General features: G+C 35.9%; 1 protein-coding gene across 2 annotated transcripts; it reads left to right on the top strand.

Moving 5' to 3' along the window:
• Nucleotides 1-31,644: 31,644 nt before the first annotated feature.
• Nucleotides 31,645-70,174, top strand: LOC129000015 (alpha-tocopherol transfer protein-like). Of its 2 annotated transcripts, none has more exons than XM_054426859.1 (9): nucleotides 31,645-31,776; nucleotides 59,472-59,612; nucleotides 60,366-60,522; nucleotides 62,854-63,012; nucleotides 64,033-64,126; nucleotides 65,666-65,776; nucleotides 66,527-66,635; nucleotides 68,047-68,150; nucleotides 69,895-70,174. In XM_054426859.1, exons 1-9 carry the CDS (start codon nucleotides 31,719-31,721, stop codon nucleotides 69,940-69,942), a joined length of 981 nt encoding a protein of 326 aa, XP_054282834.1. In that variant the 5' UTR covers nucleotides 31,645-31,718; the 3' UTR covers nucleotides 69,943-70,174. The 2 variants fall into 2 exon arrangements, with proteins under 2 accessions (XP_054282834.1, XP_054282835.1); XM_054426860.1 differs by lacking the exon at nucleotides 31,645-31,776 and adding an exon at nucleotides 50,807-50,886.
• Nucleotides 70,175-72,089: the final 1,915 nt, after the last annotated feature.

Here is a 72,089-nt window from a genome sequence, read left to right as displayed (position 1 = left end):
TGCATTTTTTTTTTGCAAAAAACATTCCTTTAAATATAGAGTTAACATTTTTAATAGGCATAGACAGATTCTACAAACTAACGCATAGACTTTTTAAAATTTTTATTAATTTCCATCTGCCCTATATTATATAGCCTACTAAAAACCCATCCGCCTGACTTGGATATACCCTAAGGTTTTCCTAGGGATTGTTTACCTATCCAAGTCTTGATAACTGTTGATCAAAATGACAAGATACAATAGAACCAGAGGAAAGATGATAGGCTAAATCTCCCTTATTAACTCTTTCAATGATACAATTTTTCTTTGTAATTTTCCAAAAAATTCGAGTTATTTACTTATTTTGTCCGAAAAGTGCTAGGTTTGCCACGAGAACAAAGTCTAATGTGCGAGAAAAAAATCGGTAAAAATAAAATTTTTATTTCAAAAGTGCTAAGGAACGATATATTGGGCTTAGATCGTATGAGGAATCGAAAGAAACCATCGCTGTTTCAAAACAACAACCGAGTCAACCCAAATGCCCATTTAAACTCACACAGTCGTGCCGGCACGATATATCGTCGCTTAGCACTATTCGGACGAAACGCGAACAACGATATATCGTTCCATAGTACTTTTTGGGAAAAAGACACACAACGATATATCGTCGCATAGTACTGAAAGTGTTAATACATAAAGTTTTAATGAGTATTTTATTTTCAACTATAATTAACGACTATAATTAATTGTCAGTTCCAGAGTGTTGTTACAAGTCCTACCTTCACTGACGGTGTCAAAATTATACTTGTCCTCGTCAATCCACGGAGCTTTTTCATCCACAGTTTCTTCAGACTTTTCTCTATATCTCACTCCAAGCCTTGCACCTGGGCTGAGGCTTATACAGATCGGGTACTTTTTGCTCCAACACCTAAAAGTCAATATACAAGTTAAAAACAACCAACCGACTTCCATAACATCAGTGATTAGTACATATTCTACAAAAAGCAAATTCGGTATCAGCAATCATTTCCTAAGAATAGGTCAGTGCTACTTGCCAACTTACTCAGCAATTACCAAGGTTGCTCTGTTTAGGCAAATTAACTTTTCTGCCCTTAACCGAAATTGCCTTTAACAAATTGACATATCACACTCATCATGGTCTCCTTAACAAATTCAACGACCCTAACTTGACAAAGTTGGATGAAAACAGCACTCACAACCGTGGGAATAACTGGAACCAAGGAAGTACTTTTAGCAGCACCATAACCTAACTGACTTAGCTTTAAAATACAATCAATTTGACCAATATCTCAGCTGAACTGACCTACGATGTATAAGCCCGTCAGGTTTCAGCTCCACCTTGCACTTGCTGATGTCGTAGAGTCGTTCTCTGTTGAACGACAGTTTGTACTGCGGCTCGTTCCACAGAGCTCGCTTGGGTACTTTGCTCCTCGGAGAACTCAGTCTCAGTTTAGACCCATCCAGTCGCACGTACACTGTATCTGTTAGTGAGATATGGTACGACTGAGGGTGGTATTCTCTGTTGTACTCATTCATCCACCCCTGCAAACAGATTGTAGTTGCAAATATTTATAAAAAAATATTTATATAGGATATATATATATATATATATATATATATTAAAATCAAAACATATATAACAAAGTACCCTTTTAGTAATTATTTTATTTTATTTTATAAAATAAAATAATTACTAAAAGGGTACTTTGTTATATATGTTTTGATTTTATTATATTAGTAGCCCTAAAAATGCAAGAAAATAATATATATATATATATATATATATATATATATATTAAATAATTATGAAGAGCGAGCTGGTCTAGTGGTTAGAGCGTGCGGGACTTCGGTCCCTGTTTAAATCCGCCAGTCACCAATGGATTTATCCAAGTGATAATGCCGCAACCCCTAGGTCTAGCCTGAAATTATGTGAAAAACTATCCCAGGCTTGTGCCTAGTGTCTTAAATTATCATCACTATATCACTATTCCTAGATGAAGATACAATCGAGGTGTATTTTAACCAAAAAAAGGAATGTTAGATGAGAGTTAGACAAGTTAAAAGACATGTAGCTTTGTTACTTACTAAGGCCAGCTGTTGTTTAGGTCAAGAGCATTTATTATCCAAGGACAGCTGTGTCCAATTTTGAACAATCAAAAAGCTGGGGTACTGAATTTTTAAGTGACACTGTAACTCAACTACTCTGCTATGTATTTGTATATGTGCATTATGTTTGAGATTAGGGAAAAATAATAAAGAGTGTTTAGGGCAAGGATTCAGTGTTGTTATATAACTCAATAAATAAATTAATACTGCATGGTTTTGATTGGAATCTATACTAGCTATTTCTTTCTTGGTTCTCGGCAGGGATAACCTACAAAAATATTTTTGCATGTAGGTCAATAAAATTGGTTTTGATTATCAAAGTAAGACATCAAAAATAATTTTTTCACTACACACTCTTTGATGATATGGGGAGCGAGCTGGTCTAGTGGTTAGAGTGCGGGACTTCAGTCCCTGAGGTCCCGGGTTCAAATCCCGCTAAATCACTAATGGATTTTATCTAAATGATAGTGCTGCAACATCTAAGTCTAGCCTGAAGTAATGTGAAAAACAATTTCGGGCTCGTACCTAGCGTCCTAGGACAAAAAAGAAACTATTTGAAAGTATAGGTATTGTGGGCATTTAGGGAATTATTTACCATATTTTTGTATCCTTTTTCTATGATTTTTCTTTCTACATTAAAAAACTATAGTAATTTAGACAATGTTATTTTTACGGCCACTATTATTTGTTTGAAATCATGACAAAAAAATTGATATTGTACAGTTCAGAAACATAGTCTTTGCACCAAAACGACAAACCTATTAAGCAAGAAACCTGTCCTAACTATTCTTGGTTACGTTAAAATATTTCTCAACAGTTGGTATTGGTTGGTATTGGTGTATTTTCTGTAATGAATTTTAGTGGAATCGTTTTTAATTAGATCCACCAGTGTTAGCTTAGGTGAACTCACCTGAAAAATAGTTTCTGCAACATCGCTGTCATATATGCTACGTCGGAAAATGGGAACTTCAGTCAGTGGTAGAAGATCTTTCAACTGTTTGATAGGAGCTTCAGTTGATCTGTGAGCAACAATTATACACATATGAACTAACTTCATCTCGTAAAACACAAAAGAAAACCAAATTAAATTGGTACAATTTGTTGTTATTTTTTTATTAGAGCAAATTTACGTACAGGGGGAAGTAGTTATTACCGTAGGGTACAAGGTAAGACCTAGACCCAGGGCCGATTTACTTCATCAATGTCTCCAGAGGTCTAAAACACTATTCGTTAAAATTTTTAGAGGTGAGAAAAATTTCTTTAGAATAATATCATGTGAAGCAACAGTTATCAATTACATACCCCAAAATACATCTGAAGAAGGCAGTTATCTTTTGTAGTAGCAAGAGTCCTACAGCACCAACTATGAGCCCCATCTGTAACATTAAACAAATAAAATGAATATGATTTTTAAAAATATAATTTTCAACTTCATATATTAAAACTCATCAAAAGCTAAAAATATACTAAAAGAAGGGCTGAGTTTAATATTTAAGCTATCAACATTTACAACACAGATTAAGCACTCAATCAACAAGAACCACAACCAAATCCAACACTGGAATGGGGGGGGGAGTGAAAGTATAAAATATGAACTTTCAAATATTAAAAATCTAATTTTAAAAATATCTTTGTAAACCAATAATTATTTTGAGCGATGTGCAATTTCTGACCGATAAACTAAATTAGTAAAAAGTTAGTGGATAGAAATTTAATGGGTTGACTTCAAACTCAATCCGGAAACTGTCCTCACCTTATGATTTTAAAGAGTCCCTTCTCTATAATCTCACAGCAGCACTCACCAGATAGTCAGGGAACACTATGAGCCAATGTAGTGCTACAGACAGCAATGGCAACAACAGGATGTGCCAGTCAGTGATGAATGACTGTAGTCTGTGCAGCAGGGTGGGGTGAGCCAGCTTGTCCAACTCTCTGGCCAGTGTAGTCTCCGAGCACTCAGCATGAACCTCCTGTGCTACCTCCACAGTCTGTCAACATACATACACTCACTAGACTGTCAGGAAACACTAAGAGCTAGTGTCAACAACATGATGTGCCATTCAGTGATGAATATCTGTAGTCTGTGTAGCAGGGTGGGGTGAGCCAGCTTGTCTAACTCTCTGGCCAGTGTAGTCTCCGAGCACTCAGCATGAACCTCCTGTGCTACCTCCACAGTCTGTCAACATACATACACTCACTAGACTGTCAGGGAACACTATGAGCCAGTGGCAACACCTGGATGTGCCATTCAGTGATGAATATCTGTAGTCTGTGTAGCAGGGTGGGGTGAGCCAGCTTGTCTAACTCTCTGGCCAGTGTAGTCTCCGAGCACTCAGCATGAACCTCCTGTGCTACCTCCACAGTCTGTCAACATACATACACTCACTAGACTGTCAGGGAACACCACGAGCCAGTGGCAACACCTGGATGTGCCATTCAGTGATGAATATCTGTAGTCTGTGTAGCAGGGTGGGGTGAGCCAGCTTGTCTAACTCTCTGGCCAGTGTAGTCTCCGAGCACTCAGCATGAACCTCCTGTGCTACCTCCACAGTCTGTCAACATACATACACTCACTAGACTGTCAGGAAACACTAAGAGCTAGTGTCAACAACATGATGTGCCAGTCAGTGATGAATATCTGTAGTCTGTGTAGCAGGGTGGGGTGAGCCAGCTTGTCCAACTCTCTGGCCAGTGTAGTCTCCGAGCACTCAGCATGAACCTCCTGTGCTACCTCCACAGTCTGTCAACATACATACACTCACTAGACTGTCAGGAAACACTAAGAGCTAGTGTCAACAACATGATGTGCCAGTCAGTGATGAATATCTGTAGTCTGTGTAGCAGGGTGGGGTGAGCCAGCTTGTCCAACTCTCTGGCCAGTGTAGTCTCCGAGCACTCAGCATGAACCTCCTGTGCTACCTCCACAGTCTGTCAACATACATACACTCACTAGACTGTCAGGAAACACTAAGAGCTAGAGTCAACAACATGATGTGCCAGTCAGTGATGAATATCTGTAGTCTGTGCAGCAGGGTGGGGTGAGCCAGCTTGTCTAACTCTCTGGCCTGTGTAGTCTCCGAGCTCTCAGCATGAACCTCCTGTGCTACCTCCACAGTCTGTCAACATACATACACTCACTAGACTGTCAGGGAACACTATGAGGTAGTGGCAACACCAGGATGTGCCATTCAGTGATGAATATCTGTAGTCTGTGTAGCAGGGTGGGGTGAGCCAGCTTGTCTAACTCTCTGGCCAGTGTAGTCTCCGAGCACTCAGCATGAACCTCCTGTGCTACCTCCACAGTCTGTCAACATACATACACTCACTAGACTGTCAGGGAACACTATGAGCTAGTGGCAACACCAGGATGTGCCATTCAGTGATGAATATCTGTAGTCTGTTTAGCAGGGTGGGTTGAGCCAGCTTGTCTAACTCTCTGGCTAGTGTAGTCTCCGAGCACTCAGCATGAACCTCCTGTGCTACCTCCACAGTCTGTCAACATACATACACTCACTAGACTGTCAGGACACACTATGAGCTAGTGGCAACACCTGGATGTGCCATTCAGTGATAAATATCTGTAGTCTGTGTAGCAGGGTGGGGTGAGCCAGCTTGTCTAACTCTCTGGCCAGTGTAGTCTCCGAGCACTCAGCATGAACCTCCTGTGCTACCTCCACAGTCTGTCAACATACATACACTCACTAGACTGTCAGGGAACACTATGAGCTAGTGGCAACACCAGGATGTGCCAGTCAGTGATGAATATCTGTAGTCTGTGTAGCAGGGTGGGGTGAGCCAGCTTGTCTAACTCTCTGGCCAGTGTAGTCTCCGAGCACTCAGCATGAACCTCCTGTGCTACCTCTACAGTCTGTCAACATACATACACTCACTAGACTGTCAGGAAACACTAAGAGCTAGTGTCAACAACATGATGTGCCAGTCAGTGATGAATATCTGTAGTCTGTGTAGCAGGGTGGGGTGAGCCAGCTTGTCCAACTCTCTGGCCAGTGTAGTCTCCGAGCACTCAGCATGAACCTCCTGTGCTACCTCCACAGTCTGTCAACATACATACACTCACTAGACTGTCAGGAAACACTAAGAGCTAGTGTCAACAACATGATGTGCCAGTCAGTGATGAATATCTGTAGTCTGTGTAGCAGGGTGGGGTGAGCCAGCTTGTCCAACTCTCTGGCCAGTGTAGTCTCCGAGCACTCAGCATGAACCTCCTGTGCTACCTCCACAGTCTGTCAACATACATACACTCACTAGACTGTCAGGAAACACTAAGAGCTAGAGTCAACAACATGATGTGCCAGTCAGTGATGAATATCTGTAGTCTGTGCAGCAGGGTGGGGTGAGCCAGCTTGTCTAACTCTCTGGCCTGTGTAGTCTCCGAGCTCTCAGCATGAACCTCCTGTGCTACCTCCACAGTCTGTCAACATACATACACTCACTAGACTGTCAGGGAACACTATGAGGTAGTGGCAACACCAGGATGTGCCATTCAGTGATGAATATCTGTAGTCTGTGTAGCAGGGTGGGGTGAGCCAGCTTGTCTAACTCTCTGGCCAGTGTAGTCTCCGAGCACTCAGCATGAACCTCCTGTGCTACCTCCACAGTCTGTCAACATACATACACTCACTAGACTGTCAGGGAACACTATGAGCTAGTGGCAACACCAGGATGTGCCATTCAGTGATGAATATCTGTAGTCTGTTTAGCAGGGTGGGTTGAGCCAGCTTGTCTAACTCTCTGGCTAGTGTAGTCTCCGAGCACTCAGCATGAACCTCCTGTGCTACCTCCACAGTCTGTCAACATACATACACTCACTAGACTGTCAGGACACACTATGAGCTAGTGGCAACACCTGGATGTGCCATTCAGTGATGAATATCTGTAGTCTGTGTAGCAGGGTGGGGTGAGCCAGCTTGTCTAACTCTCTGGCCAGTGTAGTCTCCGAGCACTCAGCATGAACCTCCTGTGCTACCTCCACAGTCTGTCAACATACATACACTCACTAGACTGTCAGGGAACACTATGAGCTAGTGGCAACACCAGGATGTGCCAGTCAGTGATGAATATCTGTAGTCTGTGTAGCAGGGTGGGGTGAGCCAGCTTGTCTAACTCTCTGGCCAGTGTAGTCTCCGAGCTCTCAGCATGAACCTCCTGTGCTACCTCCACAGTCTGTCAACATACATACACTCACTAGACTGTCAGGGAACACTATGAGCTAGTGGCAACACCTGGATGTGCCATTCAGTGATGAATATCTGTAGTCTGTGCAGCAGGGTGGGGTGAGCCAGCTTGTCTAACTCTCTGGCCAGTGTAGTCTCCAAGCACTCAGCATGAACCTCCTGTGCTACCTCCACAGTCTGTCAACATACATACACTCACTAGACTGTCAGGGAACACTATGAGCTAGTGGCAACACCTGGATGTGCCATTCAGTGATGAATATCTGTAGTCTGTGTAGCAGGGTGGGGTGAGCCAGCTTGTCTAACTCTCTGGCCAGTGTGGTCTCCGAGCACTCAGCATGAACCTCCTGTGCTACCTCCACAGTCTGTCAACATACATACACTCACTAGACTGTCAGGGAACACTATGAGCTAGTGGCAACACCAGGATGTGCCAGTCAGTGATGAATATCTGTAGTCTGTGTAGCAGGGTGGGGTGAGCCAGCTTGTCTAACTCTCTGGCCAGTGTAGTCTCCGAGCACTCAGCATGAACCTCCTGTGCTACCTCCACAGTCTGTCAACATACATACACTCACTAGACTGTCAGGGAACACTATGAGCTAGTGGCAACACCTGGATGTGCCATTCAGTGATGAATATCTGTAGTCTGTGTAGCAGGGTGGGGTGAGCCAGCTTGTCTAACTCTCTGGCCAGTGTAGTCTCCGAGCACTCAGCATGAACCTCCTGTGCTACCTCCACAGTCTGTCAACATACATACACTCACTAGACTGTCAGGAAACACTAAGAGCTAGTGTCAACAACATGATGTGCCAGTCAGTGATGAATATCTGTAGTCTGTGTAGCAGGGTGGGTTGAGCCAGCTTGTCTAACTCTCTGGCCAGTGTAGTCTCCGAGCACTCAGCATGAACCTCCTGTGCTACCTCCACAGTCTGTCAACATACATACACTCACTAGACTGTCAGGGAACACTATGAGCTAGTGGCAACACCAGGATGTGCCAGTCAGTGATGAATATCTGTAGTCTGTGTAGCAGGGTGGGGTGAGCCAGCTTGTCTAACTCTCTGGCCAGTGTAGTCTCCGAGCTCTCAGCATGAACCTCCTGTGCTACCTCCACAGTCTGTCAACATACATACACTCACTAGACTGTCAGGGAACACTATGAGCTAGTGGCAACACCTGGATGTGCCATTCAGTGATGAATATCTGTAGTCTGTGCAGCAGGGTGGGGTGAGCCAGCTTGTCTAACTCTCTGGCCAGTGTAGTCTCCAAGCACTCAGCATGAACCTCCTGTGCTACCTCCACAGTCTGTCAACATACATACACTCACTAGACTGTCAGGGAACACTATGAGCTAGTGGCAACACCTGGATGTGCCATTCAGTGATGAATATCTGTAGTCTGTGCAGCAGGGTGGGGTGAGCCAGCTTGTCTAACTCTCTGGCCAGTGTAGTCTCCGAGCACTCAGCATGAACCTCCTGTGCTACCTCCACAGTCTGTCAACATACATACACTCACTAGACTGTCAGGGAACACTATGAGCTAGTGGCAACAACAGGATGTGCCAGTCAGTGATGACTATCTGTAGTCTGTGTAGCAGGGTGGGGTGAGCCAGCTTGTCTAACTCTCTGGCCAGTGTAGTCTCCGAGCTCTCAGCATGAACCTCCTGTGCTACCTCCACAGTCTGTCAACATACATACACTCACTAGACTGTCAGGGAACACTATGAGCTAGTGGCAACACCAGGATGTGCCAGTCAGTGATGAATATCTGTAGTCTGTGTAGCAGGGTGGGGTGAGCCAGCTTGTCTAACTCTCTGGCCAGTGTAGTCTCCGAGCTCTCAGCATGAACCTCCTGTGCTACCTCCACAGTCTGTCAACATACATACACTCACTAGACTGTCAGGGAACACTATGAGCTAGTGGCAACACCAGGATGTGCCAGTCAGTGATGAATATTTGTAGTCTGTGTAGCAGGGTGGGGTGAGCCAGCTTGTCTAACTCTCTGGCCAGTGTAGTCTCCGAGCACTCAGCATGAACCTCCTGTGCTACCTCCACAGTCTGTCAACATACATACACTCACTAGACTGTCAGGGAACACTATGAGCTAGTGGCAACACCTGGATGTGCCATTCAGTGATGAATATCTGTAGTCTGTGTAGCAGGGTGGGGTGAGCCAGCTTGTCTAACTCTCTGGCCAGTGTAGTCTCCGAGCTCTCAGCATGAACCTCCTGTGCTACCTCCACAGTCTGTCAACATACATACACTCACTAGACTGTCAGGGAACACTATGAGCTAGTGGCAACACCTGGATGTGCCATTCAGTGATGAATATCTGTAGTCTGTGCAGCAGGGTGGGGTGAGCCAGCTTGTCTAACTCTCTGGCCAGTGTAGTCTCCGAGCTCTCAGCATGAACCTCCTGTGCTACCTCCACAGTCTGTCAACATACATACACTCACTAGACTGTCAGGGAACACTATGAGCTAGTGGCAACACCTGGATGTGCCAGTCAGTGATGAATATCTGTAGTCTGTGCAGCAGAGTGGGGTGAGCCAGCTTGTCTAACTCTCTGGCCAGTGTAGTCTCCGAGCTCTCAGCATGAACCTCCTGTGCTACCTCCACAGTCTGTCAACATACATACACTCACTAGACTGTCAGGGAACACTATGAGCTAGTGGCAACACCTGGATGTGCCATTCAGTGATGAATATCTGTAGTCTGTGCAGCAGGGTGGGGTAAGCCAGCTTGTCTAACTCTCTGGCCAGTGTAGTCTCCGAGCTCTCAGCATGAACCTCCTGTGCTACCTCCACAGTCTGTCAACATACATACACTCACTAGACTGTCAGGGAACACTATGAGCTAGTGGCAACACCTGGATGTGCCATTCAGTGATGAATATCTGTAGTCTGTGTAGCAGGGTGGGTAAGATAAAAGTAGTATTACAGGGTTGTTCTCTGAATGAGCTTTACTAGATCATTGATACACCCATATCTGAAGAATTTTATAATGAGAATGTTATGTGCCCCAGAATAAGTTGCATCTTGTCAGGTAAATCCATGCAGTTCATAGAATTGTAAGGCTTTACAAAAACTATTTAATCTAAGGTAAATTGTAATTAAAACTACTAAACAAATACTGTCTGAGCTAACGATTGAATCTGATAATTTTTGTCTACTCTTTAACCAACCCTTCGCTTACCTCTGTATCACTGTCATCGCACAGTTCTGAGAACGTAATACTCTTCTCAAAATCTTTCTCTCTCGTCTTCCCCTTCTTCCTCCTGAGCATATTCTTCATTCCCTTCCCCTTCTTTGTCACCATCACATCCTCTTCCTCGTCTGGTGAGGGTGGCATTGGGGTCGTGGACCTGTCTGGAGAACTGTTCTGTGAACGAGTGTCCGACTCGTCATCTCGCTTATCGTCCATATTTTCGCTCTTTTCACTTCTTTCACTTTTCCCCCCGGACTTATCACTCGCGGACGGCTGCGACTGAGAACTCTCGCTCGGTTCTTCAGAGTCACTAACACTAGAGCTGTCCAGTTGTGCCAGAGGACATTTTTTTGTTTTCTGGTTTTTCATCCGCTCAGTCTTGATTTCTTCTATTTTCTCTTCGACACTTTTTGTGATACGCCCCTTCACCTCGCGGAACAGTTTCCACTTGTCAGTTTCCTCCTTGATGCCAAGGCGACCTAACACGCTTCCCGATGTATCTTCATCGCCGGTCTCTGAAAACATATCGACACTTTAAGGAAAATGTAGTAGAGTTGTGGGGTAAAAGAGTTACATTTTTATAACTAATAAATATTATTGTTATGCCTAATATGTGGTTATTTAGACCTAAAAGGGTTATCTGAGTTCAAGTTAGTGCTTTACAATACCATCCAATAACAACTAAATGAACAAAAAAAAAAACAACCATGCAACAAACTTGAAAGATTTAACATGTTGTAACAATCCGGTTTAACAGTGAATAAGAATGTCATTTTAACTATTCATTAAGAAACTATTCAGAACAGTGTTCTAACAAACTGTATCAAAACTATCTTTATTTAACTTACTTACTGAGTAAATCAACATAGAATACAGATCTATTGCGATCTTCACAAATCTGGTCCCCACAACATCTAAGACTGGAGTTCATGTCCCCAACTAGTTAGAGGACTAGAAGAACTTAGAGGGGATAAAAACTGTGTCAGAATCAAAAATGAATCTCCAGCTCAATATATGTAGCCAAGATAAGCCACCAAATATTATCTAAATAGTGTGTCTGATAAACTCTGGGATCAGAACTAGTCATTGTTCAGTTATTCTTTTTCCAAGAACTTTTCTCTGTTAGTCAATCATTAGTTTTTAGGCTGAAATATGAAGATGAACCACTTATTATATTAATTGAATTTAACAAAGTAAATTTAAGTTTTTCTTTTAAGAAATTGGTAGTTTATATACTGAACTTATCCACTATAATGTCAAACTAGCACGCGTCACAGTTAGGAACTTTGAATCTAGAACATGATTAACATTCAGTTTTGATTTCTTTGACTGCCTTGAACACAAATCTCTACCACTAGCCCTGATTGTGTTAGCATGGTCTGTAACTAAATATGTGGCTCGAGATTAATTTTTGCTTCATCATTAGCCTTAGTCAAACGTGCATCGAATCTCACAATAATACTTGAAAAAAAAATTTTACACTTTGTACTAGTAAAAGTAGTATCTCACTACAGTGGGTAAACTATGAATCAAGTTATTCTTTGATGGAACATCTACAAGAATTGGATTTAGCAAACTGGATTGCAAATGATTAGGCATTGTGAAGATAGATCTTCGAGACAAAGTTCACTTTCTGTTATACCTCAAAGTTTTGAAAACCTAATATTTTCCCTGGTAGCTGGCAGAAACAGCAATTTGATATGTAGTACACAATAATTAATGTTAAAACAATTCCAAATAATCTACAGTAATCGCTAATTCTCCTACTAACCAGGCTTGACGATGATGTTACTCGTAGAAATGCTTGCAGAAGTGTCGTAATCTTCCAACTGCTCATCTTCTGGGTGGTAGCGGAATGAGATGTTGGAAACGGAACTCGACATAGTGATGCCTAAAACATACAAAACCTGGGTAACTTGTAGAATAATAAGTTTTAATTACTCGTCAAAAAAGCGTTTTCCTAAAAAAAGCCCTATTGCATTGTTGTAGATATTCAAGCATTTGTGCGAAGATTTGAGACAAAGGCAATATGTTGATTAACGAAGACCTGTGATTGACAAAATATAATTGTGTTTATTTTGCCAAAAACCCCTTACAAAATAATGTTCGTTTTGAGTACATTTGATATATTTTTTATTTCTCAGCGTAACAAATTCAATTCATCAGACTTACAAAGTGCAGACTATGTTATCAAAAATGATTCATTTGTTGAAAATAATTGTTATCAGTCTATGAATGAATTGATAACCTTGAAACTATTTGCTCTTAACTTTCTACTATCTGCATTTCCTTATTACTCTACACCAACAAACAGTCTCATCAAAGGTCAGTTAAATCAAACACAATACTGTCTATATGGCTGAAAGTAGGCCTAGTCTGAATATTTAATAATTTATTATTAACTTTTTGCAAAGTTTTTCCTTTACCTCCTGTATTTACAGGAGGTAAAGGAAAACCCTTGCAAAAAGTTGACTAGTTTCAAGTTACAGTACAAACTGTTACTAATGAATGTATGTGCAAATATTATTTTTAAGTACATCAAAGACTGTAATGTAATGAAGAAAACAAACGAATCTACCTCCTCATCTGTCCAGACTATTACAACATTTACAATATTGACAATATTTACAATATTTTGTCAATTGTTCAACAAAACACAACTGATATTACTGATCACTCACCAATGTCATTAAATCACTTGCTGATTGACAGGAGTACGATTGGTTTCATGGTTTGATTGGCATTGGTGCATGGTGCAATGTTAAACAGTATTCAATAGTTACAATCAGCTGTTACAAAATCTATCACACTATTTGGGGTTGTTTTCTTTTTGTCTAGGAGACTACATGATTATTCCAAACAATTATAAGGCAGTGGTTAAACCAAACAAAAGTTAAGTTGTGTGAACATTCATAACAACGTGAGGTTGTTTGTAAAGCTTATCAAAGTTGTCTTTTGATAAACAGCTGATTGAAAGTGAAGTAAACATTTGTTAATTTCCTACTACGAAGCACAAATTGGAAACACATTCTGTAAATGGTGGGTTTGTTCTTTAGTTACCAAGAGTAGGATTACATAAGGGGTTTATGATGAAGGGAAAAAATCTTAATTTCAGAAGCTTGCCTGGAGAAACATATTATTTTTATTTACTGTCCAGGCGGAACTAAAACACTGGTTGAGCTTCAAACGACGAAGTCACAGGGTTGTGAGATGAAAATTGTCAATGTGAGTGGCGACTGACGAGATTTGAGCCTGCAGCTAGCCCAGCCACAGCCCTACAGATAACAGGAGTGAATTCATAAAAAAAAAAATTTAATGTGACTCCCGGGAAAACATTCTAAATTGGGTTTCTTATCTCCACTTGTGGACCAAATTTTATCAAGATTTAAAATGTAAACTTTGTTTGGGTAAGAAAAAAGTTTGTTTCCCAATGGCAAAAATCATTTGGGTAACAAAAAGTAATATTTAGGACAGACAATATAATTTTACTAGAATGGAAATCATAATTGTGTAAACAAATAACAGAACTAAAACTGAAACAAAGTGAAGACCTAGAGACAAATCTGAAAGGAGGCAAACACATTCTTATCTCCTAACCACATTAGCTTATCTTAACTAATTTGGCTTTATCTAAAGGCATGGTTCTGGAAGTTCATCTGCTGTCAACAGTGGTATAACTTATTTACAATAGGCATAAGCAGTAACAGGTCACAAGCAAAGTGGAAAAAACTATTAGAGATATGTGGAGAACAATATGAGTTTATAGTTTTTTTTTTATTATTATTTTTTAGGAAACGTCTGTGATTGGTAAACCATCCTTAGACATCAATTTTCCAGGTTTTTAAAATTAAAGTAGAGTTGTAGTCATGAGAGACTGTTAGACTCCTTGATCTCACTGGTGTGTTATCATAGTGGAGCTGTAATGTCCACATTTTTTTTTTTTTTTTTTTTTCAAACCAGAACGTAACACTAAACATTACTAGGTGGCGTTCGCAGATGCATCCACAAAATTGAGCGGAGTCATCAAGGGTTCATATTATATTATATTGTTGTTTTTGTCATACTGCAGTAAAAACAGTCGTCATTGATGCATGCGTTGCCGGTCTAAAGTAGCATTTTTACTCTTTAAAGAATCAAATTCGTTTTTAGCCTCTATGGAGTAAAACTCAGCTTTTGTCAAATCAGTTGTAAATTTATATTGTAAACGATTGAATACGTATCGAAATATGTAACGATTCGTGCTTCATAATCATTTTAACCAGTCTCTTCCCATAGCATTCTAGCATTGTAGATACATTTATCCATTCCCACACTCAACACTGCCCACCTTTACTACTTCCTTCACCACACCCTACGTCGGGGACCTGTTTCCCTCTCTTCCCATAGCATTTTAGGATTGCAGATACATTAATGTAATTGCCAAAGACAGTTCCCACACTCTGCACTGCAAGCCTTACTACTTCCTTGACCATTCCCTACGTCATAGACCTGTTTCCTTCCCTTATCATAGCATTTTAAGTATTAGATACATTTATCTAACTGCCAAAACGGTTCACTCACTCTGCACTGCCAGCCTTTAATACTCCCTTCACCACATCCTACGTCGTGGGGCCTGTTTCCTTCCCTTCTCATAGCATTTTAGGATTGAAGATAAATTATTCTAACTGCCACAGACGGTTCTCACAATATGTTCATACTTAATTACTTCATAAGCCACTTCCTACATCGTGGACCTGTTTTCATCACTTTCCATAGCATTTTAGTATTTTAGAAACGTCAGCTCACCTTGACTACTTCCTTCACCACTTCCTACGTCGCGGACCTGTTTCCCTCCCTTCCCATAGAATTTTAGGAATGCAGATACCTTAATCTAATCGTCATAAACAGTTCCCACACTCCGGACAGCTCGCCTTGACTACTTCCTTCACCACCTTCTACGTCACGGACCCGTTTTCCTCCCTTCCCATAGAGTTTTAGGAATGCAGATACCTACCTAAATCTACTTCCTTCACCACTTCCTACGTCACGGACCCGTTTTCCTCCCTTCCCATAAAATTTTAGGAATGCAGATACCTACCTAAATCTAATCGTCTTAAGCAGTTTCCACACTCCAGACTGCTCACCTTTACTACTTCCTTCACCACTTCCTACGTCACGGACCTCAAGCTACTGTTGTCATTTGATTATATACGGTGGTATGGATCATACTATAACACCGTTTATGTTCTAATATCTGTGGCATAATGCTATCAGCTATTTATTTATCTACTGCATTCAAAAGTCAACAGCTGATCATATGTCTTTGTTTTTGTGTCAAATACTGCTTCCATAAGGATTACATTGAAACTTTGAGACCCAGTGGGGCGGATTCCTGAGAGACTTTTTTAACGCCATATAGATGTTGGCACTCACCGGTATGGTCTTTATCACCATGCAAAATTTGAAAACGATTGATTCAACCGTCTAGGAGGAGTTTGCGTATTACGAAATGCATAAAAGTCGACGTATAAGAGCTTCGCTCGCTCCGCTCAATAATTAATCTTAGAAATCTGTAAGTTTATGTCTAAAAACAATAAGAAATATATGTTGGCTGAATTTTTCTTTATTCTCCTCTGATATGTAGATATTCTGTGTGGCATTTTGTTCTCGATAAGTTTTCAACTGTGTCAAAAGTTCTGTCTATCGGTTCCTATTAAATTTAAAGAAACTACAACTAAAAGGTCTACTACTATCATACTACAATATTTTTACATATTTCTCTAGTATATTTTCCTATCACTATGCGACAGCTTTATTATTCTATAAAAAAATTCATGATTTACACCTCATTATAAAGATAATTCCTTATATTTCCAAATGAGTAATGCTTGTCAGTTTATTTAAGGAAAACAATAATAAGTTGCATAGATAAAAAAACAAATATTTATAGTATGAGCTCTAAGATATAACAAAACAAGTGATGTATACAGCAATAAAAGAGTACAATAAATAAATTACGCTAATGAGTGTTAAATTACAGTACTACCTACTCTAACATATAATCTACAAATATAAAACCTGATTAAGTTATCGGTGGTAAATATTAAAAATTGTTTTTATACAGTATGTACAAAGTTAGATCAAAAAGAAGCAAAATGTTTGATCTTACCATGACTTCAGATAGGTTGATAGGAATAGGGTGGGAAAAGTGGTTCAATCTGAAATGAGAAGGGTGTTTTTAAAACTTGGAAATACTTGTTCTAATACAGTCACATGATTATGATAAACTAAGCTAGCCGTTGCAACAAGATCCATAAACAAGTAGTCTGTATAATTAAGTAGTCAAACTTGTTATTCCAACTGTTTTTACTAATCTATATAAGGACTGTCAAGTAAAATGGTAGTAAAATTGTAGTAGTTGCAGGTGATCTGGTTTCACCAACATTAGCCCAAACAAGTACGCAGGAGTTGAAACTGTCTCTTCTTTATCTCTGTGTTTTTTGTTTGTTTTTTTTTTAGATAACCGTTGTAATGATGTTAGCACAACCCCGTCTTCTTTCGCTCTTCATAAAAATAAACTAAAGTCTGGACCGCGTAAGTTTGCAGTTGAGGGAGGAGCCTATTTACCTAATGGTTTTGAATGAACCAATGAGAACGGTGCGGTGTTGCCAAATCTAATAATACCAGCTGATTTGAAAATATTGTTTAGTATTTTAATTAGTGTCGTCAACGGACGATGTGGCAACGTCGCACTACCCTTGTCTTGTGATTGGCTGCCACCAACTGCAAACTTACGTGGTCCCGACTATAGGCTACTAACTTTTTAGACAAGATTAACAAAACCAGCCGTAAATAAACACATTTATTAGAGTAACAAACAATTGTTCAGCCTCATGTCAGCAAGAAAGGAACATTTTTATAGCACCTTTTCACAACAAAGGACTTAGACTTTTCAAAGCATTCAAGATAAGAACCTGATATGATAGGGAAGAGGATTGAAAAGTTTATGGTATTGTGTCGTATGCTTTAGAAAGGTGGTTGGTTGTGATGGTATTCAGGGAATCATTACCAAGTGAGTATATAACTCTTAAAGTTGGTCTACCTAGCAATCTATAAAGCCGCGTTCATACGAAGGCGGGTAGATTACCTGCCTCGTAACTTGAAATACACTAGAGGCAACTAGCCCCGTTTAAAGCTACCTGCTCACAGGCCTCATGTAAACGTGGCTAAATATACAATATCCTTGAATCGGTCTTCCATCCTGTTTAATAGAAAATCCTAAGCAATAGATAACAACAAACACACAATTTATAAACAATTGTCACTCAGTTAAATGTAACGCCATCAAAGAATTCATTTACGTGCTTGATCCTGATGAAAATTGACATGACCCTAATCATTCTAAATGTATCAACACACTTCTTAAGTCAAGGTTTACCTACTTCCAGTAGTCAAAACAATTGATTTGGAGAATCAATCATAGAGCCTATTAAAACTCTAATTCCAGGTCGATTAGGTGAGAGCCCATTCGGTTAGTGAATAAAAAATTCATATAGTTTACCTGGTTAAACATTTATAGCTATGGAAATTAGAACATATTTTTTATGAATCAATCATATTTTAAAATTTCTTACATTTGATCCCTAAACTTTCAACAATGTCCCAACTTCTTCTAAACTTCAATTCTGTTTCTAGTTCTTTACCTTTCAATTTATTTTTTTCCAATCCTCTAGTTTTTAAGACCAAAAAATATATCTCGAAAGAATAGTATAGATATAACGGTTTCTTCATCAATTATTCTGACCTCTTTGTCTCTTAACAAAGGCTTCAGACAAACCACACAATGGAAAGATTATACATACACTGCGACAGAGCATGGAATTAATTCCTCCGTTGCCAAAAACATTTTCTGTTAACAAAACTAATTCGAAAATCAAGCAATTTTCTTAATTTATTCAAACATGATTTCCTACTACTATAAAATAAGTTATCTAGGCTTTATACAACGTTGTAATTTTAATTGCAAAATGCAAATTAAGACTATAAATAGCTGTATGTAACAAACTGGCTACACAACACTAGCAAATTCTGTGCTTATCCACTAATTTTGGTACTGTTGAATTACCTAAACTTGAAAAGTGGAAGTGTACTACAGAAGAAAAATGCCATCGATTGTATAAAATCTATTTTTTTCTACTATTTTGTGATGTTTTTACTACATTTGCTAATTTTTGCTAAGTGATTACAATCTACAAACAACAAACAGCTGGTGACCCTAGAGGTCGGGAACTACAATGTGATCTCACTAGTTTAAGTAAAACATTTCAAAGGTAAATAGAGACTATGATGGGATGAGCACTGTATGAACTCTACAAACCAACTAAGTAAACTTCTATATTTTAAATGAGGAGAATTCATTTTAATTTTGCATTTGAAATCTAACGAGCAAAGTGACTAATCTGAGCCTAATATTCAAAAGCAGCAGACATCAAACTAAAGATGTAAAGACGATGTTTAGCACATCACATCGAAGAAATCTACAAAACAGTAAAAATTGTTAAAAAATAACAATGGAACGAGAACAATCATGATGAGATGTGATCTATGGTGCTTGAATACAAGTACAGATATTGCACACACTAAAAAGAAAAATCCTCTAACACTAAATCACTTTTGTACAAAAATCTACAACAAATTTCACAAAACTCACTGGAAAAACAACAAAATGCCACTGGAAACAGCAAAATCCCCAAAAGCATAATATCGCACATAATTAACCATGTAAGCTACATTTTATAAGCCGGTGAAATTTAATTGCAACCATTTTAGCTGGACGAGGAAATTTTACCTTTCCGTTGACACAGGTTTCCAATGACACCAGCGCTTGGACTACGCTTTCGTGTGCTCATACTGTCTTGGATACGCTAAAAAGTGAAATGTCCCTTAGAATTGGCGATTTACATAGTTTGACACAGCCAAATAAGTACTGAATACAACACCATGTTATATATTTTGTATTGAAACAATATAGAAATTTTAATCGAGTATTAAGCAAGTTAACTTTAAAAACTAATTTCTACAAGACAATTTAAAACATTTACAATTACGAACTGAAGTAAGAAACTTTGGAGGGTAAAACGGGTCGGTGAACTTGTTTTATGACTTCTAATCACCCTGTGATGCTCTAAAATCGAGTTAAATTTAAAGTGATATCACAAAAGTTTGTAGCGCATTAGAAGAGCAAAGACTGACAAGAGATATCTAAATTGCACATGAGATAAGGCTGGCCACACCTCAACGTTATCTTTATTTATTTATGTTTATAAATGCAATCAAAATAGGCTCAGATAAGTTTGTAGCTTGGAAATTTTAATGTATCTAACTAAAGGCATGGCAATATTTTTTTTTTTTATAGGACGCTAGGCACGAACCTGGGATTGTTTTCCACATTACTTCAGGCTAGACCTAGGGGTTGCGGCATAATACTTAGATAAAATCCATTGGTGACTTGGCGGGGATCGAACCCGGGACCTCAGGGACTGAAGTCCCGCGCTCTAACCACTATGCCAGCTCGCTCCCCCAAAGGCAAGGCAATAAAAACGTTACAAAGTAAAATTTGAAAACTCTTTAATGGACCTTTTTCCACCATCAAATTACCAAATCAGACTTAGCCCTAAACAGAATTATACTCAGCAATACAAAATTACAAATCACATCTTTACCTGGAAAGAGAGCAGCACATCTTGGTACATATCCGTCAATAAAACCCCTATAGAATCTTTTTCCATCATGACCAAAACTAATTCTCAAACCTAAACCAGCGGAAAAACTCAAACACTTGAGCGTGGAATAACTCATCTACATTGCCAACACGTTATATTACACCTCACAAATTACACTATCAAGTTTACATTGCCGTAGAAGTGAACGCAGCAACGGAGGTTCCTCACTAGAGTAAAGATAAGACTGTTGATGATATTCATTGACGCACACAACCCACTGAACCAACATTCTGACACCTGTGCTTTGGCAAAGTAGTTAATTTTACAGCAAACACTCAATTTGGCATTCCACTCTTGATGTTCAGAATCAACATTGCACAAATAGTTTTTGTAAGAAAATTATTTGTTCTAGGTGAAATATTCTTTTGACGTTTTTAATGTTTTTCGGTGTGTTCCTTACTAGGAAGTAGTTTGACTTCTTTACGGTCAGGCATAGCTCCTGGACCACAATATTTTTATTTTGGGGTCCTCAGAACTCAAAAACAGAAAAACACTAATATTTAAAGTTATTAGCTACAGAGGAGTGCAAAAGTAGGTTTAGTTACCAGTAGTTGTACTTTGTTGATATCAGTTATTTTTTTTTTTTTTATTTATATTATGTGTAACTGTAAAGTTTGCTGATATTTAATTACCATCACTATCTTATCAGTGTGATCACCACTGGCTCTTACTTCACTGTCTTTCAGATTGCACGGACCAGCAAGTCCATAGTGAGATACAGTTGAGGTTAATAAAAAAAATACCCCCGCCGCAGCAAACCTGCAGACTTAGCGAATTTCCATTTGCCTGATTGGATTTAAACTAAAATGTCTCATAAAAATATCACATTTATTCCCTATTTAAACAGAATTAGTTTAATGAGTACTTAGGTTTGCTGCAACAGGGAGCGTAAAAAAGTTTTTTTATGTAGAATATAACAAGCAAACTACAAGAGTTGACTTATTCTCCATAAGAATAACATGGGACTTTTAAAATTACAATTTTTTTGAATTTTCTCCGTAACAATTAGGCGCATAATATTGCTTCAATATACTAAATTATTTGTTTTTTTAAGCTCTACAAAATGGTTTAAAAAGAAATTGTGATATTTTGTGTTTTTAGGGTCAAAAATGGGAAAAACCTATTTTTACCCCATAAACCCCCGTTCCCATAGTCCGATCATGCTGGTTCGCGAACTCATTCAAGTTTATCCCGCCTTACACCTTCAAACCAAATTTTATCAAAATCTGACAAAAATTACTCAAGTTATCGTGCGGATGGACACATATATATATATATATATATATATAAATATATACTTATATATATATATAAATTTGAACGAATGGTGTTTTTGGCCACTGGGGACATCAAAATGAAAAAGTAAATCGGTCCCGGGCTTAGGTCTTACCATGAGACCTACGGTAATAGCTACTTCCCTATAGGGAAATTCGCTAATAAGGTTGGGTTAGTTTAGGACAGGAGTCGTTAAACACAAAAGGTCCACTTTGTAAAGTTTTAAGATATTCAATACCACACATGGTAAAATACCATCACAAAGGCAAAAATATTTTCGCTATAAAACTTATGAAACCGTTATCAACTAAGATTTAAAAGTATGACTCAATATTTATTTCAACAAATAAATTGCTGATTTGAAAATCTGAATAGAAACGGAGGGAACTACACTGAATGATGATTCACTGCCCTATTGCCCAGCATACAGACAGATGGAACAAATTGAACTCCAATGCTGCAAATGGCCTTCAAGTAATCTCAGACCTTCATTTGGGAATCCCAACTGTGACCATGGCCATCAATGTGTGATGAATCATAATGGGAAATCGTTTTATGGCAGTTCAAAAATTCAGTTTAAAAATAGTTTTGAAAACTAAAGAGAAAAAACATATTGTTGCTTGTGACCAAAGTCTCAATGCAACAAAAAAATTAAGTAATTAAAAAATATTGGTTTTTCTTTTCCCAAGTCGGTTTGGCTCCTCTACCTAACTCATAACTTTGGTCGTAAAAAGGTATCCATGCACAGATTTGCCATCAAGTATCAAAATTCATTCATCTGATGTATATTTCGATATGCACAAAAGCAATTAACTTCCTCCTTGTACATTTCTTATGGGAGTTAAATTTGGTTTTTCTTTACCGAGTTCCTTTGGCTCTTCTACCCGAAAAATTTTCATAATTTTTGTCTTAAATTAAAGGTATGGTATGCACGCACACAGATTTGTCATCAATGATCATCATCATTCATTTTTTTTATTCTTACTTCAATTTAAGACGTATTTCACCAGTTCTAATTACATTATCCTATTTGTTTTGGTCTAAGAACTGTCAGTGAAATACCAGCATTCATTTGAGCTATTATTAAGATCATACGTACCTGAAGCACGCTGCTGAATCACAAATCAACAATATTGTAATTATTTTATATTTTAGTTACTTTATATGTCTGGGTTTTAAAAAGTCCTATAAATATAGGCTTTAAGTTGAGATATTGATCGTTTGAATCATTTAAGTTCAAGATACTATATTACTCAATCAAAAAACATATTTCAACGCTGCAGAGCAGCACATGGTTCTCTAGTGATTAATAATAAAGAATGTTATGCTTTTTATTTCCAAGTTTATTTAATTAGTTAGGGTTGTTATACATTTCAAGATTAATTTTAATGAGTCTTAGTCACCTATAAAATAGTCCCACAATTTTTCAATTTGACTGTTTATCATGAAGAGGAATTATTTATTTTTCACTACCACTAATGAACTATAATTACTGACCTACATGACAGGTGAGTTAATAGATACGTCATACTTCTTTTCCCTGGAGTTAGTATGACTTCATTAAAGATAAAACCCTTTTTAATTTACACAGTCCCTCCCGTTTTTAAAAGCACCGCTTAAACAAATATTATATCTATATGGTTAATCTGTGGTAATATCTTGTTTGGAAAACAAGAGGTTGGTCTGAGATGGACAAGAATAATACAAATAATGTAATGATCAAAGAAAAGTGAAAAAATTTGCATATAGGGAAAAAGTGATGAACAGTGCACAACAGCATAAACACCTTGTGTAAATAGCATCATTATGCAGATTAATTTATGTGACTCATGTATAAACCCTGTACGCCTATATCATGCAAATAACAGATGCTTTGTCAATATTTTCAATGGTTCAAAAAATTCAAATTGTAGTTACCTAATAGTTTAAAAAGACAAAAAATATTCAACATTATGCCTTCTTCTGGCTAGAATACAAAATTTTAACTGTTTTAGCTACTCCAATATCAGCTTTAAAATATTAAATTTAATCAAGTACCTATAGGAGCATGATCTGTTTGATATCCTTGCAAGCAGTAGGCTTATGATGACAATGCTAAACGACTAACCTGTAATTGTGTACAATTACTGTTGAAGGCCTAAGCAGTGCAAGAAGAATGACTATGTTAATAATGGCTGAAACTCAAAACAAACTAGGCATTGTGATTTTGTAGGACCAATATAGCCTATAGTTCTGATGGCATAAGAACGTCCCTGAACAAAACTAACAATATGCAATGCAAATATGAGCCCAGCCGTGAGTCTGGCTACAGCAGATAACCGAGTTGTCAACATTTTCAGCATCAAACAGTATTTAAAAATGCACCAGTTGTTGTGTTTACAAAAGTCAATGAAAAACTGCATTTCACTTCGTACTCCAATGATGTTACCGACACATGCGCTTTGTCCATTACAGTACTTAGGCTAGCTTTATTCTATTCTATGTAAATGGGCCTGATTGGCTTTGTTACTCACTGTTCTTTAACAGAGGTCCACCTGGTTAAAATTCCTCGAGTTCACATATCCAAATTAAATGATCTACAACAAAACAGAATACATTACTAGGATTGCTTTCAGATGGTAAAAACCAGCGGAGTGTTAAATTATGATTTTACATTTAGAACATCTCAAAAGGTTTATCAATGAAATAAAACAATTTTATTCAGTTTGACTCGAAATAGGAGCATTTTTTCTCGAGTTATTATGCTTTAACGGATGGTGTTTTTGGCCTCTGGGGACATAAAAAAAAGTAAATCGGTCCCAGGTCCAGGTCTTACCATGAGACCAAAAGTACCTAATAGCTTATTCCCTATATGGGAAATTTGCTAAAAACTGCTAAGTTAACTTTCGTTAGTTTTGTTACTGGCTGTTTCTTTTAGTTGTACAACTGTTATCTTTGGCCAGGATCTTGTAGAGCCCTAAGATCAATGATAGATGAGCTCAATTTCAAACCATTAAAAAACCGTTGACATTTCCTTGGATTGAAACTGTGATCTTTCGATAGTCAGGCAAACCATGTAGGCCCTAATCACTCAGCAAACCAAAAACACTGGAGAGAGAAGAACAAGTGTATCTTATTTATGAGTATACGGTACTTTTAATTAATTTACTAGACACCTGGTAAGCAAATATCGTAACCTAAAATAGACAAACATTGCCTAGGCCTAAATGACATTTTATTTCACTACCGGTACAACTAAAAAGTTAATCTTTGAGTTAAGTTTATGATAAGTTAGGTCTAATTATAGTAGTAGGAAAAATATTGTGTATGACCTGATTTTCTGTGTATATAAATTAAAAAAGCCCAAATTCTGCCCAAATTTGATTAAATACAGAGACTATCGTAATCTTAACCTCAATGATCTGCTCTTAGATGCTTCTACTCAACCGTGGGATGTGGTTACTAATGATCCTGATGTCAATTCAATGGTCGAGCATTTTACTTTCCTCATTTCTAATCTTCTCAATAAACACTGTCCAATAGTATCTAAAAGAGTTTCTAAGCCACCTGCTCCCTGGATAAATGATTTTATTCGACAACTTCAAAAAAATAGAGATGCTGCATTTCGTAAAGCCAAGCGCACCAAACTCCCTGATGACTGGGCCTGTTACAAAAGACTCAGGAATCAAACCCAACAACAGATTAGAAACTCTAAAGCCAGGTATTATTATACATCTTTCTCCCAGAAACAATCATCCAAAACTTTGTGGACCAAAGTTAAGAACCTAGGTATCGGCAAGTCTAAAAATTCACATCAAATATCCATCAGTCTCGACACTATTAACAACTTTTTTGTGAATATTCCTATAAGTTCTGCAGGTGCCTTTAACCATGTTGCCGATATCACATCTAGACCACTTGACATGCCAGAAAATCAGTTTTTCTTTTCCCCAGTTAGTGAATTTGATGTTCGCAGGGCAATCCTAGGGATGACAAGTAACGCAGTCGGCGCTGATGATATTCCTATTAGGTTTATTAAAGACACTCTACCAGTTACTCTCCCGGTACTAACATGCATATTTAACAGATCATTAGCAACCTCTACCTTCCCCTCCATCTGGAAATCAGTCATTGTTCGCCCACTTCAGAAAATTTCATCTCCCAATACCCCTTCTGATTATAGACCAATCAGCATTCTTCCTGCCCTTTCTAAATGCCTTGAAAGAATAGTGCATAATAAATTCTCAGTTTTTTTGGAAGAGAACAACGTCTTATCGGATTTTCAATCTGGGTTTCGCGCGAAATATAGCACTACCACTGCTTTGTTGAAAATTACTGATGACATCCGCCGTGCAATGGATAACAGACAGGCCACCATTTTAACCCTCTTTGACTTTTCAAAGGCGTTCGACTGCGTATACCATCCTCTTTTACTCCTGAAACTGCGCTTGGCTGGTTTCTCTGACAACTGTGTTGACTGGATTGAGTCCTATTTATCTGATCGTCAGCAGTGTGTCAAAGCTGGTGACAAATGTTCTACTTGGGAGCAGATTACTAGAGGTGTTCCTCAAGGATCTGTTCTTGGCCCACTACTGTTCTCAATTTACATCAATGACATCACAGAACACATCACTAACTCACACTACCATCTGTATGCTGACGACTTACAGATTTACTCTCACTTTAATGTAGACGAGATGGATACTGCTGTGCGGCTCATGAACATTGACATTGAATCAATAACTCATTGGGCCACAAACAACGGACTTAAACTCAACATTGACAAAACTCAAGCAATGATTGTTGGCTACCCCAGATTAATGACTAAAATAAACTTTCTCACTGCACCACAACTTAGCTTTGACGGAAAAGACCTTACCTACTGCGACAAAGTGAGAAACTTAGGACTCATAATGAACAAACATTTGAATTGGTCTGACCAAGCAAATTCCACTTGTAACAGGGTCTTTGGGACTATTCACACCATCAAACGTTTTGCAGACTACCTTCCACTAAACTTGAAAATCATGTTAGTAAAAACTCTCATCTTGACTCATTTCAACTACTGTGATGTGGTGATCAATGACATGACTAATGAGGTTTCTAGCAGACTTCAGCGAGCGCAGAATTCCTGTATCAGATTCATATTTGGCCTTAGACGATATGACCATGTCACTCCCTATTTCAACCTGCTTTCATTAATGAGGCTAAATGAACTTCGGGAATTTCACACCCTCCGTCTTCTACACTCCATTATCAACAGTAAAATTCCTAAGTATTTATCAGATAACTTCCATTTCATCTCTGACATCAGTACCCGTTCCACTCGTAGAGGCTCTCTTCTTTTATCTACACCAATTCACCGGTCAACAGTTTTTAATAAATCTTTCTTAGTATCTGCAATTCGAATGTGGAATTTTCTTCCTGACCATATAAAATCCATAGAGAACCGTGCAAGGTTTGGGGCAGAGATAAAATCTATGATTTTGAGTAGCAGGCATGAATGAGTCTCTGGCGCTGGTGTGGCGGGTTGTTGGCGGCTTGTGTGAATGGACTTTTGGGTTTAAATTTAATTTAATTTAATTTCAACATTTTTATAATATGGTACCTTAGATTATTTAATTTTACTTATAAAGTGGATAGTTTATTTATGTTTTTAGAGGTTAAGTGGTAGAGAGGACTTGCTAGTCCTAACTTCGCCTCTTAAATAAAGACATTTTTCATTTCATTTCATTTCATTTCATTTCATTTCATTTCATTGTGTGGATTACGAGCACAAACAGTCTTTGCTACTCTCAAAATCAGCTTAAGCTTCATGTGGCCATCTACAGTTCTCAAGCAATGACGTACTTTGCGCTCTTAATACACAAGAAATAGCGAGTGCATTAAAAACAATAGGCTGCTTGCATGTCCAAACAAACGCATGTGTCCTGTTTCGCTCAACAAGAACACTGTTACGGTAATGTAAGTTATCCTTTTATCAAGAATAATAGAAATTGTGTAACGAGTTTGAGGAGGGTAAATGTTCAAACAGATGAATTTTTACATTGCAAACCTGTGATAAAACTTTTAAAAATGAAATATTTGATAATTTAAAACCAAAAACGTTGTTGTGATTATTTGTATCGTAATGAAAAGTAGGCCTATTGTTCACTAACTTACTCGTCATGAATGCATCATTTTGGGGCTCTATGTTAGAAACGACGTTAGGCTCTGCCTCCCCTCGGAAACCCCTCCTAAAATTAAGAATTAATTCTAAAATTAAGTGGGCCTAAATACCCTTTTACGCCACACGCAGGTATTTTAAGACTAAGTCATTAGATTTAAGAATCGGTACTGGTTAGGTAGGTAGGATACTAGCAACAAGTTGATTTACAGAAACTTCACAACTTGTTCATGATTCGAATTTGTGAGGGCTTTGTAATGGGTGTTAATAATTTGTATTAAGGAGTCCTAAGGCTTTGTATTATTACTCAGAGTAAGATTTTGTAGTACTAAGTTAACTTATGAACGAAGGACAGTGTTGTACTTATCAACCCTTAAATCTAACTTTGGCTGCAAAGCTTATTTAAATCAAGTGATTTGATAAAACCTTATCTTTCTTATGGATCGTACAAGTTTAAAACTCATTCACTGCATTATAGATATGGATTTTGTTGTTATAATAGGTGTCAGTCATTATAAACTTACCTTAGTTATAGACTGTTTTGATTGGAGTGTGCATAGCTGTCTTCTTTATTCCCTGACAGTAGATGATTTCTACATCGAATACAAAACTACCGGCTAGCTTATAATATTCTACCGAAAATTATTTTATTTGCTCCGAAATCAACACTAGTTAACACAACCCTCTGTTGAATCTTCTCTATTATTTCATGTTATGTTATGTTGTTCTTTTGTATTCTATATAAATTACATTCCTACCTGACTGACTGACTGACAATAATTGAAGAACTGAACTCGAACTGACACTGACGTAAACTCAAACAAACCAGATGGTATTTGTTATTCATCTGTCACCTGGTTGGAGACAGACTGTTAGGAAAGTAATACTGCATACAACCGTTGAGCACGTTTCTCAAAGTAGTTTATTTTATTTTACCTTCCAACGGTCAAGAACTAATTTATAATATGGTATACAAGATGACTTAATCTAACTTAAACATATACATACAAAGTAATTTTTGAAAATGACTTGCAGTAAAGTAAATACAATTTGAGCAGTATCAAAAAAGGAGAAAAACGGGCTTGAACTGTAGTATTTACAAAATATTTTAGTTTATAGTAGTGCAACTATATCAATCAAAAACACTCAAAAGAGGAGAAGGTATTTGCTGTATTTGCGGAAACTTAATTATACATATTTTTCGTAACCCTTTACTTCAATTAAAACTTAAAATCAGGGTTAATCAGTTTGGACTCCAGAAACTTTTGAAATTATGCAGTGGGTCTTGGAGTCAGGGCTACAGGGAGTACAGTACTAAAACGCCCTAGTCAAGAATAGGTTGATGCCTGCAACTGCAACCGCATATTTGTTGAACGCTTGTCTAAATGATTCTCTTGTTTACATTTCTCTTGTTAATTCATAAAACTGTCATAGCTACTTTAGTCCCATAAGCCTTATGTTAAAAATTGGAAATTTTAAGTTAGTTTTAAATTGCATTAGCATTATCTCTCTCTCTCTCTCTCCTGGCCACCACGAAATCTAATGCGCAGACTCACCAGCGCTGTGTTCATGAAAATACGTTTACATACATCACTAATAATAACAACCCTTTTATTTTTAATTGCCATTCCACAAATTCAATAATTTACTTTTTTCTATTTGACAGCAACTTAGCAGACGCACAGGTAGCACTGCCTATGTCTGCTAGTTCCATTTGTCTATTGTTGAATATTTTGGCTCATTAAAACTTGTATGTATTTTACTATTTTTAGTGTCATAAGTCTCTATTAAGTATATTTGATTTTATAATCACTGTTTGTAGCCAATGTTTTTTGGAATAAACTATATATTCATTCATTCATTCATTCATTCATTCATTCATTCATCTAATTGAAATTTGTTTGTTTACAAACCGTCTCTAGTCTAAGTAATCTTGTTAAGTTTGGCTGAAATACGTTCAGCCGTTATTGAGTGATGGTGTTAAATTGTTTGCATTGAAGTTGATCCCAAAGAGCTTCGCTCAACAAGACTACAAGATCGCGCCACTCATCCTACACTCATCTCCATTCATACTTGTCTTAAAATACCTTCTTTGTATAGTCGCCATTTAATTGAAAAGTATTAAGTATACATTTAATAACACGTAAAATGCTGATCGAGAAGTTAAGCTAGTCGAGGTAAAAAATATACAACAACAAGCAAACTTCTCATTGGTTGTTTAAATGAGTTTTACAAATGTGGCTGTGTCCTACAAAAAGCAAAATCTGTATAGGCCACTGTAATCATGTTCGCGCCTCAATAATATAAAGTTTAATGAAAAATAAAAAAAATATTTTTGGGCAGGATTGGAAAAAATGTCATAGCTTAATGTAAACGTGCCAATACTTTTAAAAAACCTGGTTCATTTTGAGTTATACATGCAGAGTAATATTGATTTAATATTTAACGCCCTTACAGGTACTACACCTAATATTTGACTAATTTGTTGTACAGATTATTACTCATAGGTATGATTTTCCTTTATTGATATTTCTCATGTCAAAACTAAAGAAAACAAACTGCTTGTACCCATGTATTTTTGTGAATTTGTGGAAATAATCACTTTTGTATTTGTATTAACCCTTTCAATCAAATGTGTTTGGATACCCTTTCGTTGCGTTTTCATTCCCTTAACCGCATTTAAACTGTTTGTTTAACCTGTTATAAAATCTAAAACTTGCATTGATCTGAATTGGTTTGTCCGAAAAAGCATCAGTCATAGACTAACCAAAACCAACACTAATGAAGTGTGTTAAAGGGAGTAACTTATGTATATAAAAATAAAATTGAGTTTTCTCTGTACATTGCTCAGAATTATATATTTTTTTGTTATTTTTACGTTTTATAGATTAAAGAAGCCTAAACAAGTCTTATCTCAATTCCTGTCTGTCACGGCCCAGAAGGCATTTTACGCGGCCCTCTCCTGAAAAAGCGAAAGCATCGATCGGGATTCAAATAGTCTTTTTGTATACACTGAATTGGCGAGAGTGTCATTAGCAATTAAAATATGAGCTCACTACTTTTGAAATCAAATAAAGGCCGTTCAAAACCCCAATTTTGTATGATTTTTGTCAAGTTTTTTGTTAATGTTTACCATATACTTCATTTATGAAATACCTATCTGTTTGGAAAATACGAAATCTATGAAGTAACGAACAGCTGTTCGGATACAGATTATTATTTAGCTGTCACTGGATATATGTTTACATCAAAATGTTGTTTACAAATACTGCAACCATTTCCAATCACGTTTTGTAAGAAAATCCAAAACCAAGTGAGATTAAAAACGCTGTGCCTTACATAACGGATGTTATTAATCACAAAAGTGCAATGATGTGTAACTGTAAATAAAATTAAATTTCTAGGCATCAGTGTGTATCAAATTGTATTTGAGTTTTGATAACCGGGAAGCAGACCCTGAAACAGTGTTGTATACGGAGTTTTGCATGCATATCTGGAAAAATGCACACTAAATATGCAAACCAGCTGCTGTTCTGATTATAAGAAGTTTTTAACTGACTATATGATCATGATCCCGTCCATACACAGCTAGTTTAATCTAACTATGGTTTTATCTATGCTTCAGTGTATGGATGTCGAATAAATTTTTCTGCAAAGACACTAGTGCATTGGACTAATTTACCAGCTGATTATATTTACAACCGATACTCCACTGATGGTTATATCAGCCAATCAACACCTAACGCAATATTTAGCTGTTATCTATGATTATGACGTCACTGAACAGCTGTGCAGGTGCAGTGTCGGGTCGGCCGTGTGCAGGCAAACAGTTAGAAGGACGCAGGGAACAGAGCGGGACATTTCTCCCGCAGCTGAGGGATAACATTGGATATTTCTCCCGAAGCTGTGGGACAAGGAGGGATACGTTTGGTGAACGCGGGATTTTACCATAGTTGAATGGAAACTGGAATCACGGTATTAGTGTTCGTCGGTCGTCCAGCGCGTGTGTATTTGTTGTTACTAGTGTACAATGCCGGTCCTTCCAGACCATGAGGTGGTCAACACAGAAAGCATATCTCCGTATAAGGGTAAGTAATTTTTACTTGTTCTTGAAGAGTTAATGTTGCAATTTTATCTGTACTTTTAGGAAGTGTTATCTCATTCGTCTCGAGGATTCGATCTAAGGGCATAACTATTTTGACAGATTTTAAAATCCGGTATTAAAGGTGCAATATTATCCTGCTTGTTAATTCGTTATTGAATACTATAAAAAGATAATGTATTAAATAAATTGCATTGTCGTGTACATTACTCTATACATTAAATTACTCTAATTTACATTCGAACTTAAGATGCACTTACAGATATGAGATCTGGAATAAAACAGAAACCTTCCAAGTCGTGTGGGATTATTTGTTTCAAATTGTCACGTTTTTACAATACATAATTTGATAATATATTGTGACACCCCTTAGTTGTGTCACAATCAATAACACAGTACATTAGTAGTGGTGTATATTTTAATAATTGTTTGAACTAGGGGTGATTTTTTTTAGGAATTAGGCTATATTGTGTCTGAAAATATATATATATAGGCTGACACATTATTTCTGGAGCTTAACTCAAACATAAAGTGCACAGAACACCAAGTTAACTATACAGTCAACTGTAAGATCAATATTGTACGAAACTATCATTTTAAGTTATTAGAAACATCATAACCCTTTACCGTAATCGTTTATGTGTTTTAATGGACCTAGGTTAAGTTTTTTCCAAAATGGCAAAACTAAAAATGATGAGTTCTAGGACTCTGCTTTCTACTTTTAAAAGGTTGGGGACCTCAACAATGAATTTTATCTATGCAGTTAAACATCTGATTTTTGTGTTAGTATGTATTTGCCATAATATCAGCTGATTCTTCCTTCCCAAACTGTGGAATAATCTAATTTTTATCCAACAAATTCAAATATAATTATTTTAAATAGTTCAGTTAGATGGAGTGACATATTTCGGTTATTTACATTTTTGTGGTTTTATTGGATTATTTATGATCCATTTCAATTATTGTCCAATTATTCACAGCCAAGAGTGAAATACATGTTATTGTTTTACAAGTAAAAGTTCTTACATTTGTCATGCATTTAAATTACGAGTTTAAAGGTAAAAATACGCGTGTGTACTGTGTAAGAATTAAAACAAATTTTCCATTTTCTGGCCCCTTTCAAGCGCATTGAAGAAGTTGGACTGGCCCCTTCAAAAATATAAACTACAACAACTGCTCATCCATGTACGGCTAACCATCTCTACTTGCACTTCAAAAACATGCTTGACCAAAGACAAGTATTAATTGAAATTTATTTAATGTCGTAGAAGTTTTAATGTCCGATTTGTTTACAAGCGGACAGATTCAACAAAAAACCTTTGATATAATTTTTTCTGAAATTTTTTTCGTAATATTACTTACTATACGGTAACTCAAAATTATGAATTCTTATTTCTTCAACATCAATTGAATACATTTTACTAGGACAATAAAATTAAGTACTATAAGAAAGTACGTATTATAAAAATTGGTAAAGAATAAAGATGTTTACTTCAGTTTTTACTTTATTATTCATTTTAGAAACACCAAAATTTATTTTAGTTTATGTACAGGAATAACTCGATGTTACATTTAATACGCTGTTACAAACGGGTGTTAAAGTGTCTGCTGTTCGCATTAAATAATTTCTGCATTTAGGGCTCTACTTTACATTATTTAAATAATGAATTAAAAGTAGTACGACATGTCAAATATACACCCCTTGAAGGCATTTCTCGGCTTTAAAAGATCAAAAATGAATTAATGAATCAGATGTATTTTTGTATCTTTATCAAGTGTTTTTCACGAAATATCTAGTTACATAAGAGCATGTGTTCGATTGCTTCAATTAACATAGCAATTTTTAACTGTACACTAATCCACATTGTTTAGCATTGATATATCTATTAAAAATGGTGTGTGTATTTTGTTTTAACTTTCGAACTATAAAATTTACTTCTGGAGTAGCCTACTTTTCCAAAAAATCTACCATTGTAAGACAAATGAATGAAAAACAACACTATAGGCTAATAACTGATTATTAATATTATAAGTCTCTATAAGTAAAAGAATTATAAGGGAAATAATAAATTAAAAAAAACAAATGGAAAACTTGTACAACCTATACAAATATACATAAAAAAATTTAAAATAAACTGTATTTCCTGTATATTTTTTTACCTTTATTCAAACTATCTTAACGCTTCATATGCATTTGTGTAAAAAATAAATAGAAGTCCTACATAGTGGTGGATCCCCCTTAAATGATAAACTATCAGTTTTGTGTTGATATCTGCAGCATATCATACTGGTATACAACTGCTGTTATCATTATATCTTACAACTAGACTAGTTGAGTAACAATACAACGAAATTATACAACAATGTGTATGTATGTATAGTATAATCACCCAGCTGTTGCACAACTGAACACCGCTTTTGCAAATTACAGGAAAACAGCTGATACTGCTTTGTCCTGGGAACACAACTTATAATGACACACAGCTTAGTATTTGATTTGAATTAAACTCCTTTAATAGCAGGAATATAGGTATGCTTAATAAGGACCTGTATGTATTTGTTCAACTAGAAAATTAGCTACCAATTAATGTAGCCAAAAGTCATACATGCATTTTAAAGCATAAAATTAAATTCCAGAGTTGTTATTTTCTTGTATTGGCATGCACTTCCTTTCCAGGTTGATAATACCTTGGATACCATGTTATATACTTATGTTAAATTTCATATTTGTATGATAACGTGTGACAACAAATCAGAATTCTACTTCTTTTGGGACCACAAAGATTTTAATTGCACATTTATTATTACTTTTATTTTCTGTATTACTTTTATCATATTTTTTATTAAGTTACGAGGCCAAGAATAGTATTTACTTCAGACAATCAGTTTAAATACTGGTAGAAAATGACTCCGGAAAATAAATTATTTTGGGCCAAAATTAAAGAAATTATTTAGATAAATATGAAATATTCAGGAATTTATGCGAAGGTAAATATTCTATAACATTCAATCAATCAACATCATCAAGATAGCCTACTTCTGTTCATACGAGTATATACCATCATATTTTTTATTAATATTAAAAGATTTTATTGGTAAAAGTTGTAATGACATTATAGGTGAAAATTATTTGCATTTCATTAGGACATTTGCTATTTACTTCAGCCTGAAAGATTTTAAAGATTGAAACATACTTTTTAGATTTGATTTGTATTGCAACATGAAGAGTAATATTCTCACTGCTGAATACTTGAGGAAACAACGTTGTTCGCGCCGTAAAAAAAAAACAAGTGTGCCTGGGTAGTGATCCCAAATGTAATGTAAAGAGCAAAGTTATCTGGTGTATTATTAAACTATAGCTTTCGGCTGTTTGACCATCAATTTTGTGATATCTCAACCATATCAACTTGCACACAGTGAAGTAGCTTTTTAATCACAAAACTCACATAATCTGAGACCAGAGTAGTGCAGAAACCACTAGGAAATACCAGTAGTGGCTTCATAATCATTGGGGTAAGGAACCATTCCTGAAAACTACACCTATATAAAACAAATCTTAGAGTTCAGCGTGTCAAATGTAGACTTAAAGTTTCCCTTTTGCCTTCAAATCAAGTCTGATGCCAACAATGCTTTCACCATACCGGTTCCTGAATGACTATAAAAAACTTCGTCAGATATTCAGACTGGCCCAAAACTTTCTACTGTTCGGTATATGTTTGATTTGAATATTACAACTTTTGACAAAATATTAACGGCTAATTATTTAGTTGGTTCTATCACGAGAATAATGATTTTTTTAACGGTTTATTTGTACTCCATTTATGGTGTTGGCTGGTTAAGTTATTCCAGAGGTTATTGCCTACATAAGAAATCATACGCTGAAACCATCACTACTCTAGGAACACATGTAACAACGTACCGATTTCTCAAAAGGGTTGTTAAATTTATTATATAAATCAACTACATTTTCATTAGTTTGCGAACCAGCATGATCAGATTATGGGAACGGGGATTTATAAAAGAACGATTCCAAGTGACACAATGCATTAAGTTTATCAATATTTTATTTAGGCCTAGTTTATAACATTTTTTATAGGTGCAAATTAATTTTGAATTTGATTTTAGATGTTGGTTGCACTTTAGTTTAACACACTTAAATCCAAAATGCAATGAATTAAATTTCAAATGCCATAAACGGATGAGTGATTTAATAATTAAATTAATATTTATCAGGAGAAAGGTTATACCAATGGATATTCTTTGGTTATACTTAACGAATAAACAGACAATATCTCTAGGAATACGATATATCTTTAAAATGTATGTAATACGAATGCGCCCAGAAACACGTAAATTGACTGACTCTATTCCTGGTGATTTCTATGAGAAATAGTACAAAATTGTTGTGGATAGAGACAATTTTGCAGCTTGTAACATTTTTTTAAAGTGTCGACATTGTTGTTATTCTTGAGTGACAACTCATCCCGTACAAATTTATTTATCTCTCACAACAGTGAACAGTATACGTCCAGACATTTCAATCACATGTCAAAATTGTCGCCAGTTAAAAAATAAACATATCAAAGTATTTGGATGATTTTAACCATTGTCTGAGTAAGGTGCTGCAAAACACTGATTTCTGTCACATACGTTAAATGTTTAACCAAACCAAAAGAGTGACTTTTTGTAAACTTAAGCGTCTTTTATGTCATAGCCCAGTAGGCCACTATAGTGTAAAAAATAAGAATAAGGCACAAATTAAATTTCTCATGAAAGGGGCAGTACGACTAAGAGAAAACACCATTCAATGGTTATTTTACCCTCTTTGACCCTATATAACATTGAATGGCCAGCCACAAATAACAATGTAAAACAATAAAATTAAAATTCACTGTTTATCACGTGAAGATTTTTTTATAATTTTGGTAAAATTATTTTCCGTGACCTACGCAGTATTTTAGTTTGAGGCGTATTAGTAAACACCATCTTAAATAATTACCTATGATTGGGTATTTCAGAAAACGTGAATATGTTTTTCGTATAGATTAACAAATATTTGTTATGCTTTATTTTGTTTATTTACTCTGAATTTTTCCTTTACTACTTAGGCTACATTGTCTGTGATTTTTATAGATAGCTCATCAAAATACAATAATATTGAGACCGATATTAACAGTCTAAACAAGTTTTCAATTAAATAAAAATATTTGACACAATATGTTTTATTATTTTTTGTTATTTGTTATAAAACAGAGGGCGGATGGATTTGTAAACACAATATTGTCAATTTCTTCAAAAACACAATGTATAATGACTAAGAAAGTCAAGCATATATCAACTCCCCACATTCATAGATAGCATACCAAGTTGTTTTATGTTTTGTAAATTCATTTCATAAAAATTGTATCTCACTCTTTTTACATACGTATTTGATACACGCACCAATTTATAACTTTTTTATTCCTGCTCATTGCTTGTTATCCCATTTCATTTAATTTTATCCCTTTTATCCCACTCACAACATTTAAAATATCCCACATCAGGGAGAAATCCCGCGGGTGAGAATTCCTATCCCACAAGTGGGACTTCTTATCCCGCAAGTGAGACTTAATTCCCTCCACGTTGCCTGTGGGTTTGGCAGTTCTGGCCTGATATCATATATTACACATCCTTACGTCATAGATTAAACAGTATAGATTTGTCACGAATATAGATAAGTAAAATGCACTTTACAATGTTTTTCTATTCGGTGTACGGGTGTTAATGTTAATGGTGTATGTGTGATATTTATTTCTTACTAACTAATTGTTCATTAACTTTAAACCTATTACAGTATACAAATACATACGGTACATACTTTTGCAAAATATTGTTTGACCTCTGTAATTGTAAGATGAAAGTATGCATTTATTGGACATTTAATAAACATCAACTCACATTCCAGGCTTCACAATAAACACACATAAGCAAATCCTAGTTGTTGTTTAATAGGCTGGAAAGTCTACCATTTCTGTGCCCAAAATCAATGCTGGTTTTCAGATTCAGTAATATTTGCTCGAAAGTAAAGCAAATCGAACGCGAGGTCGTCAGGAGCGGAGATACTTAAACGAGTTGTAAAAGATCTCTCGTTATCCTTAAGATTCCAGTTTTTGCTGCACAGACACGATAACGTCTTTTTATTGGTTTTTACTTAGTTTACGTATCAAATGACACGACAAAGTGAAGTAATAGCACAAATAGAGAAAAGAGCATGTCTTGTAGTAGACTACATGTTTTAAATTAATAAAACACATTGACATACTAAAAAGGTACACAATATTTTTAATTGGGGAAAAGATCCTCATTAAAATCACAACCAACATTTAAACATATTAAAACACTTTTTTACTGTATGCACAATTGGCAATGTTGTTCTGCTAACTAGGTTGTGTAAATTTCAAACCCAAATTTTACACGGGCTGTTAAAAAAAAATAATTTAATTTTATGCTAATTGATGGTTTTTCGTGAAAAATTTGAATAAAAATTATTAACTAACATTTTTCATTGGCTTTGAAAGACAAGAGTTAAAGTGAAGAAAAATGCTGGTTACAAGTTTCCAAATTTCAATGGTCTTCTTCACGTTTCCCCACCTCTCGTCGTATTGGCCTTGAGAAGCAAACATGCTGAATTTTAATTAGGGTTTTGGGATTTCTTCGTTTACTATTTTCCTTGTTCCATCTCCTCAGTTTAGCCATCGAACTTTGCACACAATAAATACACTCCAACTAGAAGAGATTTAAATAGTTTATAGTAATATAGTGCGATGCCATGTTGAAGTTTTTTTTTATTCTAGAACCTAATTTGTTTAAAAGGATTAAAATTAGCCTCACTTTTTTCAAGAGATTGCAATGTATTCTGGACCTCTTATGGTTTAGCTTCATTATCAATCCTCAGTAGAACCAATATAAATACTCCACCGCAACAAACCTGCAGACTAAGCAAATTTCAACTTGTCTGATTACATTTTTACTAAAATATTTCCATAAACAAGACATATTTATCCAAATTCAAATAACATTAGATTCAATGAGTGCTTAGGTTTGCTGCAAGTAAGGTAAAAAGTGTTTTTGACCAAACCTTAATAGCATAGGATGAAATGAATAAATTTGCCAAATTTTATTAACATATATCCATGAACAAGTAAACTAAAACTTGAACGAATGGTGTTTTTGGCCTCTGGGGACCTCAAAACGAAAAAGTAAATCGGTCCCGGGTCCAGGGTCTTACCATGAGACCTACGGTAATAGCTTATTCCCCTATATGGGAAATTCGCTAAAACTGTGGATCAAAACTTAATACATTAAAGTTATCCAAATGGATGGGGAAATTCGGTAAATAACCAAAAGTAGTATTTTACCACGTTTACAAAAACCTACAGATTGGTCCATACTTTTGAACAAATTGTTGGTTATAGGTTATAGTCATCAGCAAACTTCACATTTCAACATTTCACCTGTTCAATTATTAAATCTAGCTATATGTGCTAAAAGTAAATTAGCGTCCGTGCCTTCTTATTCTTTACAGACCACATAAGACACTACTAAAGATTTCAACTTCACTTTCTGTGCAATGTTTCCGCGTTTGTAAAGGAGCTTGATCGCGCATGCGTAATGGACGAATCGTGTACGCAGCTGACAATCGCAACACTACGCATCCAACGGTCACGTGACTTCTTCTTCTTCTTCTTCTTTTTCTTCTTCTTCTCGTCTCCCTTGTTTGAAAACCTTGAACGTTCTGTTTGAACATATGTTCTTTAGTTTATGACGTGTTTACGTGTGAACATTCCAACGCAAACTTCAATTAAGAAAGCTATCAATCAACGTAAATTAAATTGATTGAATTACAGTTAATTTCACACGTTATTTGTTGCTTTTTGCAATGCTTTATGTAGTTAACAAGAAGAAAGTTGAAATGAAGCACAACGTTTATATTACGTGGTAATTGTGTGGTTTTGTAATGATTGTTTTGTGTTGGGTTTCAAACAAAAGACGTGGCCTTGGGATTTACAGTATGTTAGCTTAAACGCCGTTGCATTTCAAATTGAAGTGTATAATTATTTTCACTCTGTTCAGCATATCTGTAGGCTACTGCAAACTACTTAGTGGTATTCCAGTCAGGTAAATGGAAATTCGCTTGGTCTGCACGTTTGCTGCGGCGGGGGTGTTATTATTATTGTATGTAGTTAGGTCTCACGCAATATCACAGTAGTAGTTCGGGTATCACCTAGAGTTACCTTCTATGAGGAGCACTCTTGTAATTTCCAGAGATGAGAAAATCCATTTGCCGGTAAAATATACATTGCATACATACTTTAGTCTTGTGTAACGACCGCAGTAGTTTGGCAGTAAAATTAATTAAGTCGGCAACAACGAGATTAGAAGGAAGCAACCTTCCACCTTCGCATCGCACGGGGATCCCTAGACTCATTTGAATATTAGATTCAGACAAGGAAAACATGGAGGATTCTCTCAGCGAAGACCAAGAGAAAGTGAAGTTATTCAAATATCCATGTAAGGTTATCGTATTTGCGGAGTTGGATAAGAGAATCACTAGGAAAACAACATTTGCGTGAGCGAGGAATCGCAAGGATAGCCTGGGAAAACACACACTTCCAGTGTGAGCAATGGTTGTTGGCCATCTTGCATATCTTGGTATCTTCAATTATTGCATATCATAATCTGTTGACACAAATTGATTTGTTGGTTGTTATTGTATTTTCTAAAACAGTTTTACGTTTCAAGAATATGCTGCCATTTTATGTATGGAGTTGCTAACTGGTGGCGTCGTCCTGTAATCCAGCTACTAGGAGGTCACGAATTGTGGATATTGATAGGCATGCACTGTGGATGCGATACTCCCTGGTGTGGATTGACGTCCGCACGGGTGAGTTCGGCAAAACTGTGGTTCGGATTCCACTATAAACTGTAGGTCCCTTAGTTGCCATAGCTGTATGGGCTATTAATTAACGGCTGTGTCTAAGGAATATGACGGCTAACAAAATGAAATATGATAGCTACAATAGGGAATATGATTAGTCACTAACAAGACTACAAGATCGCGCCACTCATCCTACACTCTACACTACATTATTTTTGTCTATGGTAGTACACGTTCATCAACCATTAAACCTTTACGTTGCTCACTCCCATCATTACAGTTAGCTGTGTGCTAACCACAAAAGCAGCTGGTTCAAGTCCACTTTCGATTCAGGAAACTCTTGGACCGCAATTGCGCCCAGAGCATGCACTTTTTTGAACGGTTATGTAAACGTATAAGTAAAGAGAAATCGAAATTACGGGAGGAGCGAATTTCGCCAATTGTGGATTCTACGGCAGAGGTGGAGTAGAGGGTCATATTGGAGGCGGGAGGACCCTAAGGTCATGGGAAGGATGAAAACCAAACAATCTTGATTTGTCTATTTTTCCACGAAACTGCCTACATTGAGGCAAGGTAGGAATGATTATAGTGATTTGGTCAATGAACCTTGGGGATCGTGGTGTATAATTTGCCTTAACAGTTTAGTGATTTTACAATATAAAAGTAAGGTCTTTACCCACTGAGCCGGAGACATAAATCCAGTACTATTATAAAAGCTATTATTATTAAATGCATCACGTGAACGTGTTAAGAAAATGTTGTCATAGTTTGTGGTCAGATATAAAATTCTATGTTAAAAAAGAGCTTGTTTGTGGCATTAAACTTTGAATACACTGTCAACTGTTTTTTTTTTTGTTTTACAGTTGGCATACATTTATAAGGTGCCTTTATTTGTGTTTTTAGTTTTCACTAACCTGTGTAAAGTCAACGTGTATATATACCATTTATTCATCGAAATACTCGTTGAATCCAGCGTGCACCTTGGTAAACTAATTCTCATTGAAATTACCTGTTAACGTGTTTCTTAGTGTTGTCTTGCCTCGATTCAATACTGACTAGACACCTTGACCATACAGTATAGTACTTTGAATATATATATATATATAACCGTTGTTCAAGAGAGTGTTTGGGTTTTTAAAAGGGTGTATAATAATCGAATAAGGAAATCTTTGACTGTTTTGGTGGCGAGTAGACCCATGCAGTCGACACCTGTCAACATAAGTCAAGCCCGGATAGGTTGGACGGGTTGGACACAACATAAGGACGTTATAAATATAGACATTCCACGATCATCCAGTGACCGTCAAGCTTAATTGAGTAGTATCTAGAAGTCTAATAGTCCCTGCACATTGCACTTCCAAGTTGGGAGAAATAAATGAGTAACGAAGGGGCGAGCCCGACAGGAGATCTGGCTGAAGATGGAAGAGGTCTTATAACTGAACCTTGGGGTATGCCAGCTACTCGGTTGAAATATCCTCGTTCACTACAGAAAACGGGTTTTAATTACTCACGTGTAGACTTCCGTATCTGTTTTCAAAAACAAGCTAATGCAAATATTGATCAATATACTGTATCGATTATTCAATATATCGAATGAAATAATCGATATATCGAATAATCGATATTTTCATTCGGTTGTTTTTTACAACAGATACGGAAGGCTACCCATACTCACTATTAGTGAGTTAATTAGTTTAGTTAGTTAGTTAGTTAGCTAATTAGTTTAGTTGCTGAGTGGTTACAGTAATCAAACAATAAGAGTCAACAGTTCGATCCTGAGCGAAGACTCATACTTTTTGGTGGTGTAAAACTAGAGTCAGGTGTCCTAAGAATTGGGGCCTGGCTACAGGAACACCTTGTCTTTAGTTGGTAACGAATCTCAATAAGACGTCTCACTGAACCCACACTCACTTTCACTGACATGGATTAAAAATAAACCCAGTTGTGAATAATTAATTGACGATGTATTAACTATCAACTCTTTGCTTGTACAATTATTTCTATAAGACCTTGTGTGTACAAAAGCCTTTGCCTTTCAGGACGTTATCACATACGCAGAGCGAAAATGGCTATTCAAGCGTGTGGCAAAAAGTAAGAATCTATTTAGATTTCAAGGATATATTTTATAAGGATGTTGCTTAAAAGGAAGCTACGACTATTAGGAAGACTTGGTCTAAGCAAAATGATTTCAAGGTTTGAAGGTCACGGGTTCAAATCCGAGTCACGAGTGTTAGACGGTTAGTCACGAACTGGCGTTTAATCTGAACCCGACACACTGTGCGGATACTCGCAGAATACTACAGTTACTAATCATACGACACTTGAATGGATAGTAACGTATGTAAAAAACGTTTTTCTCAATAGCTTAAATTTAAACACAATAGCGAAACCTGACCTTAAGATTGAGTATAAACAAACTTTGGAATATTTCATATACATTTAAGAATTGGATTAAAAATATAATTGGAAAAAACTACTTAAATTTTGTGTGTCAAACAAATACTTTCTGTAAAAAGGAATTGGCGTACACAGGTGAGATTCCATTATGCATTTTTACAAATTAAAAACAAACTTTTTCACCGAATGTAAATTTTAATTGTTGACATTTCCCTGCACAAGTCCCGCTTATCACCCACATGTTTTATACGTGATAACAGCTATGTATCCTGTTTGGCTAGGTCCATAAAAAATTATATATGTACATATGTCCAAACCTACTCAAAAGACATTCTTTCTTGCCAGGACTTTCTATCTTTAGGAGATCTCATTTTATAAAAGCCCTCCGCAAATTGTATTGTTATAGAAATACCAGAAAATCTTAAATTATAATACCTGAAACCCTTACGCTCGTATTTTATGAGCAAACTAAATAGTTTTAAAATTAGTTTCCAAAAACTACATAGCGTGTTGTCCTTTTCATCAGGCACGCAACCCTAAATAAAAAGAGCTTCCCTGTGTTAAAATAATGAACCTAAATTATGTACAGAACTGTACCTATTTCTATTTCATAATACAAAATCTAGTTCTAACGACTTTCTAAAAGGACATCTTCATGACGTCACCGTAGACGGTTGATTAGAATTCAACAATTAGTAAACAATGAACAACCTTGACTTGTTACCTTCGACCTTAAAATGTGTCAGAGTAAAATTCTTCACTCAAAATTGTTTAATGCAAATACAGTAGTTGGTCTCAACTATTCCCAATCATACAATAATTACAGTATTTATTTGTCGTTGTTGCTTGACCGTTTTACTGCAGAGAATTAATTTTACAGGTTAGGAATAAGTAAGTGTTTTAAAAGAGCATGAGACAAGTACTTTTTAGTAAACCCAAATCATATTTTACTATAAAGCTATGGTAAAATGAAGTACAGTTTTCTTGAAATTTAAAAATACCTCCACCGCAGTAGACTTACAGACTGAGCAAATATCTAATGGAATTTTACTTAAATATTTCCTTAAACGTGTAAGATTTGTGTCTATTCAAATTCCATTAGGCTAAACGAGTACCTAGGTTTGCTGCAACAGGGAAAGTAAAAAGGTGTTTTCAATGAAATGTTAATTATAATAGTAAAATAATGGTAAAATGTTGTACTGTCGTCTTGAAATTAAAACAAAAATGAAACAAATAACGCAATACTAACCAACATTCAATCTATATCTATACTTAAAGAACTATTTCTCAATACAGTACTATTTATTCGGTGGAAACAATTCCAAAGATTTAAATTAAAACAATGTTAAATTTAAGGACTGGATTAAGTAAGCGTGGAATATACCCAAGTCAACGCGAAACAAATTACAATAAATGTTATACTAAGGGATAGACTAATATATTAATCCGAGCGAAGCAAAACAGGTCTCCTGGAACTTATTTCTACTTCAATTTTTTTTATAGTTACTCCTAATAGTTACTCCTTGCATTTGTATTTTTATCCAAGGCTTCGAGAAATCTAAAATTCATACAAGAAAATAGACTTACGTCGTCTCTAATAATTTATGCAATCTCTTCCGCACAGTCTGATGGTTTCAATAATTGAAAATCTTCCTCGCCACCTCTTCAGATAAACGTCATCTTCCCGCCATTTCCGTTTATTCTCCCTCCATTAATCGCAGTCCCAGTGTAGCCAACCTCTCATAATTGTTGCAGACCTTTACCCCATGACCGGCGAAAGCAAATCGCGGAATCGCGGAAATAACGCGCGATTTCCTCATTAGGGCGAGATATTTGAGGGAAAATGGTGGGTTTTATTTATTTGAAAGAAGACTAAACTATTTTGATTTGTTCTTAGTTCTTAATCTAGTATCTAGATGAATTTTATAATTATGCAAGGTTATACGAGTACGTTGTCTGATACACATTCGACTACCTACAGTAGAATACATAGCTAGTTGTGAAAATAAGCTTCACTTAATAGGTCTTTCGAAAGATTATAACTACGGTGTGTCGATGATTTTTAGCCGTTGAAAATACATACTTCAACAGAGAAAGCATAATTTTAAGTCCTCGTGTACAAAAAAAAACGTAAAATAATGTCTTATTTGTATACGCAAACTTTCAGTCATGAAAAGCTTTAAAAAACACCACACACAAAAAAGCATACTTGATCAACTATTATAAAACGAAAAGAGAAAATAGCGCACTAAAATTAGTATAGCTCATTCAACTATCTTATTGAGGAATTGCTGGATACATCTGTAATCCAATCTGGATCCAATCCATCTAGAATCTATGTCCACTCCAATCCAACGTCAATAGTGACACTTATCGATACTAATCCACCACTTCACAAATTTCAGTGTAGTTAACTTGTAAGTTTTTTTGAAAAAAGAACAGATAAAACAGTATTGGCGTTTTTACTAATTGTTGCATAACCCCTTGAATCCATGTATTACCATTGATTAAATTATGAGTATTATAATAATGGGGTTTCCGTCGTGTGACGAACATAATGCCTTATGTTATTAGTTGCATAGCTTAAATTTAATATAATATAGGGAATTTAACTCCAAAGCTTTTTATTCAAAATTAAAATCTAATTAAGTGTGAACATGTCCGTGCATTTTAACAATCAACAGTTGTCGAATTGTGCTATTTGAACGACCTGTCAAAATATAACCGGCTCATTTTTTAGTCTTTGTGGTGATAAAATATAAACTAACAAATGACAAAATTGACTCTATGACTATGTTGAACACTGATTAGTAATGTGATGAATATTTTACAATGTATACAACTAAATCAATATTAGGATCATCTGTACAGAGGTTTAAGACGCAGCAGATAAATAAATTCACAACGAGGGCAGATCTCTTGGCACTTGGTCTTTCGAACGAGTCCTCTAAAGGCGGATACATCTGTGGAATCTCTCCACCTGACACTCTTGACAGGAAAATCCGGGTCACCCTGAAAGAGCCACTTTCCGGAATGACATAACCTAAAATCAGCAGAGACGTTGGCACACACAACAATGGACCATATCGTGATGTCGAGTTTCGCAAAGTCGCTGTGATTTCACAAAAGATAACCTGATAAACCCATATGTAGTGTGGATATATTATTAGGTATTAATCACTCAAATACTAAACCTGACGTTGATAGTTTTAAACTTGCGTCGATAGTCAAACTCAAAAACACCTCTTTCAACTTGAGGAGCAGTGTGGTTTAACTAGCTGAGTACCCGTACTTCGTACGGGGTAGGTATATAAATATAAAATACTTATTGCAGTTATGGGAGAGGACAGGGTTTAAGAAATTTTGGTTCTTTTAATTCATACGGTATGCTATAGCCACATCTACCATAGCCATAATGTTCTTTCTACCACTGCACACCATAGAAAAAAGTAAAGTTCTCATTGTGTACCACAGTTTTTTGTTCTTAGTTGGTTCAAATTAGCTGTTATCAATAAAAAAATAATAGTGTTGCACCCTGTTGGTAAACCTTATAACCTTTTAAAGCTTAATATCATAGAACCACCTGAGCAGTTGAAACAGCTGATAACATTCTTTAATTCCTTTTAAAATATGAATACTCATAAGGTTAACATGGGAAACTCCAGATCCACTGGGGCGGAACCCGAAAGGATTTTTGAGATAAGAATGCGTCTATATGTTAATCGGGAATGTGAGCATCACCACACAAAATTTCAGCCCGATCCGACCAGTATTTCTCGCGTTTACTTGTCACAAGCATCCATCCATCCAAACTGTCTCACTTATAATATTAGTAGGATGTATGTAAGTGTCCAATCCGTTAGTTGTAAAAGCTAGGAAAATCAAAGTGACGTAACAGCTGATGAAAACTGGACCAGAAAAGTAACTCGTTTCAACGAATGTAACAGTTTCCGAGGACTCGAGATATGTAACAGGTTTTGGTAACAGTTTGGTAACAGGTGCTCAACAATGAAGTGTCACTTTCACTAAGCTGCCAACGAATTATGCACCTGATTCATTAAGATAATTATGTCCTTCCAGTATTAATTGATAACCTGCTTTAAATACGTGATTGGTTTACATAGAGGAAACTGTACAATTTTGTGCTGTACATATTATTATTTCACCTCCACTTTTAGTTGGGTTGATTTTTATGGATTAATTATTCCAGGTTTTGAGCTAGTTTCTTGAGCGCGGGACTTATGACCTGGAGTCCCATGTTCAAATCCCGTCAATCACAAATTTCTTTTACCTAAGTGACTTGATGGTTTGGTTCAGAGAACACCTCAAGTCAACTCATCAATCAAACGAAAAATGGTAGGTTTCTGAGACATAAAAAAGACCGTACACCGAAATTCATAAGAAATTTGTTACGTATCAAATGGTAATATTATTACTGAGGCCTTTGTCGTCATCTTTTGAATGGCTTGTATGTGTTCCCATAATAATCAATGTTCAATGAAGATTTGAACAGGCTTTTAACCCTATTGACTATTGCTGAGTCACTCAAACTCAACTCACACATAAGGCTACAATAAAACAATAAATGACATAACAGGATCAATTCATCCACCAGTGTTTTACATCTTAATCTACATACGACTCCACGTAGATTCTTGATGGAAGTTGATGTTTTGGCGTTTCCCACGTTGTTATGAAACTTTCTAGAGAGCGGCTTACAGGAAAACGCGTGACACTTGAGATGTTGACACACACATAGACACCCACATACACGCACACACTCTCACATATGTGGACAGTATACTATTGCATGTACAGCAAACTCTTCCACTCCAGGCTGCTTGGTGCTGTGTTGGGTAGAGGTTGGACTTTCATACCTATAGAGTATAAACTGGATGTATTGTATACCAGATTTGGTCAATGTTTCATCAAATGCATTAGCCTCATCTGGATTTCATATTTAAGAAAATACTTAGGCATAATTAGCGCAAAATCGGTGACGTTTTTCTAGTAACCGAAGAAAAATTGGTAACGTAAAAAATACAACTATTTGAAGCTGGGCTACTATTTTACAGTTCATTAATAAATGTAAAAGACACCCCTAATCTAGAGGTGTTTCATTTATATTTTCTATTTTAGTTTCATGATGAAAGATCTCGACAAGTAGGATCATGTTGTAAGTCTTCATGTTTCTAAATCATATCGGTTTATTTTATGTCCACGGTTATAATAGTTCCATGGTTCCAAAATTTATCATTAAGGTTCCAATGGTTTCAGAACTACTACTAAATGTACTAAATTGGTTACTAAATTGTATAGTTTAAACTTTTAACAACTCCAGGTTACTAAAATGAACATGGTTAATGCTTCCCTAAGTTAGCAGAGATGATCGTGGTTTGGATGGTTCAATGGATTAATAATTTTATTAATCAACAGCTGTGTCTAAGGAATATGTCGGCCTTAGTCACTAACAAGCCTTAGTCACTACAAGATCGCGCCACTCATCCTACACTCATCTCCATTCATACTTGGCTTAAAATACCTACTTTGATGGTCGCCACTCTATCGAAAAGTATTAAAGTACCTAAATGTAAATGATTCCACTGAAATGTATATAAAAGGTCCCAAATTAATCAAATTGCTAAAGATTATAAGTAGGCTATTAAAGGCAATTTAAAAATAGTTTTACCAATTTCTCTTTCGAATTCATAATTTACTCTAACACAATATTGGGAAGTTGTTAATGTAAAGGATTATTGTTGAATTAATAATATAAACCAAAAATGTTTTTCAGTAGTATTATTTTATCAATCCTCGATCTTACTTAAGTGCCTGAATGAGGAACAATTTATTTGATCAAGTGCCCACTATCGATATGCAAAAAGTCTCTACCTTTAAATCGCTTATTCCCACGGGCACCCTTGCAAGCCGCAGGATCTCATAGCTATCTGACATTCAGAGAAACATTTCTGACTATAATGGAGTTTAAATTGGCCGATTAGTGAAAGTTTTCAATTTTAACAAACAAGTCACTTGGTAGTTGGTGTCTGGTGGGTGGACATCAGGGATGACAGGTAGGCTTAGTAGATCAGCTGTTCAGTGTTGTGATCAATGTTGCCAGCTGTTTTTACTTTACAAATAAAGGTTAGGTTAGGTTAGGTTTCATTTGAAAGTTTCAATTGAAAAGTTCAATTGAACTCATTATCATCTAAGGCTAAGGGACATGCAAGCAAATTTACCTTCCAACCTGAAGAAGTACTCAATTTTAGTAGCATAATAAAAATAATTTACTTTATTACACTAAAAAGGATCGCTCCAAACGTAACATAAGTAATTTACTTCTTCATACGTCAATAAATTATAAAGAATACCAATTTACAGCTTTAGTCGTTTTGGAGCAAAAAATTTAATTTAAATGATTAAACTCATACTATTCCTTCTCTTTCGTGCGATTTTGACCCGTTATGAACAAAGGGAATGAATGTATATTTAAATATAATATTCCAGACTGATGGTCTTATCTGTTTATTCCTCTCTGCATGTCTATATCGGTAACTGCAGGCCGAAAATAATCCCATTCGCATACAACAGATGGTCCTCAGGCTAAATAAAACCTCTGTACCATCTGCTGGCGAGAGAAATATGATTTCGCCTGATCAGCTGTTTTCTTTGATGAATCAGCTGTTTGTGGCGCAAGGTTGATTGTTTATGTAGACTTCAGCATTCCTTAATTTTGTCGCGTTGGTAGTTTTGTCAGTTGTGTTTAGTGTGTCTAGTAGACACAACCATTGAGGGATATGTTAGGTAAGGTTATGTGTAGGATTCTGTTGGATGTTTTAATTTGTTTACATCATTAAATTTAATTGTTAAATGTTTATATTTTAGGTGTTGGTAGTATGACGAGCGGTTGTAAAAATTGTGATAGAAATAATTGGTAAATATTACTCAGCTAAATTTACAATATTTCCTAAAAGTAATGACATTTTATGTCATAGTAACGTAATAATGTAAAAATGACAATCACTTACCAAGATTAACTGGAAAATAACATTCATCAAAATCGTAATGACCATACTAAAATACAAAACGAAACTACTTAAATCATTCAAATCAAATTTCCTTTAAACAACTAATAAAATAAATATGGTAAAAACTGGTAATCTGATTTTATTATCTATATGAATAACTCTCAAAATATATTGAATTTTCTATCCTAGCCACACATATGTTGCATAAAGTTCATTTTTGCTAACATAGGAAGAATTTATCCAGAATGTTTTAGATTCGGAGGTTTAAAAACTGTTAAAATTTATAGATGAAATTGTATTTGCATTGCATATTAAAATTAAATTACTACATATTTTGTTTGTAATTTTGACTAAAACTCACTAATTTACTAAACCACGTAGGCCTACAACTCCCTCCAAGTTTTCAAGTTTCCCCGATTTTCGGAGAATTAAATTTTTTCACATTTTCACTACCTACAGATTGATGATAAGTGTAAAATTCCCAAACCGCACTCATTAATTATTTGAGAAGGTTCTCGATGGAAAAGTGAGAGCAGCCATAATGTAATATTTTCCACGCCTAGCACACTTTTTGCGTAGTACTTCCGGAGCTAAATGTCTGTATTATTAGCTTCTTGTAATTCTAAGGACGTTTCTGGACGTGTCCGTGTACACGCGCCTTCATCAGGGCCCAGCGTCAGTCAGTTGGTAGCTCAGGGCCTTCAGGACCTTAGTGAATGAGAAGCTAGGTAGAGGAGGGATATAGTGAACTAATGTGAGTAATATATTTATTTAAAAAGTCGTTATTAATCTTTAAACAATCGTTGAAGTTACTTTAGACAATAGGACGTTTGTTGTTTATTAAATCCCTATTTTGAATTTAGAACATCCACTAGAGCTCGCCCCGTGGTCGAAAACTTGACCAAAAGTATGTATTGTACAAACTTCTCTATTTTCACCCCAAGCTGTAAATAAAACATGTGGAATTTCTTCCATTTGTTTAGATTTTCTCTTTATATTTTGTCGTTATTTTGTCACCAACATAGCAACCCATAAGCCCATGTTATTTTTTTAAATTTTAAATTCGTTGTTGTGGTAATTGTTTAGCCTATTTTGATTTTGAAAAGGATTCTGCACGTCTACAGGCAAATATCTTTCTAACAGTATGCGTATATTTTCCCTGCGATGCACACGAGCTGAGAAAAAAGGTGTTAAATAAACATGCTTGTATATTAATATGTAGAATTAGCCCCATGTTAAATCTCCATAAGAAAAGTTGAATAACATTTTTACATTGGGAAATTGTTTGAGTGAAAATCGAATAATCGAAATGGAAATTCTATAAGTCTGCAGGTTTGCTGTGGCGGATGTATTTTATTTAAATTACCGTATACACAAAGTTTTACATTTCTCCAAAATTTCGCTTTTTAGAGGCGTTTTGAATTCCACGCATAACTGGGATTACTTTGCATATTAGTTTGAATGCAAATTAAAATTATTAATGCAATAAGTAATTCAAACAAAGTACGGTAACACATAAATCACAATTTTAATCACACTTTACTTGCTCGCCCTCTTGTGAACTTATCAGTATCATGATTAAGTCAACAATGAAAATCATTCCACTCATTATCCATTCAACGCCCGGTTTAAAATGCAAGTTCATCCATTGTACTCCAATTTTATCTATCACAATGACGCTTTCAAATCAATTTAAAAAACCTTGACAGTACAAGAAAAAGTTTAACAGACATGTGAACAAACAAAACCAAAGCTGTAAGAGATGTACGAAGCCTCAAACAGAACCATAGATTAAACCTTTTTTATTTATTGGTTGAAAACAATTTAAGGTATACGAGATGTCATCCAACCCCGCAAAAGGCACATCTAAGAGGATAAAAGCTTAAAATTGATACCCAATATGCCTATAAAAATAAATACTTAGTACAATTTGCTGCACACAAAAATCCAACAACTTCTTTTAATAATATAGATTCCTGTCTGGCATGTGTTTACTGTTTTGCTTGATTGAATTACCGATTGATTAAATCAATGTTTACCTACTATTAACTGTTACTTCATTGATTTCAAAAATATTACGACTGAAAATACAGATTTAAAATACTGTTTCTTTATCTCTTTTATTAGTCTACAATATTAACTTACAAATAAGAATACGCACATGTACAATTCACAGCAGAGTAGGAAATATTTAGTCTTCTTAAAGAATCCAAATCAATCATGAAATTTATTAGCATTTAAATTCTTCTAAAATATAAAAAACCAAGCAAAAATTCATCAAACCAATAAATCTTTCACAAACAAACGATTAATCTTGTTCTACAAATAGCTGATTCGTAAAAGAAAACAGCTGATTTGACGAATGCACATTTCTTTCTCAAGCATATGGTAGTAACTTACACAGGTTTTATTTAGCCCGTAGTAGCCAATCTGTCTGATATGCGAATGGGATTATTTTTGGCCAACAGATACCAATAGACATGCATTTCGGAAAGAATATATAGATCCATCAGTTGTTCAAGTGTAATTTATGCACGAGTTTGTTTTTAGTTCAATTCATATTCACGCAAGACATTTACACTATTTCTCTACAATAGCAACAGCTGATCAATGCAACAACTGTTTGAACAGGTGAATGCACTACCAGCTGTTGCATCCTAGCGAAACTACTACACCAAGTTTATTGATGAAGTTCCAGTCATATACACTTTAAAGCTACTATGACAAATATTGTGTTTATGTTTTCTAATTAAGGCTAACGTAAAGCAAAATAAGTTCAAAGTGAGAACAACAATATATACCTAATTGTGCAGTGTAAAAACAGCGATAAAAATTTCTTTTATTTTATATAAGGCGACTGAGGCCTAACTTCCCGCAATTTAAGCCATCCAACACAATCCAAGAAACCCGATTTAAGCCATAAATAAACCTAAAGTAAAATATAATAGCTTAAAATTGTATGAATAACGAAATAGAGCGTAAAAATTGACATAATTCGAGTATACATCCAACAAAACTTCAAACAAAGCCTCGTACTCCCTAATGGAAAATGACTTGTATCTCGTTTGAATTTATGATCAAGCCTAGGTAAAAATCAAATAATTTCAAAATAATTCAAAAAACAAACCACTGTTTACACTTAATGAACTGTAATTGAGTTAAAGTTAACTTTTAACTTCCCAATCAAATTAGTGTATTACTACCTGATAGAAAATTACTTATATGTTGTTTTAATATATAATCAAACCAAAATTGGAAAAATCGTGGTTCAAAATTAGCAAGAAATAAAAATACAGCGGTTAAAGACCCTCCAAAACAATACTTTGAACATCGAATGCATAGTCTGAAAGTAAAAGGGAAACTTATACACGAATCTGTCGTCGAAACTGAACATAAAAAAAACTACAGAACCACAGTACATCACACTGACGGGGAGAAGGTAAATAATAGGTTCAAGTCCGCAGACATTCACCTGAGAGAAAGGAGGATGTGTGACTGAGAACTTATTGTTGAATAAATCTTGTTTTGGAATATGTGTACAATAGCTTGAGGTGTTTTTTACACTATTGACTTTGTTTGGAGAAAATAAACGTCCTGTGTGTGTTGCCTTGGGATAATAATAGACATCATGAAGACGTCCAATTCTTTTTTATCTGTGAAAACTTCACCAGTGGACTAAAAACTTCAGTAAACCTTTAAACATTCATAAGTTAAAATACTTTCTGGTTTATTTTTTAACCTCAATAATCTAAATTTTCGACCTATTTGTTTAGTAGTTTCCATATCGAAATAATCACGAACAAAACACATTTGCAAAGAGAAAGGAGAACATCCTAACTTATATCTGCTCTTATCAGAGATCTAACAGGAGTTGTTGGTATCTAGTTGTTCGAAGGTTACATGAATTGAAAAACAGGATAATGTCAAGTTTAGACTCAGGAAATCCTTTCCAATGCAGTAAAGTGTTTGGATATTTCCTGAAAGCTTTTAGAAATCTTCCACATTAGCAGAGATGGGGTTTATTAAAAGATTACTAATGGTTTTATTTTGTCTGTTGATTTGAGTACTGTTTGTTTAGAGTTGTGTCGAATCATCAAAGGGTTTGTGTCTCCTCAATGAGTTCTTCTTGCTAAATCAAAAAATGTAATCGTTTTCAGTCAAAAAGAGTCTCCGGAAAACTTTAACTTATTATATTTTAAAAATTAAGGGCAAATTAAAGGTTCCGGTTGTAGTTTCGGAGCAAGCCCAAGTTCTTGCAGTGACTATATAATAATACTTCAATATAATACTTCAATATAATACTTCAATATAATACTTCAAAGGAAGGAAGGTGAGAAGATTTTCTTACTGCTGATAGCCTTTTTTTAATTCAACGTGAAAAATACTGGGTTTTTTCCATAGTTTGGGCCGTTTAGGGGAACCAAAAAAACTCTTTTTTCTCATTTTTTCAGTGAACTATGATATTATTATTTTTATAGAAGTTAAATGGATGTTTAGAAAAGATAGAGCGCAAAATAATATTTTTGGGATAAATTTACATTGACCAAATAATACTCTCGGAGTATACTGATAAAGTCCCCCGAGCAAAGCTCGGTCCCCATGTACTGAAGGAATATATAGCGTTATCATTGTGTACTTTCTGCGTAACCTTATAAGATAAATGAACAATTTAAGGTAAAGACCTTAAGGTGCAGTAATAAATTAGTGAATTAAATTGCAGCCAGTCTTTGAGAAAATCCAATCTTGAAATGTTACCATTATAGTAACATAAATCTTCGTTACAAGCAAACAAACTATGTAACGTACATCGAACGTAATGGGAAGTGTTCCTTAAAAGTGTAACATTTGAACAAAGTTATAAATTAGAGTATACCTGAAACAACATTTTGTTACCCTAATGTTTTGTTGACTGAAGCACATGAGCTGTATGTACGACCATAGACAAAATAAAATAAAATATAGACAGTCAGCTGTGCTGCGGTTACCATAGGTTCTGGCGCACACTGCTGTGAGCGCCATGTAGCTACGGCATACGCGATACGTAACTACACGGTGCTCCCAGCTGTGTGCGCCAGAACCTAGGTAACCATGGTAACCGCAGCACTGCTGACAGTCTATATTTAATTCTTTTTGCCTATGGTAAGGCCTTTCCACACACGATCGTTACAGTTTTAAATCAGCAAACGATACTGCACTGTATAATGATAGGCCTATACCACAGAAAACGTACTACTTAGTACGTTTTCTGTGCCTATACATAAGAACACATCGCGGTAAACCATTTCACCGAAATTATACCTCCCGATTCAAGTAACCACCTATAGTAAATTATAACACTTGCAAAATGTTAGTGAACTTCTTTTGTACATTACCAATCTTGTCAAATTACTATATTACACAAAGCTCTTCCCAGTGGTTTACTGGTTGGCATTTGGGTTCGTGAACTGGAGCGTCCGGGAAATTACAGTTTGGAGTCTCGGTTGGCTGCACTGAGATGTTATCCGAACAGCTGATTCCTTGCAACAGCTGATAATGACGTGAAAGCTGCGAACAGCTGGTAGCTTCCTAACCTCCATTGTTGCGAGAACACGTGCGTTTTGGCGGATTGTTACTCTCATAATTAATTGTGAAATGTAAGCTGGGAGAATTGGAGTGGATAACCCACTGAAGCGTTTGAGGATAAAATTAAAAACTATATTGAATATTGCGCTCCTGTATTTTTTTTTAATCGTAAAAATTATTAAATGTAAACGCATAACTTAATTTTGTGAGTAGTCAACAGTCCTCCCGAGTATTCAATTATAGTACTCTCAAGAACAATTTTGATTTTAAGTAACAAAAAATACGTTTTCTACGTCTAACAAACCACGGTTTACAAAAACAGGAATTTAATATATTCAAAGAGGAGTTGAAAATACAACCAAACAGCATAAATACTATGTAAACAGTAATATCGTAGTCATTTTTAGATGAACTAATTACAATTACTACAACGACTAGCGAACGTTATTCTACCCCTGCTACAATGTGGGCTCAGAAGTTTAAATTTAACCTTTGACCACAATACAGCAGAGTGAAATTTCGAGATAAAAATCCTCAGGTCAAAACGAGGAAAAGAGTTGGGATATAAAGTTTATCATGTGACCAGTCCCAAAACAACAGTGAAAGTTGTGTGTTTTATACACTCACACACACAAACATAATTCGACCTTGTCCCATAGCAGGTTTCAGGGCCCGGACGAGTTTCTTTCTTTGGCTTATTGTCAAAAAACCTCTCCCCAGACTCTTAAGTAACAGATTGCGTTGGTTATGTTTGACTTGGAGGTTTATTAGTCCTTTTTTGTTTCCATCTATTTTCAAAAGAGTTGTTAGAGTATTGAATACTTTAAATTGTAAACTGGTCCTTTAGTTTTTCAAGTATAAGTTGGAATGAAATTGTTGGTTCGTGCTTGGGATGCATTATTTGCAGTTGTGATAACTGATGAAAAATCGTAGTTCGTTTTAGATTTAATGAAGTATAGAAAAATATTATGTCATACAATATCTAATATGGTCAAATGTATCTATGTCCTGGTTTTGGATACTATGAAACACTTTATTAGTCCAATTATTGGCCATCATAACACTCATAAATATTACTTTTTGGAAACCATAGGTCTACAACTAGTAATATGGTCTTTTTCCCATTTCTATGTACCCTTTCAAAATCTTACACCACGACTACAGGGAGCGCCTTGTCAACAATCGGTGCCAAATTTGGGGCACTTTCACCCGAACAAAAAGCCTCTTCAAGCTCGTGCTTCCGACAATTTTGACAACGCAGACACACCAACATCCAACATCCTGTACTGAGGTCAGTCCAGAGTACGCAAGCGAAACATCCTACTGCGTGAGAAGTTTTGAATTACGTAAACTATAACCAAATACATCGTGATTCGGACAAGAAATGAAACTTCCAATGAGTTTATTCGCGTGTCTAATTGAATCATCATTAACACACTCGATGATATAACAATTCCAAATCTCATATAATGATAAACCCCACCCCAGGATGCAATAGGAAGCCTATTGGAGAAGTTATCATGAACCGGTTTGGTCAATGTCATTATATCATTATACGTACCTGTATCTTCCCCTGATGGGGGACATCAATTATTGCATGGCTGGTTTCCATGATTGTTATAGCGTTTTGCTTATTGTGGTCATAAATGAATGGTTTGCTTGTAATTTATCTTCGCATTGTGAGTTTCCGTTTGGAATCCTCTTCGAAGGTAAAGTAAGAATCGTTATATTGCAAATGGTGAACAACATTGATTTTAATGTGCTGAATCAAAAATTTATTTAGGTGGTAAGAAACGGTCATGGTTAGTATTGAACACAAAAATGCACGTAGCTTTTAACTTTTTGGACCTAATGTAGGACGTATAATATCAGTTGATCTAAATTGGTCGCATGTTATGGTCTTTAGTGAACTCACTGTCTTTTATGCTAGTGTATTAACAATATTAATGTTGTGTTCATTTTGATAGTGTTCTTTGTCATAAAATATATTCTTTGTGTGTTAAAAAAGGTTCCATGTCACAAATAAACACTAGAATATAGGAACAGCTAAAGGAAAGACGAAGAAAAATCATGCTTAATTTTTTTTCTCTAGAAATCGGTCAACCAATAAATAAACTGTTATCACTATCGAATAACGTTTCTTTTATCATTGCCTCTGTATGAACCTCTATATTTTGACTGGAACTGCACTTCGTGATCTTTAAACACATTCCACTTGACACTGTTTCCTCATCATGCTGCCAAATGCTATAGAGGCACGTGGGTTCAAACCTTTGGATATTTTTAAACCTTAGAAAGCATAGGGAATGCCAATGCTTGATATTAGGAACCTTAATAATATTGATTCAAAACGAGAATGGTCTCTCAAGAGGCAAACTACCTTGATTTCACAAGATTTTCCTGTTGTGTCTCTGATATTTTTATAAATAAGCTATAGATTCCCAGCCTGATTTTCTCTGATATCATTAAGTAAATCCTCGTGAGGCGTTTCTTCAAAAACTTCTTTAATTTCAAAACAATTGTCATCCTTCCTACCCTTCTTTATGTATATCCCTGATAAAAATACCATCACAAATACGGAAAATATCCATTCCAAGTCATTTATGATTCTAGCATCCTTTAATACGACAATCATTGCCAAAACCTTCTTCGATAATCCTTTGCGTGAATCGTTTAAATACATACCGTACATTAAGGGCAATTAATTTAGGTATACATACTTGCACCATAAAACTGTCTGAGTTGTGATTCTGCGTCTTAAACCTCACATTAAGTTGTCCCGTTTAATCACATAGACTAATATATCCCGATTCAGGAAAATATCCCGTGTAATCATTGAATACATTGCCAAGGACACGTTTAATATCCCGTTTTGGGAGAATATCCCTTGTAAACATTAGATACAAAGTTTGATTTTGACAGACACAAGTGAAGGCTTCCGCATTGGCGAGCCGTCAGTCTCATGAACCGTTTGGTTGTCAACATCTAAAGGTCGGCGTTTGACGTTTCATTCAATCCTCCTGCCTTCATCATGCCGTCTCTCTATCCTTCTCTCGTTGTCTCTCTTTCCCACTCACCTTTCGGTCTATTTCCCTCTCTCTCCCACTCACAGTGCTGTCTATTTCCCTCTCTCTCCCTCTCATCAGATGATCGGTAAAGCCACTACTCCCCCCGGCACCGGGTAAAGCTATTGCTTTTGATCATTAACTGTTCAAATAGAAATTTTCGCCAGACAATATCTTATATGGAGATAATTGTCAGTCTGTCTTCATTATGGTGTTTTCACACGTAATTACGCGTAATTGGTGCCCCAAGCCACCTGGTGTATTATAGGTACCGGGTGTTTCAAAAATCAGTTTACCGAGTAAGTGTATTTGTTTGAAGCAAATAATAAAAATAATATTTATATTCAAATTTTTATTGAACTTAAAATAATTGTTCAAAATGTTCTCCACTAACTTAAATGCACTCAGTTTCAATAAAATTATAATATAAATAAAATTGATTTTTATTTGCTTCAATAAAATACACTTACTCGGTAAACTAATTTTTGAACCACCGCGGAGGTTGGAAAAATGAATGAGTAAACATTTGTTGTCATGTGGTTTGTAGGTCAGATGCAACATATTGCTAATTTGGGTACAAAATATATTGTTTTAGATATTAGTTTTATGAGGATAAAGACTCAAACCATAAGAAAGGTCTTTGACAAATCAAATTAGTTCTACCAAATTACACGTTCAGCTTACGATTCTAATTTATGTCTCGTTGCTACAGACAGCGGAGCAGTGGCGGCCATGAAGACAGAGCCGGTGACGGCGGAGACGGAGTATGAGAAGAACCCGGAGCTGAAGAAAGAGGACATTGCGGAGCTAAGAAGCTGGATGAAGAGTCAACCTCACCTTCCAATAGTTAATGGTGAGATGGAACAACTAATTCCTAATTGAACCATTGATATTCTCAGTGATTTTTAGTCAGGTGCTGTGGTGACTACACAGGAGCTAACAATTAACTAACTTTGAGGTCAACTATTTTTTATAAGAATAATTTAAAGTGGTAGCCTACATCAGGAAATTGGTTTAATACATAATTCCTAAAGAGTGCCTTATAAATTATTATATCCATAATATGACTTAGATTGTCAGTCCACTAGAATCCAATAGAACCCAAGGCGTAGACAAGATGAGATGAGTGAAGGATGATTGAATGAATGACATGACAGTGTTTTACCAAGACCAGCTGGTTCTTTAGACCATGTGCTAAAAGCCCTCGGGTATCAGAAACATGGGTCCTGTTTCAATATGTGTATCAAACAAACCTGAAAGAGACGACAACATGTTATAATATAGTAGTACAAATGTGTGAGGTACTCAGATAGAACACATGCTTATGAAAAGCTTGTCACTATCATTGTTATAGACTCAGAAAAGATTTAATGACAATGCCAAAAGCATCCAAACTCTCCTACTCTGAAACTGAAATGGCAACTTGTTGTAACTTCTCTAAAGTTAAATCTTGTTGTTATATAGCTACTCTTTTATGATATTCACAGATCTACAAAATTGCAGCCTCATTTCAAATACTTAAAAAGACCATCATCCCATAGTGCACAGTGAATGTAGAATGAATTAAAATGTTACAGCCTTTGCTTACTTATATTTCTGCTTCCAGATGAACAGCTGATTCTGTTTCATCACAGCTGTTACTTCAACCTAGAGGCCACCAAGAGTTGCATAGAGGTTTACTACACAACCAGAACCAACACTCCAGAATTCTTCCACAACAGAGATCTGACCAGGCCTGAACTGAAGAAGGGACTGGAAGTGCTGTGAGTATGAGCTTAATGAAGGCCACTTTGTTTGTACTAAATGTTGAAAAAACAAGTAAAGATTTGACCTTTACTAGGTGAAATAGTAATACCCCCGCCGCAGCAAACCTGCAGACTAAGCGAATTTCCATTTGACTGATTGGATTTACACTAAAATGTCTACTTAAAAATATAACATTTATTCTTGATTTAAATAGAATTAGTTTAACAAGTACTTAGGTTTGCTGCATCAGGGAGGGTAAAACTGTTTTTTTTTGTAAAATGTAAATAGTTAGTAAGAAATAAAAACATTTTCCAAATTTGATCAAAATATGTTCACAAACAAGCAAACTACAACAGTTTACTTATTCTCCATAAGAATAACATGGGAATTTTAAATTAAAAATGTTTTGGAATTTTCTCCGTAACCATTAGACGCATAATAATGCTTCAATATACTAAATTATTTGTTTTTTTAAGCTCTACAAAATGGTTTGGAAAGAAATTGCAAAATTTTATGTTTTTTGGGTAAAAAATGAGAAAAACCTATTTTTACCCCATAAAACCCCCCGTAAACCCCGTTCCCATGGTCCGATCATGCTGGATCGCGAACTCGTTCAAATAAACGTATGTTAACACGTTTGTACCAAATTTCATCAAAATCGGATCATTTTTGCTCGAGTTATCGTGCTGACGGACACATATATATATATATATATAAATATATAAATATATAAATATATAAATATATATATATATATGAATTTGAACGGATGGTGTTTTTGGCCTCTAGGGACCTCAAAACGAAAAAAAAAATCGGTCCCGCGTCCAGGTCTTACCATGAGTACTACGGTAATAGCTTATTCCCTATATGGGAAATTCGCTAAAAATCAAATCTTTTAGCAAAAACCTAGTAAAAAACAACACTTTTTAAAATGATTGGAGTCTGTGATTGATTTTCTGTGCCCAATGTTTAACATCTAGAACTAATAAACTGTATGCAAGATTGTTTGTTCACTTTTTCAGCATTATTCTTGAATAGGTTGCAGGTGGTCTAGCTTTGAAAAGGTTTGATCTAAGTTATGTCGTTGTTTCTATAGATTGTCAGGAGCTTAAAGCCAGGGATAATAGAAGAGACAGAGTACCAGACACAAAAAAAATACCTAGGTGTCTTATTCTTTCCTTGCGTAGTGAGATATTTCACAAGAGATTTTCTCAAACCTTTCAGAAAGTATTGTTGAATTAATTTATTTATTAGTTCTTATTAGTTTTTAGTTCTTGCCCTTTCTCTTTCTCTTATGGTACCCGTGGATTCACATTCTAGTTTTTGCGGTTTCAATTGAAAATTGTAACCATAGACGAACCAACATAATTAGACTTCTCATCATCCCATTGTAAATTTTGAAGCTCGTTTTTCGTGTCTAGTTCATGTCCAATGATCGCTAGTGTCAATGAAATTTGTTTCTATTACTATCAGACAAGGCATTGTTAATTTTTTTCGTCCAGCCTTACTTTGAAATTATGTTGAAAAACTGATTTTTGTATTACACATTTAAAATTATTTTATTATAGTTTGGTTCACTTGTAGCTCATGACACTACATGGCGAGGAGGAATCGAGGTACTCAAGTCAAGTAGTCCTATAAGAATTGATATTGTAAATGTTTTCTAATATTTCACAATCAAGTTTATGGTAATAAGATTGCTACTACAACCAATCATTAATCATTGATACTTTAGGCTAGTATCAAATTTCTACCACTTTTCTCTGACAAGACAAAAACAACTTTCACTTTTCAGCATTAAGACAAATCAAGAATATTATTCATAGAGGCACCTGTGCCATTAATTTTTTTACATAGTATTTCTTTTGAGTCCTTTATATAATTCTGAGATGGAAACTCAAGTAAAATATGTATTCTCTTCTCGAGTGTTACAATATATTTATACTACTTATAATTAATTACAAGTGAAATAATTTTGTTATAGTGTACCTGCAAAGTGCAAACATAATGCAGGGCGGTTGCAAATATATTATACCTCTTGAATAATGTACTTAATATTTACTACAAAGCATCTAACAGATTTAAAAAATGTCCCTGGTTTTTTTACATAAACATTTGTGCTTAAGAACAAAAATCAATGAACTAAATTTTCTTTCTATATCTTTTCATGTGAATCTTTGGAATGCTTTAGAGAGACTCTTTGATTGAGGTCTTGCTGTTTATGTTTTTGTCGTTTATTCTTTTATTACAAGTTGAAGTTTTGCTCGATTTCGAGCAACAGGATATCTAGTATGTTTAATTTCTGTTCTTGATTTACAAAATAACACAGTGAATACTTCTGGTTGCAGAGAGTATGGCTGCTTCCCTGTAAAGGATCCTCACGGTTACCAAATCATCTTCCACCGCTTAAAAGTGTTTGAGCCGAAGCATTACGTGTTCAATGACGGAGTCAAGTTGTTGTCAATGGCGATTGACGCTTGTCTGCAAGTGGAGGGAACTGTCCCAGGGTAAGTTTATTGTCAAATGCAGTATTTTAGGTGGATTGAGGAAATTGTCAGAGGCAAAAAAAGATAGACTGGTGTCTAAACACTCTTTACTTGTCTAACAGGGGATAGCGAGACTATCCGCAGAACTATCCTGATGATTAGACCAATTTGTAAATTGCAAGGCAAAAATGTGGTTTGGATTCCACTATAGGTCCCTTAGTTGTTAATTAAGAGTCCTGTCTAAGGATCATGTCGGCCTTAGATAGTAACAATACTACTCTAGATTGCGCCACTCATCCTACACTCATCTCCATTCATATTTGGTTTAAAATACTTACTATCAGGTGGTCACAATTTCAGTTAAAAGTATTGAAGTATTAACAAAAGGATTCCAATGATAGCTGATAGCTGTCTAGGTTAACAATGTGATAAGGATGAATAAGAATAGTGCACAATAGACTAGCTTCATCAGCTGATTGATATATTGCTGTACAAAGCCCAGGTGACATGTGGAACCAATCAGAAGACTTTGATCACATAATGCTTTGTTAGGCATACAAAATTCATACTCATATGTCACACTATAAAGCTATGTACAGTGCCAATAAACCTATTTTGGATCTTGCTAGTTGCTATGAGCTGCATTTTGGATCAATCATATAAGCATAATCAATTAATCATATACCATAGGACAAAAACTTAGGGTGTTTAGTCAAATCCTACAAAGAGTATAACAAATACCCCACTAGAGTGTGGTTCTAACTTTGTTTGGTTTTAGTCATGTCACTTACATGCCAAATATGTAGTTGAGAAGCACACATTAATTATATCTATTACAAAAGACAAATAATCAAGACATAGCATGGTTAAATTATCAAATCTATTCAACTTTAATCCAACACCTCTGGACCATTTACCTCTACCATACTTCTGTCCAGCCAGTTCTCAAGTTAAAATAAAGTCTCAAAATGTTACCACCGATCTTATTGCATTATCAAAACTACTTTTAAAAAAATTAATCAATTTAAATATTTCTTCCAGGTATGTGTTTCTCTTTGACATGAGTGGTGTCAAGTTTGGCCACATTACGAGACTCAGTATATCATCCCTGCGCAAGTTTTTCCTTTACATTCAGGTAAATTATTTCACAGAGCAGGAACAAACATGGATCATAGAGTATGAAATACCACATTTTACAACATTGAATTGTAAGTGACTAAATGCTTGGAAATATTAAAGATTCAAAATTGTGACTGTAAATATTTACCATTTCTAAAAACACTTACATTGGACAACATTAAATTGACTAAGTAGCCAAGGGGTTAAAATACTTTTTTACTTCTTGCAGCGCTACTGGCTTTGATGGCCTTTAGCTTCTGGTACAACTCCCCTATAATTCATCCACTCCTGTACAACATCTCTTCCTCTTCAGTTTGCACTCTCAGTGTCCTCATATCATCCTGTACTTTACGGATCCACCTTCTTCTCCGTCTACCCATTCTTTTGGTCCCTTTGATGTTCCGCCACAACAATTCTTTAAGCTATCTCGCTTGGGGTATTCTTTCTACATGGCCCAACCAACTAATCCTTCTTGCTTTGATGAAGGGTACAATATACTCCCCTTGCAAAAAGTCATCCAATCATCAGCAATATCAAACATGGCTAGCTGCTTTGTCATCAGCATAGGCATGTGCATGTATCATTCTATGAGTGATGTTCATGTTCCCTCTCAGATCCAGTCTAATCAAAGCCTCATGGAGGGCCAGGTTGAAAAGCAAAACCGATAAAGTATCTCCCTGCCTAAAACCTTTTGATATCATTAACAATTTACCTTTCTTCTAACCTACAGCAACTAGACTGATATATTCTCCAGTGTCATTTTAAAGATTAAAGCTCTCAAGCGCATGTAATAATTTTCTCCGGTCGAACTGTCAAGCGCTAGTTTGAAATCAATGAACAAAATGTGCAAGTCAACTCCATATTTGTGTGTCTTTTTCATAGTCTGACACATATTATATCTAATCAGTTATCAGTAGTCCTCTTTCTGGCTAGAATCCACATTGGCATTGACCAAGAATATTTTCTGCACAAGGCTAAGTCTCATCCCCAAAATATTAGAAATCTTTGTTTATGTCCAACAGTGTAATGCTACAATAGTTACAGTCACGTTTCTCAACCCTCTTAAAAACTGAAGAAATTACTCCTTGGTTCCAGTTTCTGGGGAGAGTTTTCTGTCTCTATAATTTTTTTCACTTATTAGTCTGTGCTGACAGCGAACTAGCTCACGACCCCCCCATGTTTCCAATTTTTGGCGTTCTGCTCTGCTATTTTTGGTCGTTTATGCATCTGTAAACTTAACCACTTAACCCAATAACTTCAACATAAGGATTAATCATCAGGTACTTTGGTTGCCAATAAATTCTTGTTCATCCCGATCATTGTGTTAAATGCTCACCTTCAAATCTGAAGGTTACTGTTTCGGTATCGATTTTGAACACATCCAGTTGGTTCAAATACCAGAAGTCAATGGGCAATTGATGATGCGATCCAACAATGGGTACTGTTAGAAGGTAACAAGATGATGGTTTAGACTGTTTCCCTTACAAAAAAATATTTAAAAATTCCAATGGAATATAAAACAAAATATTTAAAATGTGCTTGTTTGTATTTTCAGGAAGGAATGCCAGTCAGACTTAAGGCCATCCACATTCTTAATACTCAACCAGTAATAGATAAGATATTGCTCTTAGTCAAGCCTTTCATGAAGAAAGAACTCTACCAGCTGGTAAATATCATCAAACAACTGTTAATGAACAGCTGTTTAACAGTTGTATTCTATAGCTTGATCAGGTTATTTGTTAAAAATCAGCTGACTTAATATTAAATTATTGTTGGATGTTGACAAATGAGGCATTATTTTGTTAACAAATTTGATAAGATTATTGTAAATAGACATAATTAAAATTCCAAACTACTTTTACAGGACTATAAATTGCCAATTCCCGACAGTTTATTCTGGCATAACTTAAACCTTATGTGGAATATAAATTCACCGAGAAAGCTCTGCATTTTGTTCTTAAGAATAACAAAAACTTGTGCGGCCTCTGGGGCTTGATTTAATTTTTCAACTTTTTTTCTTAGTAAGCACCTACTAAGAAGCTTGTACCAAGTTCTATCGGAATAAAAATTCATTAGTGTTACCTTTGACTGATGATATAACTAGATATTCCATCTCTGTTTTAAATTTGTCACCAGTGGCTTATTCAAAATGAATATACAGTAGTTACATTTAACGAGAAAACTACATTTTGCGCTGTTTTAAATTACGTACGGTTTATCAAATGTATTCATCATTGCTGTAAGAGGGTAGTCAATATACTGTAACAGAACAATTACTCAATTACATCAATAACATCAACATCAAACCAGCAGTAATTGATTGAAATCCTACCTTTGCTAAAAGCCCAACAACTCAAAATAAACAATCACAAGGAATACGCGACACATGTACAAAACTAAATTTTGGGTTTTCCAGATACATTTTCACCGAGAAGGACACATGGAGGAGGTTTACAAGAGTCTGCCAAAGAGTTGTCTTCCGTCAGATTTTGGTGGAGATTTGCCCAGTATTTCCAATTTACATGGTAACCTTTGATTATTATCCTCTAAAGTAAATTGACACACATATTGCATCCCTCTCTACTGATACATACTTAAAGAGTTTACATTAATCTTACAAAGAATATTTTGAAGCTTCACAGATAAGTGATGACGATAGTGAAATAGAATCATCTAAAGTGTTCAAAACATAATATTGCTACAACAGCATCCTTCCAATGGTTTTTCTTTCCAACTCACCTTTGAATTCAGTATCCTACCACTGTATTCTTTGATTTTGTGTTTTGTGTATGAATGTGAGTGTGATATGAATCTGTGATGGGTATTTGATGTTCTCCATGTAGAGTAGAGGAATACGAGCCCAAACTATAACAACAGCAGGGAAACCTAATAGGTGCTGTTACTTATGGCACTGGCACTGCAACCTACAAGATTTTTAGTGTGTCCGATTCTTGGCTCTAGAATCTTTTCAAAAACATCCCCTTCAGCTGTAGAAAAATCGATTAGCATGATGGTTTTTCATGTGGGATATGTCTCCAATTCTCTTTCCCTCAGTTGCCTCTTTGACAAGTATGACATCCTTAATGATTTTGGTGGTTTCTCTGACAGCCTGCCAACTTAGACTCGTTTTCTTTGCCTTCTCACCTTTTTTATCAGGCTGTTATTTATATTACTAATGATCTCCTTAATGCCCTTTTTCATTGGAATGTCTAGGGAAGGTTTAAAACACTATCCTCCCGGGATTAGGGTGACAAGCTTATCCAATGGGAGAGTCCGTACTTAGGTTTCTGAGGCCCTGGGTACAAATCCTGCCCATACACCTGCTTCAGCTATGTAATAATGCTGAGAATCCTTAAAGTAATGTGAAAACGGTTCAAGATTAGAGCTTATCCTAAAATGCAAATGGATGACATTAAAAAATCCTCCAGGAATATTGTCTTGCCCATAAATGTGGGGAAAAGGAGTCAACCCAGGGCCTTGTGTGCCCTGGCAAGGCTCCTTACTGCTTGAGGGCAGATACCCTCCATGACACCATAGATAAACCTCCAGGTTCTTTAATTCCTCAGCAAGGTTTAAATGCCATATTGGCCTGAAACAGTAAGTGGATGATAGTCAAGAAGACTCGTAGGTGAAGAAAACGTAATCAATATGTATTATTGAGTGGAACGACACCCTCTCAAAATGTAATCCAATATGGTACTGAGTCTCTCTGGCAGTGAGTCTGTTTTGTACCATGAGCCTAAAAGAAGGGTTTTTTCAAGCAGGCAGTAGAGAGCGGGTACAGCACGCATGTTGCTTTCCTGTTGACACATTTGAGTTTACAACTCCACTGACCTCATTTTTTAGTCAAAGGTTAATCCCTTACATATAGTACAATACTACATAACCTATATCATACTGTAGCTTAAACATTTAATAATGAAATATATTTTTCAGAGTCGTATTGCGAATGGATGGAAAAACTTCAGAGCTCCTTCAAGGTAGAAGAGGAATACAGAGTTGATGAGAAAAAGAGGTTAAGCAGAAAAGGAAGCAAAAAGGTGAATATTTTATCAGTGAATTTCCCTATAATTTTACTTTTTAGCTAGTAACTAACCCAAAATGCTAATTGTAAGCTGAATATGAATTAGTATTAGCATTGACTATACACCTCTACTAGAGGTGTATAGTCAATGGTATCAGGATAGAATGGAGTGAAATGATCTTTGTAGCAATGTTTATTGACTAACCAGCTATTACTTGAGCCAGAATTGTCCATCAACAGCAAGGTTGTGTTCAACTTTCTCATTACTCTTGCATTATGCCGGAAATGTGGCTGGGATAAGGGAACCAATTAAAAAATAATTTGATAATTAAATGTACCAACTGAAGTCAGTATCTTATTATGTTTTATATAAGCTCAGCAGACTGAAGTAGGTGAGTGATTAAAGTGCTCACTTAGTAATAAAGATGGTAGGCTGTTTGGTCCTGAGAAAATTCAGAAGGTTTGTAATCGTTCAAAACTTGATCACAGCTTGATCTTGGCCAAATAAACAGCTGATACTAGTCTCCTCTACTCATATTTTGCCTCAAAACATCACACCCCACAACACTCAGGTTGCGGTTTACATGTGCTAAGGGCCCGAGAGATGATTGCGCCCCTCTCCACCTATTGTGGTGGAATTTTTCCCTTCCTTGCGCTCCCAACAAACCTAGAACCTCTTGCGCCCCTGGTCCCGGGCCTACTGAGCCCATTTAAAAGCACAGACTACAGTATCTATAATGACAGGTCCTACTGTAGTGGCATGCTGTCAACTTTGTTCTACAAAGCGTCCACTCTAAAATATCTACCAGTGGCGGCGATAAGACCCCGTGGGCCACCCTTCAAGTTTGTTCACCGGGCCCCCCCCCCCCCCCACTCACAATAATCGTTAAAAACCTTATCACAGGTATTTCCACACAAACTTGCATTTTTGCTTGGTACGGGATCTCACGAGGCGTCATCATTGCCTTCCATGATCCAGGCAAAATCATGAATACTTTCTGTATTCATGGAACCATTATCATAGTCTACCGCAATTGCAGCAATCTAGGACATCATCAGATAACAACATCACCGTCTACAGAGTTTGCAACCCAATCCCTAATATCTCCCGCGATTACGGAAACATAATTTATTTCCCCAATTACGGCAAAATCCTAGATATATCTCCGGTTGAAAAAAAGTCATCATCGTCTTCTGCGATTGGGACAAAATCTTGAATATCTCGCACGGTGACGGAAATAAAAATCATCTTCCACTATCGCAGCAAAATCCAGAACGTCTCCTGCGGCTGTGTGGACATCATTATCGTCTTCCGCAATCTCGGCAAAATATTGAACATCTCCCGCGGCCCCGGAAACATCGTCATTGTCACCCGCAGGGAAATGTTCTTGTCGATATCCGCGATCACGGCAAAAGCGTTAATATTACAATCTCTTGAGCTCCTTTGATCTCTCAAGCTTGTAGGTCAGGCTCTGCTCAGCTCAAAAATCAATATATTAAAAATCAACAGTTTCCAAAGCAAAACGGGTCCCGGTGAATCTTCCCGAAAAATGCTGGTCAAGGCTCGCCCCCCCCCCCCCCCCCGCACCTGTATAGTCATCAGTTAGTCCATGAAAATAAAAAAAGATTTACACAACCATTTGACAATGTTTTTCCTCTAAGGCTTATTCCAATAGAAAACCAAGCTGTAGACAACAGAATAATTTGAAATATTGTTTTCCGATTCCTCATGTTATGTATTACATTTTTTGTGTTTCCAGGGTTGTCCGGAACCAGAACCCGATCTTAGGACGCTGGAGCTTGACTGAAAATGTAGTACGACAAAACTAAAAGCCAGCGGGCCAGAGGGACGAAACATTGTGCAATGTTTGGCGTTGTCCATGACATACGTAGCTTGTTCATATTTAGCCACTTGTTACCTACTAACTCTACGAGTTGTACAACTTGTGCAACATAGCACTGGTGTCTTTTTGTCCAATGTATGACTGGATGGTTTCATACAACATGATTTTGAAAATTTAAACATTCTGTTAAGTTAAAGCAAAACCAACTGTACTTTCAAGTATTTTTCATTTTCCATACTCAAATGTTTTTCACCCCTTGACACTAGCTTGTAAATCTCTGAATTGATGCAGTTAATTATTTTATCATGGTAAACACTACAACAGGTCTACCAATGGAATGCCTTCTTCCACATCAAAGTCTGTGGTTTTGTATCTAGTCGTTTTCTTGAACGATTTAAGCTTTAAAAATAAAATGGTTCTGTAAACAGTATTTTAAAATGTACATTTTATATGAGTATTGTTATCAAGAATTCTGACTCTCCTGTACAGTGCCTCGAGTATTATCCAGTCATCCATTTTAAGGATTATAGTTACGTAGATGTACATTTATAAAATGTATTTTGTGATCATTTATGTATTAGGATCTACAGGTATATGATACACTGCACACTATTTCATAAGTTACCTTTTTATACATTTATGACATTAAATAGTAAGTTCTACTATGTCTAATTATAACACTGTCATATCTATTTTTGGAAAAAATTATTGGTATGAAACTTAATAGTTTGTAACTTTTTACGATGATTGTCAAACGGTACAGTTTAGTCATTTCAACAATTAAAAAAGGCTTAATGTTAAACTTTTAATTTTAAACGATGATTTATTTTCTTGTACTTGTGTTTTAAAACTGCATCACTGCATGTAAACGTTAGTCTCAAAGTATACATAAATATCATTATGAGATGGATTTTATGTTTGTTTTGTAAATATAAAAGCCATTAAAGTTAGACTGTTTGCTTTTTTTTACCAGTATGTCACCTGTCCCAGTTAATCTTACTAATATTATAAATGTGAAAGTTTGTGTGTTTGTTTGTTTGTTTGTTTGTTTGTGTGTTTGAAGTTCAATCACGCATAAACCACTGGACTGATTGGGCTGAAATTTGGCAAGATGATAGCTTACATTCCCGATTAACATGTAGGCATATTCTTATCTCAAAAATCCTTTCGGGCCCCGCCCCAGTGGCTCTGTAATTCCCCATGTTAACCTTATGAGTATTCATATTTAAAGGGAATTAAAGAATTTAGTCAGCTGTTTCAACTAAAAAAGTTGGTTCTATGATATGGAAAAGCATTAAAAAGTTATAAGATTTACCAACAGGGTGCAGCACTATATTCTTTTAGCATTTATGAAAACAGCTAATTTGAACTAAGCAGCAACAAAAAACTGTGATTCGCAATGAGAACTGTCAAAGTAGGATTGCTTACAGTTATGTTTATGTTTTTCATTTCATGAATAATTTGTGATATTTTGCGAATTGTTGATAATTTATTTTTCTCTATTGTTTAGGTGAAGTGGTAGAACATTATGGCTATGGTAGATGTGTAATACTATAGAATACTGTAAATTTAAAAAAAGCTAATTTTATCAAACTGTGTCTTCCTTATTGCAAACGCAAAGCTTGAGTATAACTGCAATAAGAATTTTATACGTATATTCCAACCCCGTACGAAGGACGGGTACTCTGCTAGTAATGAATAATTTAAAAAAAGAATTTCTGTTGTGAAGTGGTTTGTGTAAATTATTATGGTTCGTGAAGCTGGCTGGGCTAATCCATCTAGTAATACCTACTCAGGGAAATAATTCACTAAACAGCATATTGTCTGAGTTTATACCCCTGAGTCACATGAATAATCTGGAATTTCAATTAGCACCTACCTACAATCAATGAGAGATCAGGGTAACAAAGAGTTCTTACAGAGAAGGACTACTATTGCTTGATTGGAGGGTCGGGGGAGAGTAGTAGGCATTCAAGTAAAACTTACGATTCTCGCTGTATTCACACTCTTATTCAGCACTGTTTACCCACGTGAGACCACAAATGTTCAACTACCAATATTAGAGATAAGACTTATGTACTCTTGGTCTGTGTCAAGATCCTACAAATTTC

This window comes from Macrosteles quadrilineatus, unplaced genomic scaffold (assembly GCF_028750875.1).
Source record: "Macrosteles quadrilineatus isolate MER2022 unplaced genomic scaffold, UCM_ALF_1.0 Scaffold_8__2_contigs__length_117827958, whole genome shotgun sequence".
NCBI lineage: Eukaryota > Metazoa > Arthropoda > Insecta > Hemiptera > Cicadellidae > Macrosteles > Macrosteles quadrilineatus.
This window is presented reverse-complemented; position numbering and strand designations above follow the sequence as displayed.

What these genes read in the sequence shown, in the direction of transcription:
- LOC129000015 (XM_054426859.1), top strand. Translation starts at nt 31,719, where the DNA reads ATGCCGGTCCTTCCAGACCATGAGGTGGTCAACACAGAAAGCATATCT. An exon ending in CAGTATTTCCAATTTACATG is followed by an intron (nt 66,636 to 68,046) that starts GTAACCTTTGAT and finishes TATATTTTTCAG; the next exon opens with AGTCGTATTGCGAATGGATG. An exon ending in GCAGAAAAGGAAGCAAAAAG is followed by an intron (nt 68,151 to 69,894) that starts GTGAATATTTTA and finishes TTGTGTTTCCAG; the next exon opens with GGTTGTCCGGAACCAGAACC.